The sequence below is a fragment of the Hibiscus syriacus genome, unplaced genomic scaffold (genome assembly GCF_006381635.1).
Source record: "Hibiscus syriacus cultivar Baekdansim isolate YM2019G1 unplaced genomic scaffold, ASM638163v2 tig00110579_pilon, whole genome shotgun sequence".
Classification (NCBI taxonomy): domain Eukaryota; kingdom Viridiplantae; phylum Streptophyta; class Magnoliopsida; order Malvales; family Malvaceae; genus Hibiscus; species Hibiscus syriacus.
In genome coordinates this window covers 116,415-177,362 of record NW_024062790.1, presented here as the reverse complement: position 1 = coordinate 177,362, position 60,948 = coordinate 116,415, and the positions used below count along the sequence as shown (strand labels likewise).

General features: G+C 33.0%; 2 protein-coding genes and 1 pseudogene across 2 annotated transcripts; all 3 read right to left on the bottom strand.

The window, feature by feature from the left end:
- Nucleotides 1-14,450: 14,450 nt before the first annotated feature.
- Nucleotides 14,451-15,520, bottom strand: LOC120133363 (auxin-responsive protein IAA1-like). Its single transcript, XM_039149962.1, has 5 exons — nt 15,260-15,520; nt 14,931-15,112; nt 14,734-14,842; nt 14,579-14,640; nt 14,451-14,482 (listed from the first exon to the last, which is right to left on the bottom strand). Exons 1-5 carry the CDS (start codon nt 15,502-15,504, stop codon nt 14,466-14,468), a joined length of 615 nt encoding a protein of 204 aa, XP_039005893.1. The 5' UTR covers nt 15,505-15,520; the 3' UTR covers nt 14,451-14,465.
- Nucleotides 15,521-23,137: 7,617 nt separating this feature from the next.
- Nucleotides 23,138-25,772, bottom strand: LOC120133366 (auxin-induced protein 22C-like). The gene is made up of 3 exons (XM_039149963.1): nt 25,336-25,772; nt 25,131-25,224; nt 23,138-23,574 (listed from the first exon to the last, which is right to left on the bottom strand). The coding sequence occupies exons 1-3, from the start codon at nt 25,664-25,666 to the stop codon at nt 23,466-23,468; spliced, it is 534 nt and encodes a 177-aa protein (XP_039005894.1). The 5' UTR covers nt 25,667-25,772; the 3' UTR covers nt 23,138-23,465.
- Nucleotides 25,773-31,162: 5,390 nt separating this feature from the next.
- LOC120133377 lies at nt 31,163-55,353 on the bottom strand (annotated as a pseudogene).
- Nucleotides 55,354-60,948: the final 5,595 nt, after the last annotated feature.

The window sequence follows — 60,948 nt, the reverse complement described above, 5'->3', positions numbered from 1 at the left end:
ATGAATATTCAAGCATGATGCCTATTACGATGCAAGCTTATGGGTATCCAGCCCATTGCTATGGCATAGAAGAGGAAGATGATGGAAATCCTTGGTATTACGACATCTTACAATATATTAGATATCAAAGTTACCCCGAGTAGGCCACTGAAAATGACAAAAGAACTATTCGAATAATGGTCGTAGGATATGTGCTTGATGGCGAGATCCTGTATAAGAAAAGTCATGATCATGTCTTGTTGCGATGTGTGGATGCCAAAGAAGCTAGAATGATCATTGAAGAAGTGCATGAAGGAATATGTAGTACCCATGCTAATGGGCATGCAATGGCTAAACAAATAATGAAATTTGGATATTATTGGTCAACCCTGGAAACTGATTATATCAATTTCACCAGAAAATGTCATAAATGCCAGATTTATGGAGATAAGCTCCATACCCCTCCTCGTTCATGGCCATTCTCTATGTGGAGCTTGGATATTATTGGGCAAATTTCACCCAAAGCTTCTAATGTCCATCGTTTTATATTTGCGGCAATAAAATACTTCACTAAATGGGTAAAAGCAACCTCCTATGCAAATGTTACTAAGTCAACAGTTTGCAAGTTCTTGAAGAGAGAAATTATTTGTGATATGGGCTACCAGAAAGGATCATCACTGACAATGCCTTGAATTTAAACAACAAGATGATGAAGTCAGCATGTAAACAGTTCCAGATTAAACATCATAATTCTACCACCTATCGCCCAAAGATGAATGAAGCGGTAGAGGCAGGCAATAAGAATATCAAGAGGTTCATACAGAAAATGACTGAGACTTATAGTGACTGGCATGAGAAGCTACCATTCGCTCTGTTTGCCTATCGAACTTCAGTGAGGACGTCCACTGGGGCAACTCCGTTTTTTTAGTTTATGGGATGGAGGCTGTGCTACCCATTGAGGTTGAGATTCCGTCACTACGAGTGCTGTCAGAGGTTAAGCTAGATGAAGCAGAATGGGTGCAAGCTAGGTATGATTAGTTGAATTTGATTGAGGAAAAAAGATTAAAAGCTATCTGCCACGGGCAAATGTACCAGAAACGTATTGTTGAAAACATTTTGATATTTTGATATAACAAATTAAGTTAAATGAATTTTAAGATTTTCCAAATGATTTTCTAAGTATATTCGATAGAATTATTTGAATATCAAAACATTACTCCAAATCTTTCAAATATCATTTTTAATCCTTACTCAAAGTGTAAAATTAAGTTTTAATCTTAAAACAATTTCAAAATAATTTTACAAAGTATTTCGAACCATTTCAAAGCCAAAAATTCCAGATTGCTCAGAGGGAACCGATTCCCCCCCAAGGGGTACCGATTCCCCCCTGAATGGTTTGGCTCCGAGAATTCCAGTATGCTCAGAGGGAACCGATTCCCCCCCAGGGGGTACCGATTCCCCCTTGTATAATGGTCGAAATATTTGAATTTTACACTTAGGAAACCGATTCTCCATAGGGGGTACCGATTCCCCCCACGCTCCAAACTGTTTTATTAATTGTTTTCACACTAAAACGACTATATTATTTTCTCTAATTATCCCCAACGTTCAGAAGTGATTCAAGGTGTATTTAAACAAGCTTAGAAGCCATTGATCAATAACAAGAAACATCAAGCAATTAGAATCAAGAGAGAATCAAAGAGAAAGCAGCAAACCTCAAGTTTGAGCATTTCAAGCCTATTTTTCATTCAATATTCATTTTGCTTTCAAGAACACTTATTGTGCTCAATTATATTTATTCTTGAGTGTTCTTTCTTTGTTATAGAATTGTGCAAACATATTTGCCTTGTGAGATTTTTCTCGTAAGTTTGCAAATTTGTATTTCTCTTTGAGAAAAGAGTGTTCTCAAGAATTGGGGTATATTCTTGAGGGAGTTGTAAGGTTATCTCTTTGGCCTCAAAAGAAAGAACAAATTAGTGAATTTGTTGGAAAATCCTTAGTGTGGATAGCTAAGGTAGTGGACGTAAACTTTGGTTGATAAAGTCGAACCACTCTAAATCGCTGTGCAATTTCTTTCAATTTTTTGCAAAAGCTTCCACCAAAATTTTTATTGCCAATTCACCCCCTCTTGGCCGATTCAGTCAATCGATTAACTCAACAATTGGTATCAGAGCCTAACTCATTTGAAGGTTTAATCACCTCTTAAGTCGATTCGGGAAGAGTTATATCGATAATCAAAGTCATCAATGGCCTCCGCTTCAAACTTCGACTCCGGTCTCGACTCGATGCCCGTCAACAAGCCTCCTTTCTTCAATGGAGCTAACTATGCCTACTAGAAGAATAGAATGATGTACTTCATTCAAGCAAGTGACATGGGAGCATGGAATGTTGTAGTAGAAGGATACATCAAACCTCTCACTCATCCAAGGTTGTGGAGTGAAGGAGAGACAAGAATGTTCCAGCTCAACTCCAAAGCCGTCCATATCATTTTTTGTGCTCTTGGACCAGATGAATACAGAAGAGTTTCATCGTGTACAACCGCCAAAGAAATATGGGACAAACTTCAAGTCACTCATGAAGGTACCGATGAGGTAAAAAAATCTAAAATTAGTATTCTAACGCATAGCTATGAAAATTTTAGGATGAAACCAAATGAAGATATCAAAGCTATGACGGATAGATTTTCAACGATTGTCAATGGTCTCAAATTATATGGAGAGAACATTTCAAATGAAAAGCTTGTGAGGAAGTTAGTCTACTCCCTCCCAAAATCGTGGCAATCAAAGAAGACGGCAATCATCGAGTCTAAGGACTTAACGTCCTTAACTCTTGAAGAGCTAATTGGGTCACTCCTCACTCATGAAATGATACTCGAAGATGAGGTGGACCTCGACAAGATTGACGAGACACCAAAAGAGAATGAGAAGAAGAAAAACATTGGAGTTGCTCTCAAATCCACAAAAGATGAGAGTGATTCGAATAACGATGACGATGACGAGGAAATGGCATTGTTTGCCAAACGGTTCAGAAAAATGATGAGACCTTATCGAGGAAGAAAATTCAAACGAAATGAAGGCCTCAAAAATAAACCGAAAGAGAAGGACCCAATCATTTGCTACGAATACAAAAAGCCAGGGCATGTCAAATATGATTTCCCACAATTGAAGAAAAAGTGTCAATCAAAGAATAAGCACAAGGCTCATGTGGCTACATGGAGCGATGAAGAAAGTTCCGATGAAGAGGAACAAGAAGTATCTAACTTGTGCTTGATGGCATTTGGGGAAGATTCTAAGGTAACCTCTAACTCATCCGATTTTGATGATTTATCCTATGATGAGTTATTAGAGGAATATAATGGGTTGGCTTCGGATTATGAGAAATTATTTTTAAAATATAAAAATGATGTTTGAAAATTGAAAAATGAAAACAAACTCATATCCAAAACCAACAACGATCTTGAAAGTAAAATCAAATATTTGCAAATCAAACTAGAAGAGTTTGAAAAGAAAAATTTAGATTTGCAAAATTTACTTTCAAAGATCAATGATGATCATCAAAAGAAAATTGATGATCTTAAAACTTCTTTTGATAAAGTTGGAACAAAACATTTTGAAAAAGGTGGAAATTCAAAATCCAACTTTGTTAGAAAAAATTTTAGAAACTACAATCATAGAGGTCCCCAAAGAACCTCTAATGGAAAAATCGTTAGAAGTATGTGGGTTCCTAAAGAACTCATTACTGCTAAAGATAAAAATATCCTACACAAATGGATACCTAAGGGGACTAGGATTTTGGAAACTAATGAATATGGACCCAAAAGAATTTGGGTACCAAAAATCAAAAATTAATCTATGTTTGTAGGGAAAGGAGCATTGCTACGAGGCACGGGAAACAAATTCAAATTCATGGTACTTTGATAATGGATGCTCAAGACACATGACCGGAGACAAAAGCCAGTTCATTGAGCTTAACGCCAAAAATGGAGGAGAAGTGACTTTTGGAGACAATTCAAAAGGTCACATTGAAGGTATTGGTACAATAGGTAATACCTCTTCCATAAAAATTAAAAATGTTTTATATGTGAATGGATTAAAGCATAATCTATTGTGTATTAGTCAACTAGGATCTTTGATCATCACCGAGATGGATGGACCAGAGTTACCTAACCCTGTGAATGCTGACTCAGTAAAAAAGTATTTTGCCTGAAAAAGAAAAGGAAAAAGGAAAGAAAAATGAGGAAAAAAAGAAAAATAAAATAAAAGAAGGGTTCAAGATGAAAACCCATAGAGGGTGTCTTCAAACCAAAAAAGGTCTCAGGTTGAAAACCCGTAAAGGGCGGCTTGAGAATTGTGTAAATTCAGAATTCATGCATGGCGGAAATTCTGAATTAGTTTTGAATAATTAAAATGGTAGTCAAATTTAGGGTTGGAAATCGCAAAGCTCGGGTAATAAGAAAGTAAACGAGATTCAAACACTGGCTTACGACATCCAAATGTTGGGAATTTGGCAGTACAGGGGAACTTCACACCCTTAAGCATTAACACAATCCTCAAGATCCCCTCGACATAAGCTATACCCGGGTCTTCCTACGGCGTGTCAGTTCAAAAGCATTCGTACTATTGATATCTGATGACGCCTACTGTGTTTTATTTTGATTATTCTAGTTAAAAGTTTGCCATGTATTTACCCAAAAAAATCTTTATTTTTAAATAAAAAATGTATTTTTCCACATTACAAGCATTCTAATAAAAAATGAAAAATGTAGATTAGCTCGGGAAACATGAGATCATTGTGCATTATTGTACAAAAAGTTTTGAAAAAATACAGGTATTCCGAAGCTGAAAATGGTCTTAGGGCCATAAAAATTAAGGTCTTATGATACACACAAAGTCTCAGCAATGTGGGATAATCCAAGAAATCTTGTCATTAATCAAATAGCTGGTCATGAAAAGCATATGGGTTCAAAGAGTAAAGAGAATCAGAGTTAGGTTCAACCAAAGAGTGTCAAACCAGAGTTGTCAATCGGGGAATTGTTGTTGATTTTTTCGTACCCAAATCAGACTGAAGTACAAAGGCCATCAACAAAAGCAATTTCTTGTTTGAAAAGAAAATACCCTCAAAATAATTGCATCATTGCAAGCATTTTAGGCATAAATAAGGTCATGACATGAAATGCATAATAATGGTAAATGCAAATTGAGTACTTGCAGGTTCTTTAAAAGGAAAAGATAAAGATGTAAGGACCCAACATAAAAATAACGAGTTCAGATTTCCATGTGTGGTGGTGGCAAGACAAACTCCCGCAAGATAAATCATTTCCAAAGAATATTTTCCTGAAACTTTCAGGTATGACGTTTTCGAATCCTCAAATACATACTAAACAAGGTTATTGTTTAATTTTCAGGTTTGATTTTCTTAAAGACGAGAAAATCAAATCGAATCCGATCCAATCTTCCCTGAGTGACAGCGGAATGGATCAACTCCTCCAGATCTGATATTCTCTTAGAAGAAGTGGAACAGATCACCATATTCCAAGATTTGATATTCCCTGAGTAACAGCGGAACAAGTCTACACCGATTCAATGGATTAACTCCTCCAAATCTGATATTCCCTTAGAAGAAGTGGAACAAATCACCCTATTCCAAGATTTGATATTCCCTGAGTGACAGCAGAATAAGTCTACCTCGATTCAATGGATCAACTCCTCCAGATCTGATATTCCCTTAGAAGAAGTGGAGCAGATCACCCTATTCCAAGATTTGATATTCCTTGAGTAACAGCGGAACAAGTCTACCTCAATTCAATGGATCAACTCCCCCATATCTGATATTCCCTTTAGAAGAAGCGGAACAAATCCCTCTCATCCCCAGATTTGATATTCCTTGAGTGACAGTGGAACTGATCATTTATCTTATTTAGTTGACCGGACGAAAAACACATTGTCTCTTCGTTTTTGCCCTATTCATGTTGACACAAGAATGAGCAAAAAGGGGCAGCTATCGACACTCGATTTTTTCATCCCGTTATTATTAAGTTATTATTATTATTATTATTATTATTATTATTATTATTATTTAAGATTACTAACATAATGTTTTTATTTACAGATCCGACCCAAATACCCCAAACCCAAATTACAGTCCAGCAAACCTAAGGATGTAAACCCAATACCAACTAGGGTTTCATCATGTAGCTTCAGCCGCCACTTCATCTCAGCCGCACGATCAAGTTGGATATGGACGGTCTAGATCAACCCTCAGTTAAGATTTCCCCCTCAGATGCTGTCGTCGCCTTACAAGAGCCGTCCGATCTGGACCCATCCAACGTTCCAGATCGAGCCCATGCCACCGAATTTGGCACCATCACAGTCTTCATCACCAACTGACAACTGGATTCACAAGTCAAACATCAAGACCAAGACAAACCCGTGATTTCAATTTATTTTTTACTTCACTCATGATGTTTCAAAAAAAACAAGAAAAAAGAAAGTAAAAACCTATTGTAGAATCGGTTATATAAACTGAACGAAAAAATGTAAATGGGAGGACTCCCGGATTCGAAAAGCAATAAAAATAGCAGTTATTTTCAAGGTATATTTTTAGTTTCGAAAATATAGAAATAAACTCTTTGCATGCAAAAATAAAATATATATATGTGAGTCTAAAAGAGGGTTAGACAGTAGCTTACTTGAGTCGGAGGGAGCCTTCACGGTGGTCAGAGTTTGAGGAAAGTGAATAGTCGGGGTTAGATTTATGGTTATTTGGGTTTGTTTAGGGAATTTTTAGGTTTAGTTTGGTGTCTAGGATAGTAGATCTAGGCTTTGAGGTTTTTTAGGTGAATTTTGGTGCTCCGACCACCGTGTATGGTGGCCGAAATAGCGGCCGAACGACAAGTTAGGTTGGCCGGTTAGGGATCAGCCAAAGATTGAGAGAATTCTTATTTTTTTTAAACCAAGTGAAAATGAAACAAAAAATGATAAATGGTGGTATATATAGGCTAATTTAATGGTATAATTGCATCTTAAATGCCTCTAATTTTAGTGTGTTTTACAAAATAGTCATTGATAGTGACCAATTTCATTATTTTGCCATTTTTCTGTATGTTTTATAATCTTTGATAAATTATGGATGTTTGAAGTTATATTTCTATATATTTGGGTTGGTTAAATTTATTCATTATTGCATCATTTACATCAATTAGATATATGACCAATTTTGCCATGTCACATTGTTTATGAATATTGATTATGAAACTAATGGCTAACGTTTCTCTTGATTGTGATCTTAGCAGCTTAAGCTATTTATCTATATATAATCAGTTGGCTGAATGATTTCAAAACCTTGTTTAAAATCTTTTAAAAGTCTTTTTGATTTAACAAAAATGTGGAGAAATGTTAAAAATATTTTAAAGGGGAGAAGTGTTAGAGTAAGGGGGAGTAATTTCAAACTTGATTTCAAAATAAAATCTTAAAATTACTAAAATGTTTTGTTATATCAAAAAGGGGGAGATTGTTGAAAACATTTTGATATTTTGATATAACAAATTAAGTTAAATGAATTTTAAGATTTTCCAAAAAGATTTTCTAAGTATATTCGATATAATTATTCGAATATCAAAATATTACTCCAAATCTTTCAAATGTCATTTTTAATCCTTACTCAAGTGTAAAATTAAGTTGTAATCTTAAAATAATTTCAAAACAATTTTACAAAATATTTTGAACCATTTCAAAGCCAAAAATTCCAGATTGCTCAGAGGGAACCGATTCCCCCCCCAAGGGGGTACCGATTCCCCCTGAATGGTTTGGCTCCTAGAAAAAACAGAATGCTCGGAGAGAACCGATTCCCCCCCCAAGGGGCTACCGATTCCCCCTGTTGAACGGTCGAAATATTTGAATTTTACACTTAGGGAACCGATTCCCCATGAGGGGATATCGATTCCCCCCACGCTCCAAGCAGAAATATTAATTGTTTTCACACTTAAACGGCTCCAATAACTTCATTAATGATCCTCAACGTTCAAAAGTGATTCAATGTGTATTTAAACAAGCTTAGAAACCATTGATCAAAAACAATAAACAACAAGCAACTAGAATCAAGAGAGAATCAAAGAGAAAGCATCAAACCTCAAGTTTGAGCATTTCAAGCTTATTTTTCATTCAATATTCATTTTGCTTTCAAGAACACTACTTGTACTCAATTGTATTCATTCTTGAGTGTTCTTTTCTTTGTTCTAGAATTGTGCAAACAAACTACCTTGTGAGGATTTCCTTGTAAGTTTGCAAATTTGTATTGTTCTCTTTGGGAGAGAGTGTTCTCAAGAATTTGGGGTATAATTCTTAAGGGCTTGTAAGGTTACTCTTTGTCCTCAAAAGAAAGACAAATTAGTGAATTTGTGAAAAATCCTTAGTGTGAATAGCTAAGGTAGTGGACGTAGACTTTGGTTGAGAAAGTCGAACCACTCTAAATCACTGTGCAATTACTTTCAATTTTCTGCAAAAGTTTCCACCAAATTTTTAATTGCCGATTCACCCCCTCTTGACTGATTCCGTCAATCGATTAACCCAACATATATCTATTTTATTATCCATATTATATAATATATATATTATAGCATATATGCATATTACGCAAGTAATACTTTTATGTATATATTATAATTATTTTTATTAATTTACGCATATATATATAATTTATGGAAACATCAATCTATGAATATATATATATATATATTTTTTAGTTGGTTGATAATTAAGTATTGGTACAAATCACCACTCTTGTTTATTTAAGATATAATAGTTTTTTTATTGATTATAATAGATATAGAATTATTATATTATTTGTTTCTCACTTATTTTCTTAATTTAAGCTATAGTGGTTTAATTTTTTATTATAATATATATAAAATTATTATAATATTTTTCCCACTTATTTCCTTAATTTAAGTTATAGTGGTTTATTTTTTTATTGATGATAATAATATATGTAATCATTATACTATTTGTTTCCCACTTATTTTCCTAATTTAAGCTTTGATTTGTTTGATCTAATATACTTTCTTATCATGATATTTTCTTTATTATAATTTATTGTCCATAATTTATTTTAATTTAAGGGTCACGTTTCTTTCATTTGTTTTTTTATGTTCATATGATGATTCCTTATTATGTTTTGATGCATGTGTCTTATTTTTATTTATCTTTAATTAAATATTTTGATGTATTTTCATTTTCATTTAAATGCATTTATATGTACATATGTTTTGCATGACATCTTAATTAATTTTATATGATAGTCTCATAAGCATCCCTTGACTCTAATCGAAATAAATTGACTAAGGGTGATATTTGATCATTTTAAAATTATCGAAAGAAATTTTCTAATACGTGAATATTTAATCCATTTTAACGTATATCATTAAACTTTAATACTAGAACTTACATTTTAGATTTGAGCCCCTAAGTTCCTTAATTTTCATAATTTGACACTTGAAGTTAGAATAAGCCTTAATTTACTTTTAGTTTAATTAAGACAAATAAAATTTTGTTTGATTGTATTGTTTTTTACAAATTTGAGGCACTGTTCACTGATAATTCCTTGAATAAGTAGATATCATTTTCAAAATCACATCATGTTTTCTAAAAATGAGGTAATATTCGGTTATTAGGCACAATAATTGATCTCCCGCGTTTATGCTCAGGGGCGAATGCTATCGGCCTCGATAAACGAATACCCTTTTCAACTTTGCATCCTTAATGATTTTTAAATTAGATAAAGACTGAACTCCAAATTTCTGATTTTAAATATAGGGTAATCAAGGTACCAATTTTTGGGCGCTTGTGGGGGTGTTATTTCTTCCCCACGCGTAATCGACTCCTGAACATGATTTCTGGATTTTCGGAGACCTCAAAACTCGGTATTTTGATAAAAACAAAATGTTTTATTAAAATCATCCGATTTTTATGGTGTTCCAATCGCACGTCAAATGATTGGTGGCGACTCCTCACCTTTCGAAATGATTTTCAAAGAGAAAAGCCCGTCGGTTTCAGTATTTCCCCTTCGGGCGAAAAGCGGTTACGACACAAATCTAATTCGAGAATCCAAAGTATGAAAGATCAGCATGATAACAAATAAGTGTCATCATGATCAATCAAAGTAGTGTCAAATCCAATAATAAAAAAATAAACGAAAGAAATAGCCTAACAATCGATAAAAAAAATGGAAAATGTGCCAAAATACAAAAAAAAAAATTGTATTATAAGAGCAGAGAAATGCGTACCTTTAAATAGAGTTATTGAAAACTAAAATATAAAAAAGTAAAGAAGAAGATCGGCAACCGACAACCATAAGAATGATGCCGCCTCCTGTTAACAAAAATAAAAGAAGAAGCAACTGATCGGCACAAAACTCTGGACAAAATTTTAAAATAATATTTTTTAAATGTTATTTATGTTAGAAGTATTTTTCAAAATATGTAATTTGTAAGGTTCGCGTTTTGTTGATTTCGGAGGTTTTTTTTAATAATGTCATAATATATGTATATATAAATATTGTCTTCAATAAGTCAATTGAGTTTATTTTTGATTTTTTTTAAATCTTATTTATAAATAATGTGATTTGAGAATATCATTGTAAAATTTTGTTAATTTTAAATTGTTAAAGAAAGTTCTTAAACTTGATTATCTTATAAAATATTTGAAATCTTACTATCCAACTTTGTCTTTGATTATTGTATTGATTAAGTATAAGAATCGTTTTTTTATAATTCAAAATCAATAAAATTTTATAACTATATTCTCAAATCCATCATTGCTCATACATGATTTTTTAAAATGGTAGTCTTTCAAGCGTGTATTAATTAAGTTATTAAAGATGATATATATAAACGCTTCCTTATTGTCGATCACTCAATTTATATTTTAATGTGAATATAAGTATATACTATATATATATACTGCACATATTATTTCTTTTAAACAAAATTTATATAATAACTTTAATTTTCAATTTAGTAATTTTTATTTTAATCTTGGATGATAGTAAAAAATCGCTTAACAGCAAAATCATTTAAATATTTTAATAAATAAATAATAGTATTATAATATTGCATTAATGGTTTGACTCCCGAGTTAAACATTTTTTAAAAGCCCACGACGACTTAATTTAAAGCTGTAAAATGATGTAACTGTGAATATTAAAAAAATTAATATTTTTCATTAAGTATAACTTAAAATGTTATTTACGTAATTTTAAATATTAATTTTTTTAATATTTTTTATCTCAACTGAAAATGTTATGAAAATGTTATGAAAAATGTAACATTTTCGGTTGATAACCGAAAATATTAAAATATTAACATTTTAAGTTACGTTCAACCGAAAAATATTAAACTTTTTTTAACATTTTCAGTTGCGTTCAACCGAAAAATGTTAATTTATCATCATCATTTTGAAAAAAAAATAATAATTATAAAACTTTTATAAAATTATTCATATTTTAAAATACTTACCCTAAAGATTTTATATACTAGATTATATGTATTATTTAATTTCATGCAAAAATCAAAATTTATCGAGTTATAAAATAATTTGCAAAAGAATATTTCAAGATTTTAATGTAGAAAGTTTTTTTCACGCATAAAAAATAAATAAATAAAATTGACATTTTTATACAAATATCACCCTAAAATAAATTAATTACATATTAGGCATCATTTTTAAAAAATTTACAATATTAACACCCGGATTTTTTATACGTTTAACAAGGCGCTCTTCAGGGGGCGCGTCTTACCCCACGTGACGCCAGATCAACATAAGGAGCACCCCATAGGGCGGGCCTTATTGCACAAGGTATTAGATCGAGAAATATAGTCTGAACGATGCCTTACAGAAAAAAATTAGTGGGTAAGGGTGATTTTTTTGGGAAAATCGCCTTTTTTTCCCTTCTTTTGATAAATCTGAATCAATTCCAAATTAGTATAATTTATATGGGTTTTTTAGTGTTTACATCTCCGATAATGTCGTGATTATTATTATATTTCGTCAGTTCTTTTTTTAAATACATATAAGAGTGAATTATCTATTTGACCATCTATATATTCATGTGTCTTTATTTTGATCACCCAATTATATCTAACATCATGATTTATTTATGTTTTGATCATTTATCGTTAAATTTAACTGTTAACAAAAATAGTAATATGGTATGATATAATAATAGTTTTAGTCCTCAAAATTTATATATTCTATTAATTTGGTCATATTATGAAATACTTTAATAAAATTTCAATATTTACTTTAAAATAATTTATTAATTTATTAATAATTCATTGATAATCTAATAATTTATTTATTTATTAATATTTTTTAGGATGTGTGCCGCTTCTAAGATTGTCAAGGCTTTAAGATTTATTATATGAATGTTCATTTTCCCTTTTATTCCAAAATTGTTGATCATCTCTGCCGATCACCACATCATTGCTTCAAAATTGGGAGTAAAAAGATATAATATTTTGGTTTTTTGAGGATTAAAATTATTATGATATCATTTCACACCACTATTTACGTTAAATAATGGTTAAACCTAAACGCAAATGATCAAAACAGAAATAAAATATAATATTAGATATGATTTTAAAAAGAAAAAAATAATTGGGTGATAAAAATAAAAAATAGCTTGAATATGTGAATTAGAAAAATATATATTTGTTTAATATGCAATAAGGCTGTTGAATTTGGTTTTTTTCTTCTAAAGCTACTTCTTGCTTTAGTCGTTGATAACAACTTTGTTTAGCTCATAACTTATCTGCATTTCTCTACGAATTCTTCCTGCAGGCAGTGGTAGCTCATGGTTGCAAGATAACTCCTTGCATCATGATGCAAAAGTGGTAGTGTATTGAGGCAGGGTCCAAAATATTCAGTTTTTCCCTCGAAACCTGCAGAGGTTGCCCTTGTGCAGGACCTCTTTGAATTCATTTACGCTGATCTGCTTGTTGACGAAAGTGGGACTGACCCAAGAAAAGGTGGCAGAGTCCATTGACAAGTGGTTATTTTATGGCTTGAGCTTTGTCCATTGTTTCGAGAACTCAATGAACTTCACGTTTAAAGACGGAGAAGAGATACCTCCATTAGTGGTATGGATAAAAGTTTTCATATAATTGTGTGTGTTTGTGTTCCCTTTGTTTGTGCACATTTCAGCTATTAGTAAAATATGTAATTAACTTAATAAAATTCAGATTTCAAGGTAGACATGTACTCACCCTCGAGAAACTATGGATCCGTCACTGGATTTTGCTTAACAAATGCCCTAAGAACGCTCTTTAAGGTTATTATATATAGTAATATCTTCATCCGGTGCATGAACTTTATGGATAAGGTAGTCAATTATGTATTAAGACAATGTTATTAATGTAACTAGTAAATTAAATGAACCTTGAAACACTTCGGGGGCACTGTTAGCAAAATCCTTTTACATTTCATTCCATTCCATTCGGATAGTGAAATGGACATGCAGCTGGCTTACTTGACCTATTCTTTTAATCTTGAGGCAATGGCATCTTTCTTATTATTATTTTTTCATTTTTCTTATCACTTTCTGACGCGGTGTACATTAATAATAGGCCAAAGTGAGGGAAGAAAACCTATTGAAATGCTATTTTAGAGGTGACCATTGATTTTTCCACTGTGGACTTAATTGGGGAACAAACTTTTTGTTACTTCTCTTGTATTTTGTTATTTCAGTTGCGAGGAAATGCTGGGAGCCATGATCTTCCATTCTCTACTAAAAGGAAACAATCTTGAGCAATCATTCAAAAATTCACAGCACGAACCCCAGTGAGACTGGTGATAAAGGAATTATTGGTATTCCTTAAGGTCCAACGGTCGAGCACCAAAAATATTAAAAGTACGAGCATTCAATGTCAAAAAATTGAGAGTTATCTTTGAACATATATATTTATCCTAAATTAAAAAAAAACTCACAAAATATCTTGAAATATGTAGCTTGTCACATTATTCTTAACTGCACATCACTACTTCGGTACATAACCATTAGAAAAGACTTTAATTACATCTAAATAAATCATTAGCTTTTATTTTGCATACAAATAATTTAGAAAAAAAATGATGATTTCTTTAAATACAATACAGGTATATTGAAATAATTTGATTAATTTGAGGGATTTTTTTCCATGAGAACAACTGAGTTTTGATTGGAAACATTTTCATTAAAAGAAATGAATACAGAGAATAAAAGGGATAATAATAATAAACCTTGAATGGTGTGGAGAAAAAAGCCCACAACATCAATTACAGCAGGACAGTACTGCAATTTCCAGAACTTACAGCTTATTTCATTTATTTATTCTTTCAACATGACCGTCTAAAACTAGTCATTGCCCACCATCATCAATGGTATAAACAAAAACAAAAAGTCTCTGTACAGAAATTTATCATTTCTTTCTTGGATGCTTCATTTATATGTCTCCTTTATTTAGCTTCTGCTCCTGCATGTCAATAATTCATTAACCACATTGTTAATCACTTTTTACTGCTGATTATAATAATTAAACTAAAAAGATAATTATAGAATTCAATTTTACCTAATCCAACTGCTTCTGTGCTTTTCATTAACCTTAGGCGTTTACACGATTCAACAAACATTCTGTTAAATAAATAAATAAAATTTAGTCACAATTTCCAAAAGAAACTTTAGCAAGAGCAACATACTAAGTTGAGGGCAATTTTGAGAACTTACTGCCATGGTACATCTCCAATCAGCATCCAATCTCCATCCTTATCCTCGTATGTGGGCACGTACTCAATTCCATTCGCTTGGTCCATTTTCTTCTCATTCCAATAATTTCCTGTAAAATAATAATAAAAAAATCATGTTAATGACCAAATTACTCTTATGAGAAGAAAAATATATGCTCCATATGATATAGTTTCTACTTATGGTGAAACATGAGAACATGTCTTCGAGGGAAGTTAACAGCTGCTGATAACTATTGTACGTCTGGAGATCAACTTTCCTTAAATATGGAGCACCGTCCACCGCCACTTTTACAAATTTGCAACTCTTCTTCCCTCTCTTTGCATGCCCTCTCACCGGCGGCCAACCCACCACTTGCGCCCTACAACATTTTCATATTGCACATTAATCAAAATGAACCTTAAATTAACTGCTACTGACCATTGGGATTCATCCCTTTTATTCTTTAGTAAAGCAAAATTGAACCGGAAAGATAAAAAAACGATGATTGATGAGTTTCATGACTTACTTTGAAACAGGGGATTTAGCAGCCTCTTGGGCATCAATCTGGGACCGACCCAACTTATTTGTGTCTATGTTGTCACCCAGGCTAAGATCAACGGTTTCCGAAAACCCACGTTTACTGCCCAGCCTAGCTCCGCCGTCCAAGGTTACTCTAGACTCTCCGGGTAACCCTAAAGTCAACTCGGTGGCCTCGAAGTTCAAGCCGCTGGCATCAGTTTCCGGTAAGCGTTTCCCATTATCTGATAACATTTTTCTTAAAGTTTTTTTTTCCTTTCAAAACTGGCAATTGCTAGCTATACCAGAAAGCACAAAATTATTTGGCCAACACGTTTGGGTTTATATAAACAATAATGACTACGTAAAAGGAGGCGAAGCATCTAACAGGCAAAATAGTGGAACCATTCATGAAAAGACACGTGTTCTTAGAAAAGCGGTTGTAATTTGCCCATGTAACTAGGTTACAGGAATTATACGACGGGGGAATTGTGTGGGTGTTCGCGTTGCGTGAGATTTTGAATGCTTTAAAGTATTAAAGTTTGGGAGTTGCCGGTCGGGGCCGACCCGGTCACTTTCAGTTAGAGATTCTAGGTGACTAAATAAATTTGTTAAAAATATGCGACTAACGTTTTATTTATTACATTTTTAGGTGTCTATCATTTTCTTCGTTCACTTTTAGGTGTTTATGCAATAATATACGTTAATTCAGTGTATACGTAATATCAAGCGTTAAAAAACATTAATTGATACGTGTTATATTTATATTTTAATTTAATGCAAAAATAAATGCACAAACTATACCTTAAGTTAACTTTAGGTATTTAACATTTTCAACATTATAATTTTAGGTGCTTGCATAGTAACGATATTTAAATTCGATCGTTATTTGACACGTATCACGTTAATATATATTTTTAAAAAAATCTTTATCAAAATATTAAAATATTATTTTTTTAAAAAAAAATCCTCCACACTCCCGTCTCCGCAGCTCCCTCGCTTAAAAAATTTCCTCCTTAGTTGCGTTCAAAACCCCTCCATCGTCCCCATAAATCCCTAAAGTTAATTTAGGGTAAGAATGATAAAATGAGATTAGAGTTAGGGGTTCAATTTGTATTTATGAAATTTGGGAGATTGGGACAACTACACGAGGGATGGTCAACAGTGGAGGTCCGACGACAGATGAGTAATAGTTTGACGATGGTGAAGGTAGCCGGTAATGACCGATGATAACTAGTGATAAGGTTGAAATAAGAAATTTTAGGTTACACATGCTTAAATTAATAATATTATCAAGTTTTTTAAAATAAAAAATTTAAAAAAATATAATCATGACTAGTGTCACTTAACGAGTTTTTTAATGATCGTTACTGCGTGGATACATAAAAGTGTAACAGAGGAAACACTAGACACCTATTTATAACGAATTTTTTTAGCACTTAAAGTTAACTAATGATATATTTTGAGCACTTATTTTTGTATTAAGCCAAAATATAAATTTGACACGTATCACTTAATAATTTTTTAACGGTCATTACTGTCTAGGCACTTAAAAGTGTAATAGAGAAAATATTAGACACCTAAAAGTGTAATAAAAAAATATTAGGTATTTATTTTTAATCAAAAATTCTTTAGACACCTAAAGTTAACTTATATATAGATTGAACACTTATTTTTATATTAAGTATTTAAAAAATTATATTAAAGATAAAATATATAAATAATCATTGAAATTTGAGTAAATTTTTGTATTCAACATTAAAAATTTAAAAGTAACGAAATATTCATTAATGTTTTCGTTATATAATAAATCGATCGCTTCATCTTTAATAATTGTTAGTTAAATCATGATAATATGATCTGATAGTGAAGGAAACTTACTTGGTGTCCTTTGGCCACGTTGATTATAGTTTGACCGGTATTTTGATTAACTTTTAATCAAAAAATATAATTTTTTTCTAAATTTATCTTTTTATTTATTGATTTTTTTTAGACAATTCTTTGACCGGTGTTTCTTCCATTTCTTTCCCACTATTAATCATTTTCTTCTCAAATCCTATTTCTGTTACTTCGAAGATGATTCACTGCTTTTGCACTCTGTGCAGTACTTTTTTATTGTGTTTCGAGCAAATATCAACGACATAGAAAACAATAACGACCAATCAATCTAACCGTGAACATTTTTCCATTATTCAATCAGTTAAAATATTAAAAGTCGAATATTTTTAAAGCCGCGGAGCATGGAATTAATATAGAAATTATAATTTAAAAAATAATAATAATTGAAAACAGAGAAGGTTTAAAATGCTATAATATCATGGACCCACAAGGGAAGATGCATGTGATAAAGTATGTTCTAAATAGAGGTAAAGGCGCAGAATCAAAGACCATGAGAATGATGGGACACACAGTTCTTAGAATAAAAGTCAACTTTACGCGATAGAAGACCATCACCCTCAGGAGTCTGGTCCCATTGCTTCCATGTGATCATCATGTTTCTTTGTCGGTAATTAAACTCCTCATTTTCTTTATTTTCTTTCCTTCTAACAACTTTTTAAATATTATTCCAAACTCAAGCTAAGGAAATGTATACAAAGGTAAATTTATTAAATCTTGAAATTATAAATAGAACTATTGATATGTTATTTTTTATTTTTTTAAATAATGATGTGACATTACCTTTTGATAACACATCTACATTACCCTTAAGTTTTTTACGATTGAGTATAAAACTTAAACTAAATGTTAGATATGATTTTGAAAAAAAATAATTTAGGTACCAAAACAGAATAAAGTAATAGTTTAGATACTAAACATGTAATTTAGCCTTGATTTTTTATATGTGGTTAATATAAAAAGAGTATCTTTTGTAAGGGAATCAAATAAATGATTTTTTTTGGAATGAAGCAGAAGCTAGAGAATTACAATTCAACGAGATCGGAAAAACGGAGGACCATGAAGATCCCTGCAAAGAATAAAGTCTAAGACCATCTGGAGGTGCCATGCATTTACGAGAAAGGATAATCCAGCGAAGCACTGAGAAGAAGATGATATGCGTCACTATTGTCAGTTTGAACCAAGACTCCTTCAAAACCTTGAAACCACGCCAAAAGAAGGCCATGACAAATACCACAAAGTTCGGCCAAGAGGACCCCAAGTCTTTATTGAAAGCAGAGATGAAGTAATCTCGGAAGATACCGCCAGATGAAGTAACCTCAACATCTGTTATGAATTAATTGTGTTCGGACGTTGGTAATCTATAGCTAATATTTAAATTGATCGTCAAATCATAAAATATTATAATTTAACCCTCATACTATTAAGCATTCTAAAATTTTAATAAAAAGTAGAAGTTAAATATCCTTAATAAACAAAAGAGATGGGTAAAACTAAATAAATTTAGAATTTACAATATATGTATATTTCATGTTTTAACAATTTTTTAATCTTTTATTATTATTATTTTTCTAATTTCCTTTTACTAGTTTTGATTACTCAACCAAAAAGAGAGGGTGCCATTTTTTCCCTACCTTCCATCACTTTACTAACTTCAATCCAGACAAGATCTAAAGTGGAAATGAAATGAATTACTTTATTATTTTCCTTTTTTAGAATAAAAAACTATATTGTATTATATGATAATTAAATATGATGTCCATTATTATAAAGAGAAAGAGGAAATGAGAGACGAATTCAACGTCATTGATTGGGAAGAGAAAGTGTATTATTTCATTATTCGACCGTAAGCCTTTATTTTATACTAAATTATGTCTTATTTTCAACGGATCACTCCATGTTATTAGTAGACAATAAGAAGTATGGGATCGTCTAAAAAATTCCAAAATATTCTTAAGAGTCTGATTTGGAAAGCAAAGAGATGAAAAAGAATCAACAAGATGACTTGAAATAGGGGATTTGTTGGGCCTCCCTTCAATGCTTTCGAGATTTCCTATTGTTAACTAATTTGCTTAATATCTCTTCTCTTTCAACAAATCCAATGAAATATGGAATAAATCGATAAGATCATTAAAAATGATTCTTTATTCGACATAATATATTATATACATATATATATTATGTGTTAAGGTTCAATAGTATAAAATTTAAAATAATTTATTTATTCATTGAATGGTTAGATTAACCGAAGGTTAAAACTTTTAAATTAATAATAATATTAATTTAAAAACACATTTTATTTTAAATTTTTAATCCTAACAATTTGCTTTAAAAGTACATATATTATTAAAAAAAAATTATATTGTATCAATGGATCTTAATATATATATTTATTAACATAACAATGAAACTTGATTAAATATGTATTAAAAACTTTTATTTCATTTTGTTTGTTCTTACACTTTTATTTTTATTAAAGTGGATTAATTAGAAAAATAAATCTAATAAATTTATGTCAATTATCTTCTGACAATAATAATAATAATAATAATTTTATTATTTTCTGCAAAAATAAAAAACAATTTAAAATAATAAAAATGAAATGTTCCATTCTTCTCTAGATAAGGGACAATGTAGATTAGATTCTATATCAGGAATATTTAGGGATTACAGTTGATGCAAACCACGTGCATTTTCATATATTTATAAAACAAGTTATTCCACTCATTTCCGCGTGAAGATTCTTTAACTTTAAGAACGTTGTTAATACATATTTTAAAGATATAATGAAAAAATATATAAATTAATTAAATAAAAGGTAGAACACGTGAAAACCTGTTTGTTTTCCAGGTTAAAATACTGTTTCACTACTAAATTATCAGATACGAATTATGTCTATAAGCATATGTAATGAGAGAGAACACAAGTTTGAAAAGAACAAGATAACATGGGCTTTCAGTTGAAATTTCTGAGGCTTGCCTTCGTTGTGTTCGGTAATATTTGACTTAATGATCTTCAGCTAGCGACAGTTTCTTAGATTCTTCCAACAACTTTACCTGGCTTTGGAATTTTAATATCCCAACTTGCCTATTTTGGAATTTAACTCTTACATAATTTAATTAGTTCAAGTGGTGATTTGTTTTCTTGTTAATGATTTATGTCAAGAGTTTAAGTTTTGTCATCTATAAATTGTTTAATTTCTTTCATGGATCGTTTGATCAATAATATTTAGTTACATTGTCGTTTGATCAAGAATATTCCGTTATATTGCCGTTTTATATTTTGTAAATTGTCATCTATAACTAGTTCATTGACCTTGAATTATTAATCAAATATGATTTATAATTTTCTTAACATTTATTATTTTACGAAACATTAATCATAGTTATGTGTCCTCATGAATTGTTAATACATAAAAAATGTAATTAAGATTTCAAATAAAAAACATATTGTACCATTTATTTTATATCTTCCGGAAACATTATTCTCATCTATGCCCTACACTACAAAAAATTAGCTGACCCTTATTCCCATATGTAATGGAGTAAGGGGGAGGTATGATAGTAGGTTGTTATCAACACCAGGTTGAGAGCAGAATCTGTAGAAGACCACTGAATTATGAAATGCCCTACACTACGTATCCTCTAAAAAGAATGTTGTGTTCACCTATATTCTTCACTACATATTTTTTGAAAATATTGTTCTCATCTATTTCTAGTCTATTGACCACATGCCTCCACCTAACATTTCTTTCGGTTTACATCTATATCCACTTCTTTTTACTCACCCACTCGCTAGACAATCAAAGGATAAGACTATGTTAGTACCCCTTTGATGCAATCGTCATTAGTCGCCTAGAAACAATAACAACGCGAAATATAAAAGAGGATTAACCCTTATGCTATGTGAGGAATCTTTCTCGTTTTCTAGACTTCTCTCTTTTGTACTCCAATCTCCACAACTCTCGAACATCTCTTATTCGGATCATCAACACGTTTAATCATGGGCACATTATTAATAATATTTTATTTATTTTTGTATTGATTATTACGTTCAACAAACTACGTACTCATAAACCGATCATCTATTATTTATTTATATTATTTTACCTACACAAATAAATATGAACAAAAAATAAGATCATTTATTAAATAAAACTATTTGGATATAGATATGTCAAATTCATTTATATTTGTGATTAACTCGTTATTTAAAATTAATATTTTTCCTACAATAATACTTTCAAATTTTTATATTTTTTTTTCTTGTGTAATATAATTATTCATATTTTTGTTTCATTAGTTTACATCTAAAAGAAATATGTTTATTCAAGACATGTATGCTTATTTGTTATTTATGAATAAATTTTTAATTATTTGTAAATATATTCAATTATATTTTTATCATCTTATGAATTTATTTATGAACATGTTCATTTAATAGTATTTATTTAATACTCAAAAATTTTAAATAAACGAATAGAAATCGTCTGTCCCTCAATAGTACCCCGCTTCCTGACCCTCACCATTACACGCCTTACATTTATGTTTGAATTTCCTTTTATATAATTTGTTTATTTAAAGATAAATATTAATTTAAATTATATTATATTATATTAATAATTTAAATCAAATATATTTATTTTTATATTATATATATTATAATAATTCGGTTTTAAGAATATAAAAAATATTTCAATAACGTATTAAATTTATTCATTTTTGAGATTATTTTTTTATTTTGCTAAATTATTACAATAATTTTAAATAATGAATTTAAAATATTAAAACTAATGTTATAAACATAATATCAATAGACATATTTTTCTCTGGTATTATTGCATATCGATATTGATATATTTCAATCTAGCATTCCAGGTTTATTATTTTTAACATAAATTTTATATATTATATATAACACACTATACCTTAATTACGTAGATAAAAATAAATTTACGTAAAAAATATAAATTTTAATCAACTTTAAAAAATTTAATAAAATTATATTTTTATTTTTAAATATAATTGTATAAAAATAATTAAGAAGTATTAAATTTTTATATTAATCAATATAGGTCAATGTGTATGATACAAGATGTTGATCAAAATGAATCAAAACATACTAAAACGATTGAAACGCACTAAAATTTTGATCAAAATATAATTTAAATCATAACAGGCCATCTAATACTAGTATTAGGCCTGTTGAATGAAGCTGTTGGACAAGGTTTTTTTTTTTTTTTACTATCACCCTAAGTGCAAAAGGATTGGTTTGACCCACTTGTGCTTTGCAAATGTCATTCTGATTTTTTGCAAAGGCACTTTTGATTCAATTGTGAGGGTGCAATGTGTGCGTAGGAAGTTTTATGAGTTTTCAGGGCTGAAACTAAACCAGTCACAGGTAATTTCTCAAGATGAAAACCAGTCACCTTTTTTGCATAGGTTGTTGTGGTTTTCAATGAATGTTCCTAAACATTCAATCATTGGATGGATGGATTTCATGGACAAGTTGGCCACTACTGATAGAATTTTGATGATGGACATTCCAGTTGATGATCTATGCAAGAATTGTGGTTACATGTCGGAGAGTAGGAGCCATATTTTCTTTGAATGAACTTTTGCAAAGGAAGTGTGGAGCACCATTCTAAGGCTCTGCAATGTTAGTAGGAAAGTGAGGGATTGGAAGGGTGAGAATACTTGGGCTGTGGCAGTTTTGAAAGGTAAGTCCTTGATTGTTTTCATCCTCAAGGTTGCTTTGTGTGCATGCATTTACCTCATATGGGAGGAGAGGAACTATCTAGGAGAACTGTTAGATGTGTAGGGAACATACACAATTCTAAAATTCTTAACAAAGACAAATATACTTAAAAATAACAAATAAATTTGACAAACGTCTATTCGTATAAGCTCAGTTAATTTACAACCTAAATTTGATACTCTAAAATTGTATTCAAATAAAAAGAAAGATAGCACAAATTCTTAAGTATATTAATTCAAAAGTGATCTAAAACACCGAATAACATATATAACAGTTTGAAATTCATGATGAGGAAGCAAATATTATTTCCTATCAATTAGGGGTTGTAATCATCCCAAACACACTTTAGCAAAATATGCATCAAAACATCATATAGTAACCTAAGAAAAGTACATTTCAAGTACTTTATTAATTAATGTGACATAAAGCAAGAAATATTGTCTCCTTAATTAATCAAAAGGGACTTATAACCATCATTACCATTAATTTTAACAAAGTATAGTATCAAAGGGTCAAGTGATTCTTGAACTAGGGCATTAATTCTTGCATGGGCCCTTTTCTAGTCACTCCTTCAAACTTCCTTTGAGAGCTTCCCCTGGTTGCATCACTCCAAATCCCTTGACATCTGCCCTTTTCATGACCCTCAGTCTTTTGCATGATTCCATGAACATTCTGTAAATTATCAATTAAATTTGTTAATTATTACTTGACACCAAAAGTTTTACCTTAAAAATAAACAAATATTTTCCTAACTTTTGCCTGCTGTGAACATGAATTTAAGGTTTTATATCTAAAAATTGAACTTACAAGTATCCGAAGGTTAGATATTGTTTTTTCTATAAAAAAAATTAAATAAATCAAATTTAAATAATTTATATCAAATTTAATTTAAGCTCAAATAAAATATTTGAAAGCTCAGAAAAAGAAATATAGGTAATTTAAGTTAATAGTAGCAGAGGGTTTATCATTTGAGGGCAATATCGTTGTCAAAACCGACATATTATATGGACTTCGCCGATGCCGGTAAATATTAGTCCAACCTCGTGGAATCCAATTATTACGGTGTACATAAGTACCACTATTTTTTTAATATAACTATTTTTAATACCATATGTTTAAAATTTTAAAAATAAATAATAAAATTTTTGGCGATAAGTAAAGGACAGTTCTTTATTTGTGGGTTTTTGAAAATGTGGTAAATTAATTAAAAATATTTGGTGTAACTGTTGAAAAAGTGTGGTGAAAAAAAAATATTCATTTTAAGTATGAGTTTAAAAAATTAAAAATAACTTATGTTTTTATTATTTTACATTTAAAATTTAACAATTAAAATAAAAAAATAATTATTTAAGTTTTTAAGAAACTGGTGTGAAAAATACTTTTTATTCTAACAAAATTTTTAACTTTTTGTTGTTGATTTTATAACCGAAAATTATTTTGAACCCTAAAAATTAGTTTAAAAAACAATAAAATAACCTAAATACTAATATTAACTTCAATCATATTGTATCAAACAATAATATTCTTTTATTTGAGAGTTAATTATACTAAAAGTCCCTAAAATATTACTTTTATTTTAAATTAGTCTCTTAACTTTTGAACATTCTAGTTTTATCCTTAAACTATGAATCTCTTCTAAATTGGACTCCAAATTTTTGGGTGTTTCAATTCATTCCCAAACTATGACTCTTATTCTATTTTAGTCCCCAAACTTTTAAATATTCCAATTCCATCCCTAAACTTTTAAATGGGTTTGAGGGACATTATTGGAGTATTTAAATGTTTGAGGATCAATTTAGAATGAGAGTCATAATTTGGAGATTAATTTGAAATATTCAAAAGTTTGAGGATCAATTTAGAATGAGAGTCATAGTTTGAAGATTAATTTGAAATATTCAAAAGTTTGAGGATCAATTGCGAGTGAGAATTATAATTAGGAGATTAAATTGAAATATTAAAAATCTAGGGACTAATTTAGAATGAATGTTGTTCTCCCTATACATCAATAGCTATATCTGCATGATTATGCATAAAAAAATTTAAAAAGATAAATTCTTGTAATCATACTAGACTATTAGAAAATGTGATATATAAGTAGTACAAGTCTAAAAAGAAAAGATCGCGATAAAAAGAGTTTAATCATTAATTAAAAATTTGAAACTCAAATCCAGGGTATATTAACATTTAATGGATGATTTGTGAAAATGTAGTTGGAAGAATAGACTTACTCCCAGGGAACATCTCCTGCTAACATCCAGTCTCCATCTTTGTCTTCATATATGGGAACGAATTCACAGCTGTCTGCATCCCTTAACGCCTCTCCTGTTATCATTCATATACCGACATTAATTAACTTAACCCCCTCTCTTTTCTTAATACTATCAAATATTATTTAAAGTTGGTTGTGCTTCATGATGAGAAAAAAAAACTCACCAAAGAGCTTCTCCAATGCAGTAGCAAGATCAGAGTAGCCTTTGTGCACTGCTAGATCGATTTTGCGAAGGAAAGGAGCCCCATCCATGCTAACTTTGACGTAAAACTTTGATGTTTTAGATCCATCTTTATCTCCGAAACTGTTCTTTTTCCGATACGAGCATACCGGCGGCCACCCCACGACTTGACTCTTTCCATTGCTCTTCTCATTCTCATCCTCCTCCGAAATCTCCGAGAATACCCTTTTCTTATCCTTTTTTTGGGTGCCACCGCCTCCGGGGAGGCCCAACCTCAGCTCCGTGATTTCGAATCCCAGATCTTCCTTAGCCATTTTTTTCTTTTGTGTGATGAAAACTTTGCACTTGTGGGTTGAAAAGATGATATATTGGTTTGTTTGTAGGAAACAAGAAATGTGAAATGAAAGAGTAGTTTTTATACAAAGGTAGGGAAATAGTGGGAGCAATTACAGGTCAACTTAATATGGCTTGGTGGTCGGTCACATGAGAGGCAAAAGTGGGGGACTTTACCGGCACCATAAGTTGGCCATGGGGACATGATCCTAAGGGCTGTCTAATTTCAGGGGTATTATTCGATTTGGCGGGATTCATAGTGGCCATTTGATTTCGTGATTTTGAAACAGGTCCATGTGATATCATATCATCCCCTTTTTTTCTCCTTTTTGGCAATAAATTATTGAAAGACCGCCCAAAAACAACACCATGATATAGGGGGCAACTATGTTTTCTATGTATACCCATGTATTGTAATGCTGCGCACCATTCATAGCCGGCACTACCATGCCTTTTTTTTTTTACAAATGGCATCGCTAAATTTCGAATACTTCCCACTTTAGTAATACTTTAAAATTAAATGTTTTTCATATATAAAAAAGAAATATTGAAATCAAATTGTTAACTTAATGTTTAATTAAGATTAATGCAATGTTTTTTATTATAAAAAACATAAGCCACAATAGAAAAAGGACATATTTTTAAGACGATAATTAATATTTACAATTCAAATGATCTGCATGATAAAATATAACATTCAAAATTTAAATTTTAAAAATTTCAATATGTCATGTTTACTGAATTTTATATTAGAAAAGGGGTTTTTTTTATTAAACTAAACGTGATTACAAAGTGTTCACTTGTTCCAAGTACTTTCAACTATTTGAAAATAAATATTCAATCACCCTTATAGTCGTTGGTGCTTGAACCTGTGACATCTAGTAACATCAATGATTTTTTTAACCACTGATGTAAGTTGACTCGGACTATGTTTGATGTATTGATAATATATAATTTTATATCTGATCAATAAATTAAATAATACCATTTAAATAAAAATAATTTTATATATTTTTATTTTAAAAAAATTAATTAGTACGTCATTTTATTCACTAAAATTGTATCTATATACACGTTATCCATACATAAAATATAAAAACTTACTTTTATCTTTAAGAAATGAATTTAAACATTTAAATTTAAATTTCATTTGTTAGGTAAATTGAGAGAATAAAATACACAAATTATATAAAACAAAAACATTATTATTATTTTTGAAATTTAAAAAAATCTCTATAGCTATTTGAAACCTTATACAAAATGCACGATTGTATAGTAGAATTGAAGTATTAACAGCAGAAAACAATGGGCTGTCATCAAGATTTGCTGCAATGAATTATGAGAAACATGAATAATTCAATATCTTTTTTTAAAATAAAGAATAATTCAATATCTAAGTTGGTGCCATTGGGGGTGCATAAATGATTAGTCAAATATTTTGATACTTAAGATCACGATCAATGTGTTTTGCAAAGAAAACAATAAAATTCCAATATTGCCCACCATTAATTATAATTAAAATGAACAAGGACCAATGGGGCATGCATGCACGCATAGCCATGATCATCATGAAGAATTATAACAAGCACACTTACCATCGTCGTCCACATTTGATCTATACGTGGCTGCATAGTGGAACTTGAGCCAATTTATATAATATCATATTCTCATATATAAGAAATTAAGCGAAATTACAGAATTTTCCTGAGAAAACTAATTAATCTCCATATTTTTTTTGTCTTGACCAAAAACGTTTAGAGAATCTAGACAGCAAAGAATCTGCAAACTTGGAAAACACAGAATCCATATGATTCCTTGTTGATATACAATCTAGAAATGGTCTCCTAAAAAAACTTGTTTAAATTCATAGTGCATGGTAGATAGTATCACTATTATTAATACTTATAAACCTAATCATAATCATTGAGGAATCTATGCTTAGCATCACATAAATTTATGATCCTCTTGAGTTTAATTAGTTGAGTTCAAACGACAAAGAAATATACTTCCTAGTCTAATTATCTATATAATAAATATTCGTTTACATTATTATTAATGTTGCGGAAATAGAGAACCAAATACAAATTACAACAAACTTTTAAGTTGGTGCATGCACATGACATTTCTGTATTTGATTCAAATCATAGGCTTAATCACTTTGAATAGGATGTAAAGATGAATATATTAGACGTATTGAAGAAACCCTTGTTGGTTATTAAAAAAATGATTTGTGTCTTATTGATAGGGTTACTATAACTGAAGAACAGGACAATGTCCTTCTGTTGGGATTAGTGTAACTAGGACATACTGATTATTTTTTCTGCACATGCTAATCCTACTTTCTTACAGTTCACGTTACCAACCTTTAATACACTGAAATTAGTTAATTAATTTTTATATAGAAAAACATCATAAGTGAAATTGAAAACGATAGGTTGCACAAACCAAACCATCTCGGTGGTAAAGGAATTGAAGAAATTGTTGTTATTCTTTAAGATTTTGGGTTCAAACGTAAGGAATGCTAGGGGTGTTTAATGTCAAATGACTAAGAGTTATCTTTGAGTAGATATTACCTTATACTGATCTCATATTAATAAAAAAAAACGACATAGTTTAATTTTGGGCAACTACTTATTTGATCACCCACCTATTACTTGGTTTATGTTTTGGTCACTCTACTAATTTTTCAAAATCATACCTAACGTTGCGTTTCGGTTTTGTTTTGATTACGTGGCGTTAAAAATTAACGATAATGTTGACATGTCACCATTAGGTAATACCACACCAGCATCGAAAAATAACAATAAAATTGCCACATCATAATCACCATTAATATTTTTAATTTGAGTGACCGAAACAGAATCAACACGTGGCACTAGATATGATTTAAAAAAAATTAATTATTGGGTGACCAAAATAGAAACTAAGTAATAGGTGAGTTATCAAATAGATAGTTTACCCTGGATTTTTTTTGGAGTCTTCTTTAAACCAGATGTAGCCTTTTTACTTATTCCATGATTGTCAAATATAATAAAAAGTTGTGAATGAGTAGTAAATCTTGCCAGTAATACAGTATAATATGCATTGAGTGGTGCACTTATGTTCAATGTATTATGAACCGTAGAACATATTCATTTACAACAAGTAAATAAAGTTTCTGGTGCTTTGTGCTATTCATGTTAATTAATAATATTAATGCTTTCCTCTCTCTTTTACTTAATTATCAAATCTGGTTTCAGGTTTGATTATTTCTTCTTTTGGTGGAAGCCATTGCCAGCTTTTCACTTTAATCACAGACAATTGCTAATAGTATAATTAACAATAATCCAAGCAGTTAGGCTTCCAAAGATAGCTTAGTGGTTTTTGTTTTGGGATTGGAGATAGATTTTTAGGACATAAGGTGGCAGCATAAATTAAACATAAAAGATCCCAATGACGATTACTCTTGGAACATGATCAACTTGAGAACTCGTCAAATTTTGATTCACTGTATAAAATATACAAAATTTAATGGGAAATGTTTCTTCGCAACAGAGCATATGTTCCCCTAGGGTTAGACAAGACAATAAGATTCATGCAAGGGCCCTACTCCTCCAAAGGACCGTATTAGTCTTTTGTCTTTAAAAGACTAATCGGGGTTACTGGTTTGGTCAGACAACATAGCCCACATCATAGTTAATATATATATATATATGCCCAGTTTTTGTCATGAGGATGGATTAAAAGGACGGGTGAAGATAATCTTTTTTTTTTTTAAAAAAAAGTAAATTCTCATATAATATAAGGTTTGTCATAATTCCTCTTGATAATTTGTTTTCACCTCTAACAATTCATAATTTTTTTTAAATTTTTTAAATTTATCCTCTAACATAAAATCATATATATATCATAATCGATAACTGATAAACTCTTCCGTTGATTCAGGAGGTTAGTCCTTGAGCTGGCCCATTTATGAGAATGCGTGTGGACCGGAGAGACAACAAGTATCTGGAGTCGTTGAGAAAGGACATAGGCAAGTTGTTGAGATCGTATCTTAAGTAAAAAGTGATGGTAACTATACAATAAAAAAAGGGAAGGTTCCTTACAAGTTTTTCTAATATTTTTCTTATTATTAATTTAGGATAAATATAAAATAATATTTATTTAAATATAATTCTTAATTATTTAAAAATCTTAAGAAATAATAATCATTTTTTTATCATCGAAATCGTTTAAATCGTATTTTTTCTTTAATAATTTTAAGTTTAAACAAAAGGACTAAAGAATTTATGCCAAACTTTTCCATCATTTCTTTCGGTTCCTTTTTTACGCAAGTTGATGTAAAAGATATGTATGAAGCATGAGAGTACGGGGAAACATCTCTAGTTTATTATTATTTATATATCTACATAAGTTATTTTATTCGTCTTTCTGAAAAAAAGATTGAGAAAGTAAAAGGAGAGACGGTTGAAAAAAAATAAAATAGAATAATTATTCGAACACACCCAACAGAAACCCGATATCTTTGCTTTTGGAAATAGATATATGGAAGTCTAGAGAATCTTTACGTTCTTTGTTTTGTAAGGTTAAATGTTTATAATAATTAATAAACTTTAGATCATAAAACAAGAATAAATTCAAAATAAAAAAAAGAACATATGTGATAACGCCTGCTTCATACAGATGAAGGCTATTAAAGAAAAGTTCAATATTAAATTAACAAAAATTGTCAGTTAAGAATCAAATTTATCATTTTTAATAAAATACGATTAACATTCCAAATTTTGGGGTAGCCCAAATTGATTAAATAGGTGGTGAGCCAGAATATGTTTGGCTCACATCGCTAATACGATCCAATCATAATTTTGACTGTTCCTTATCTTTAGAAAACCAACTGTCCTATAACATTGGTCTATTTGATTTGAATGTTGTACCGTTTGGGTTGGGATAAGATAGTTCATACCACTGCTTTAGATATTTTACGAGTGGCTCATCAAGGAACACGTTTTTTGGTTTTAGCTGGTAGATTGCAACAACAAAAAAACACAATATTTAAGCCTTGGATAATATTTTTGAAAGATTTGCACATTTTTATAATTTCATAACATACATTTTTCAATCAATTTTTTTTAAATATATTCGTATCGGATAGCTGGGTTTATTAAAATGGTTGATGAACTCAGGTATGTTGATTCTTGCCCATTATCTTCACCATTAGCTAGATAATATTCATGCCGGCGACCAACTTGTGATATTGTTTGTAAAGCTATTCTTTTTCATGCCATTAAATCATCAAGATTGGTCTGGTTTTCGATTTTGTAAGAATATCAATCAACTTTCTTCCTAATCTCCATCAATGTGCGATCACCAATGAAATGAACTTTAAATATATAATTGCAAATCAAAATAATAAGTAAATAGAAATAAAATCACACAGCAACCATTAAGGAATGAGAATTAAAGACAAGGAAACTGGGAATTTATAATAGCCACTCTTTTGGGACCCATTGGCAAAATTTTCCACGTTTTATGGATTTGTTTATACATTTATGATGTGACTGACAACTTATGAGATATGGCCCAAGTACAACATGCTCCAAACATTACCCTCTCCTACGGTCACCCCAATGAAAAAGGGCATTTTTCGCAAACCATGGAGCTGGGTGATCAATTTTAAAGCAATCATAATATATGATATACATATATTCAACCCTAAAACCATTAATGCAAATAAATTATACACATTTGCAAATGAATGCATTCCATAATCAAAGAAGGCAGAGGGAAAACTGATCCCATGTGGTAATCAATCATACCATGGCTTGCACAACTTCAAAGATACTCTCTTTCTGCGCCTGCAAAGCACTCTAGTTAGGGTAATCCTTGCTTGATCCGTCATTTCAAACACATTTGAGCTCGAGCTTTCATGTCAAGCTGATGCCATCATCTTCAAACCTTAAGGTTTTTAAATGTTTCCAGCTTTCTATTTGATATAAATGAATTTGCACTTTGAATCATTCCAAGACCTGCATTCAAGGGAGTTTAGGTATCCAGGTTGTTCAGGGAGTTGTTCACAGCAGAGCTACGACTACCTTCAAAGTACGTAGAGTAGGATAAATACTCCGCACATCTCACTTTCCATCCTGCAGTATAAGAAAATATTATCAGACCAAAGGCATTAATTCATTCGGGATTATAAATAGCAACAGATCGTGCATATTTCCACTATTTGTAGGGCAATCCCATTCGCACTCAAAGAATATTTTTGGCAACTCCTGCAATAGCCAAGTGCTATACACAGCAAAATACAAGACAGCAAGTGAGAAAGGAAATGAGAATAACGAAGGTTTAGTGCAATATATTGCTTCAAATTGTCTACAGATTACAGAATTTCACTTCGATTTATCTAATAAGATATCTCACAACTAAAAGAGCTATTTCTTAATTAAATTCGTCACAGAAACAAGACTGAATTATCAGTAATAAATCAGAGTGAAAACTGACAATGGAAGTCCACCTTTCTTTAGTACGCAAATAAAAATCACAATATCCACCTTTCCAAGATTAAAGACATATAATAACAATACCAAGAAGCCATCAGAGCCCATAAGATAAACTTAACAGTTAACAGAAAATCATTGAATGATACAAACGCGACAGGAAATCATTGAATGCCGTTGAAACCATATTTTTTTTAACAAAGGACCTAATTAATGTTTTTTAGGGTGTAGCTAATCTACAACATTTTATAACAGTATATTGATATTATCAACAAAATTCTAACTAAAACACTCGTGAAACTAACAGCAATTTATTTCACTAGATGTTAATGAAGTGTCAAATTCAAAACTTTTGAGTCGGCATAAATTTATGTGGAGAATTGTAACTTACTCGAAGCAGCATCATGATCAGTAAGTACATTTTCTAAGAGTTTATGGACTGCAATACAGTCCTTGAGTTTCCAATCTGTTACTGGTCCCAGTGCTCCATTCCTGGATAAGAAAAACAGAAAGTAACAATTAATCTTAAGAGTAACTAGAGATTCGTGAAATCCACGTCACGTGGCATAAAGTTAAAATACTAATAGCATTACGTTGGCACAACTTTATTGGTCGAATCTTCAATTAACTTAACAGCCTCAAGTTTCTTGGTAGGATCCAAGGTATACAACATTTCTGCAACTGTCTCTCTATGCATCAAAGAATCTGAAGAACATAAAAGCGAACTTACAAGAATATACCACCTACCTCAAGGAGCACAAAATGCATCTGTCGTAACCGGTTTTCGTCCGGGCACGAAATATTAAATTTTGGCGGGGAAATTGATGTGAATAAATAATTTTGAAAATAATTTAAGAGTCGCCATCGGCCTTTTGGGTCAGGTAGGTCGAATACCTAAAAAAATATCTTTTAAAAGAGTTTTAAGAAAACATCAATTAAAAAAAAAAAATTAAACTGATCTGCGTTTATAACCAAAAATTCGTTCTTTTTAGTAATAAAAAGGGATTCGTGGTCGGTTACGTTTAGGGAAGGATTAGCACCCCTACAACGCCCAAAATTGGTACTTTGCAATTATAAATTGTCTCTATTATTAAAATTTAAAAATTCAAAAATATATTTAATTCTATTATTTTCAAAATTATATATATAAAATATTTATTTATTTAAAAATATCCAAAAAGAACTTCTAGGTGCCTTAAGACAGCTCTTTTTCTTTGATATTGATAAATAATATTATTTAATTTTTAATTTTAAAATATAGAGACAATTTATAATTGCAAAGTACCAATTTTGGGCGTTGTAGGGGTGCTAATCCTTCCCTAAACGTAACCGACCACGAATCCCTTTTTATTACTAAAAAGAACGAATTTTTGGTTATAAACGCAGATCAGTTTAATTTTTTTTTTAATTGATGTTTTCTTAAAACTCTTTTAAAAGATATTTTTTTAGGTATTCGACCTACCTGACCCAAAAGGCCGATGGCGACTCTTAAATTATTTTCAAAATTATTTATTCACATCAATTTCCCCGCCAAAATTTAATATTTCGTGCCCGGACGAAAACCGGTTACGACAGCTTGGCGACTCTGCTGGGGACTGGTCAAACTTTTAAAAAATCAATTATAAATTGTCTCTATTAGTTAAAAATTAAAAATTTATATATTTAATTTTTAATTCTTTTTTTTTCAAACTTTTTATTTATTTATTATTTTTATAATATTTATATGTTTTATTTTCTTTGCAAGTATTTCATTTCATTATTTATTTTTCTAAAGTTTGAACATTTCTCCTCACACACAACACTTGCATTGCATAACATAAAGCTCTATAATTGAGTTGTCCCTTTTAAGTGAGAGTGAAAGCAACGTCTTCGTGAGAATTTATTCTCCGTGTCAGACCTAGCAAGTAACTTTCGGGGTTCATATGCTCTATGTCTTCGTGAGAATTTATTCTCCGTGTCAGGCATAGAGAAATGTATCCCCTCGAATTGAACTCGATTCACTTTAGTCTGTAATGGACTAGGATTGAGGGTTAGCAACCCAAGGGGGCATTAACAAGGACAATTCGGGTACCTTTACTCCTAGATCTGAAACCCTGCATATAAAAAACCTTAGAAACTCTTCCAATCAGAAGTCATGCCGAAATTTTGTCCAAAGTAGGTGTACACACAGGAGAAATGAATTATGTCTTTCCTGTTAATTTATTTTACATGTTTATTTAAATTATTTAGAAAAGCATGTTTAAATTAAATAAATGTTATTATTAATTTTTTTTTATGTAAACTAATTTATTTTCTTTTTTGTGTGTTCTTTATTTTTCTGTTTGCATTGCATCATACAGGATAAAAGACATTGATCCTTGTGTTAATTGTCTCATTGGAAAGCCTTCATCTATGGATAAAAAGTGTTCAAGTCAAGTAATTCTAAACTCAGAAGTAAGACAGTGGGCTGAAGATTTACAAAGACAAGAAGGAGACAGTCTGCAGGATGATTATGTATCTGACTTGGCCAGTTATGCTTCAGTTTCACTAAAAAGAAATGATATGCAAGATTTGCGAAGCATTTGGGAAAGCTGGGATTCAAACAAAAAATTGCAGTTTTATCAGACTTACGGAGACATCCCATATTTGCTCTATGTTGAAGTTGATGATGAATTACTCAGAGCCCTAGTTCAATTCTGGAATCCAGGGTACAATTGCTTCACTTTCAATAAGGAAGACTTGGTCCCTACTATTGAAGAATATACAACTTTGTTACATCTTGAAGGTGCTTTGGAGAATCGAATATATTCAAAGTCAATTAAAACTCAACCCTTTCGAGTTAAATTAGCAAAGATTGCCGGGGTACGAGAAGAATGGGTAGCATCCCGTACAAAACAAAAAGGCGAAAGCGAAGGCATTGCTTGGACCAACATCAAAGAACTTATTCAGAGTCATCCAGATATTAAAGTACGATTCGATCTATTTGCTCTGGGTATATATGGTATGGTCATATTCCCAAAAGTGTTGGGATATATTGAAGCTGCAGTGGTAGACTTGTTTGAACAACTACCGAAGAAGATTAATCCTGTTTCTGCCATCCTAGCAGAGACCTTCAGATCATTAAATGCTTGTAGAAGGTTAGGAGGTGGACGATTCTCAGGGTGTACTCAGTTGTTATATGTTTGGATCCGTAGTCATTTATGGAGAACAGAAAAGGTTTCATACCGACGCTTTAATACGGATTATTCACCATTAAAGGAATTTCTGGAGCAGGAATGGCCGAAAGAAATTAAGAAAGATATGTGGATTAATGCCTTTCGAAATCTGCAAAGCAATGACGTTGTTTGGCGAGCCCCGTGGCAAATACAAAGGGAATTCTTTTACAGGTGTGGTGATTACAACTGGATAATGCTGCTCGGATTATGGGGAGGAATTGGATATGCCCCACTTCTGGTTATAAGACAGTATGAAGGTCGTCAATTTGTACCTGTCACTGCTGGACTACAGTCATCTGAGTTCGCATTCCACAGCAAAAATTATAAAAGAAATATCATGGAAGCCGTTACAGCTTGGAAAACAACTTTTTGTATTCGAGCTAAAGCAGCAAAAGAAATGTTAACTTCTGATTATGAAGATTGGAGATCTGTCAGAAAAAACGAAAATATTCCTCTACCAGATCAAAATGAGGATATTTCTATGGAAGATCGCATTAAGGTGGTTCCATCAGAGATTGAAATCTTGAGAGCTGAGTTTGAAGCAGAAAGAGATGGCTGGTCGAAAGAGTTGGAGCAAATGAGACAAGATAAAGCTATGTTGGGGGTTGACATTGACTTTCATTTATCACAATGTGCAATGTTGAGAAGAGATAAAGAAAAAGGTGAGGATGAGTACAGAGCCTTACAGAAAAATTACCAGGAGTTATACAAATCCCGAAAAGCATCAGGACCCAACCAATCAACGGTACAGATGAACAGAGAATTGAACATTGAGAAAAGACGAGTTGAAGATCTAAAAGGAAAGAATAGCCGTCTACTCAAAAGCCTGGAAAAAGGAAAGCAAAAAATGGAAGATTTTGAGGTCGATAGAAGAGAGCGAATTATAAAACACAAGGCTGAACACCGTGAGATCATGAATGAAATGCAAAGAGAAAGGGATCGAGCCAAAGATTTAGAAGAGATGAAGAATGACATCTTTGATAAATTTGAAGGCGAGAAAAATATTATGTTCAAGGGATTTGAATCTGAAATGAACCAGTTGATTGCTGAACTTGAAGTCAGAGGCCAAAAGATGGAAGAATCCAATGTTGAAAAAGAAAAATGGGAGCTAGAAAGAAAAAATTTCAACACCAGACTTGAGGTAGAGCAGGAGGTGGCTAGCAATTGGATGCAAAGATGCAGAAACAAAGATGTTCAAATCCAGAAACTTAATCAAAGAACGCAAGAAGCACGAACAAAACTTGAAGAGGATTTGGATCAGTCTAGAAACAAAACTCAGAGTTTAATGCTTACATTTTGCAACTTGAGGAATCATTGTTTCAAGAAAAGGTTCGTCTAGGACCTAATGATCTCAAAGAAAGTAATGAGGAAAATGCTTCACTGCGAAGACGCATTAGAGATCTTGAAAAAATTCTGCACAATTGTCAAGTCAGAATCACTGAGTTAGAGCAAACTCTTGAAGGAACAACTGAACAATGGCAAAAGTCAACTGAGTTCTATGTCGAAAGAAGTGAAGAAAGAAGCAATATGGTGTTCGAGGCCATGGTACAAATGAGCGAGGTTGCCAGATATGTTGGGGAACTAGCTGTTGAAGCCGAAATAATTGAGCATCAAGTTGATCCAGTTTCTAAGTGCGGAAAGAAGGTGTCATGGTTAATGAAAGAAATTATAGAGTTTAATAGGAAAGCTACACCTTATCTGTAGTTCTGAAATATTATGAAGAAACTTTTGTATGCCGATGAAAGTTGTTCTATGACAGTTAACTTTTTGATCAATGTTTTTTTCATACATGCATTTTGCATACATTCATCATTCATTTCATAATTTTCGCTATGAATTATTATTTTATTTATTAAGTTAAAATTCATTAATTAAAATTTGAAAAAATAATATTAAAAGATTTTTCAATCGCAGTTACTCTGGCCAAAAGAGAAATACTACATCACTACGGTACTAGACAAGCCACTAAGAGAATTATGGAGGATAAAATACAGCGTATTGAGGAACAGCATCATAAAGAACAAGAAGAAATGAGAATGAAGTTGGAAAAAATTGAAGCCAGCATTGCAAATTCACAAGACAGTATGATGAAGAAGATAGAGGACATGTTTAAAAGGCAGGCTATCAGTGGAAAAATGCATGAAAATCCTGTATCTTTCGACCAAGAACCCATATATCCTCTAGGTTTTTCACCAGAACCAATTTATCACTCTGGTACTACCCCTATACAAATCAATGCTCATACATCTGCATTACAAGAAGCTAAACCACATGAGGATCAACAAGTAGATCCTGCATCTTCAAGCAAAAATCCGCTTATATCCGATGTGAAAATAGGGGATCTTAATACTGAGCATTTGATCCCAGATTTGAATGAGCTGAATGAGAAACAAAAGTAAATGAAGAACTGACCAGACAGATCAAGAACTTAGAAGAACGAATGAAATCAGTAGAAATAACTGAATCATTCTATGGGTTTGATGCTAGTGAGTTAAGTTTGGTTCCAGACCTAATCCTCCCTATCAAGTTCAAAGCTCCCGAATTTGATAAATATAATGGTACTACATGCCCTTCATCCCACATCACTATGTTTTGTCGAAGAATGGCAGGATATGTAAAGGACGAGAAATTGTTAATTCACTGCTTTCAGGATAGTTTGACAGGACCGGCTTTAAAATGGTATACTCAATTGACCAAAGCCAACATTAGATCTTGGAAAGATTTGGCTAAAGCATTTCTAGAGCAGTACCGCCATGTGACAGACATGATCCCTGATAGATGGACTCTTCAAAACTTGGAGAAAAAGAATAATGAAACATTCAGACAGTATGCTCAGAGATGGCGTGACACTGCAGCCCAAGTTCAACCACCTTTGTCAGAAAAAGAGGCCACAGTAATGTTTGTCCATACATTGAAGGCCCCTTATTTAAACCATTTAATGGGGAATGCAACAAGAAATTTTGCAGATTTGGTCATTTCTGGAGAATTAATTGAAAATGTCTTGAAAAGTGGCAAGATTGAATCAAATGATGGGTCTAGTTCCAAAAGACCTACGTACCGGAAAAAGGAGAATGAAGTCAACAATGCAAATTCTTACAGCAAGGATTCATCGAAAAGTGTTACAATAACCCAGCCAAGGGTTAAGAAAGAGGAAACAAACACTAATCGAGCAGAGTCCAGAGGATCTCGAAAAGAAAACGAAAGGTTGTCTTTTACACCTTTACCAGTACCATATGCAGAGATCTATGATTCGCTGTTAAAAGCAGATGTTATACGGCCCTACCCTTTGGTTCCCATGCAACCACCATTCCCTCCTTGGTATGATACAAAGGCACACTGTGTTTACCATGAAGGAATTACGGGTCATTCCATTGAAAACTGTTTAGCATTCAAAAGGGTGGTTCAAAATTTGATCAACACTGGGAAGTTGGAATTCAATACACCATCCGCATCAAGTCATCCATTGCCAAATCATGGAGATAAAAACGTGAATGAAATTCAGGAAGAGAATATAAAGAAAGCAAAGACTGACATTTCTGAAATTAAATCTCCGTTTGTTTGGATATTCCAACAACTTTCTTTAGCCGGTATAATTCCACAACAATTCAGGCCAAAGCAGAATGAAGGCAAGAATTATTGTGAATATCATCAGGAGAAAGGGCATAAAATTCAACTATGTCCTGAGTTTAGAAACTTGGTGCAAAAATTGATGAACAACAGAGAAATAGAATTCTTTGAAGAAGAACCCGGGAAAAAAGAAGATGATGTTTGCTCATCAGAGGATTCTAAACCAAATCAAAGAATAAATGATCCTGTGATCATTAATGTGAAATCATCCACGGTGATTCCGGCACCAATAAGGCCAAAAGTTGTTATTTCCACTCCTCTACCATTTCCATATAAAGATACCCGTAGGGTACCTTGGAATTATACTACCAATGTTTCAATGGTAGGAGGACCTGATTCTCTAGATAAAACAGAAGAGAAAATACAGAATTTGAGTACTACATCGACGTCTGAAGCAGTGGGTGAGGTCGGTTTCTTTACAAGAAGTGGGAGATGTTATTCTCCCGAAACATCCAATGCTTCAGAACAAGTGAAAGCAAAAGGAAAATCCGTGACAATACCTCATAAGGTATTTTAGGATGAATCCCTTCCAGCATTTAATGAGCCTGTGACAGAAAAACAAGCTCAAGAATTTTTGAAATTCCTGAAACATAGTGAGTATAGTGTGGTTGAACAACTACACAAACAACAAGCGAGAATTTCTATTCTTGATCTATTGATGAATTCAGAAGCGCATAGGAATGCTTTGATGAAAATTCTTAATCAAACATTTATCCCCGAAGATATATCCCTCAATAAACTTGACAGAATTGTGGGACATATAGCCGCTGACAATTATATAACATTCACAGATGATGAAATACCGGAAGGCGGAATGGGGTCAGTAAAAGCTTTGAACATCACAACACATTGTCATGGTCATGTGTTACCAGGAGTATTGATTGACAATGGGTCTGCTCTCAATTTGATGCCTCTAATCACACTTCAAAGAATGCCTTTGGATCAATCACACATGAAGAGTTATCAGAATGTGGTACGAGCATTTGATGGTACTAAAAAAGAAGTGCTTGGGAAAATGGAAATACCTTTGTTAATCGGCCCAGTCGTGTACAATATTGACTTTGTGGTGATGGACATCCACCCCACATATAATTGTCTCTTAGGGAGGCCATGGATTCACTCAGCAGGAGCCGTTCCTTCTTCATTACATCAGAAATTGAAATTTGTTGTTGATGGACAACTAATATGCGTCAATGCTGAAGAAGAAATCATTGCGTCTGTAACAAGCGATGTTCCATATATCGACACCAATGATGAGGCTCTTGAATGCTCTTTTCGAGCTCTTGAATTTGTAAATGCAACCTTTGTTGCAGAAGGAAGGAAAATTCCATATCCCAGATTGTCTGATTGTACCAAGATGACGGTACAACAAACTTTAGGCATCGGAGCTAAAGCTGGAAGAGGTCTAGGAAAGAATCTTCAAGGGATTTCAGTTCCTATCAGTATACAGATGAAAAAAGACCGTTTTGGGCTAGGGTTTAAGCCTAATTTTCAGCAAAAGAATAAAGAGATGAAAAGAAGATGTGAAGACAGAAAGGCAAAATTGAAAGGAGGAGAAATCCTTTGGAAACACATGTCTTTCCCACAGTTGAGGACAACATTCAGATCAGGGGGAACAATTAATGTGGAACAGCAGCTTGTTGAAGCCTTTAAAGAAGAAAAGTTGACGAAAGATCAAGACATAGTTGAAGAAGCTATGAATGGATTATTTATCAACATGATTACGAAGGACAACAAAAATGGCAAATACTTGGATAGGATTCGACCATGTCTTCCTGGAGAAACACTCACCAATTGGACCACTGAAGATCTTCCTATAGTTTTTAATATTAATGCAGAGTAATATTCAGAACTAATCTTTATGTTTAGCTCAAAAATATGAAAACTTTTTGTTATCTTGTAAAAGAAATTATGTTAAATATAAGGAACTTTCTTTAAAATTTTCAGATGGCAATCATTCTTTACATTTTATTACATTTTTACATTTCATAAATTTACTATATTCTTTTGTAAATATGTCCGATTTAAATTTGCAGGTGTCACAGTGTTAATAGCATGTTTATTCCTAGATTTAATCCAGTGATAAATTTAGAGCAGCCTATATGTCTGGAAGAAATCAATGGTTGTGAAGATGAACTGGAATGTGATGTTCCTACTGAACTATTAAGATTGGTAGAAAAAGAGGACAAAAAAATTCTACCACACAAAGAAGAGGTTGAGACTGTGAATTTGGGAACAGATGAAGAAATAAAAGAGGTGAAAATTGGTACTACTCTGACAATCCCGATAAAACAAGAATTGATAAATCTCCTTCAAGAGTTCAAAGATATATTTGCATGGTCCTATCAAGATATGCCTGGTTTGAGCACAGATATAGTGATACACAAGCTTCCAATCAATCCAGAATATAAACCAATCCAACAAAAGCTCAGAAGAATGAGGCCAGAAATGTTGTTGCAAATCAAAGAAGAAGTGATGAAACAAATCAATGCAGGTTTCCTACAGGCATCTAAATACCCAGAATGGGTAGCCAACATTGTTCCCGTACCAAAGAAAAATGGAAAAGTTTGAATGTGTGTGGATTACAGAGATCTCAACAAAGCTAGTCCGAAAGACAGCTTTCCCTTACCCCACATAGATACATTGGTGGACAATACTGCAGGGCATGCATGGTTTTCATTTATGGATGGCTTTTCAGGATATAATCAGATAAAAATGAATCCTGAAGACATGGAGAAAACAACATTTATAACCATGTGGGGCACATTCTGTTATAAAGTGATGCCATTTGGATTGAAAAATGCAGGGGCAACATATCAAAGAGCTATGGTAACTTTGTTTCATGACATGATGCACAAAGAGATTGAAGTATATGTAGATGACATGATTGCCAAATCCAGAACGGAAGAAGAACATATTCAAAATCTGAGAAAGCTTTTCCAGAGATTGAGGAAGTATCAATTAAAGCTTAACCCTGCTAAATGCACTTTTGGGGTAACTTCTGGGAGACTTTTGGGATTTGTAGTCAGCAAAAAAGGAATTGAGATTGATCCAGATAAAGTAAAAGCAATTCAAGATCTTCCACCACCCAACACAAAAAAAGAAGTTCGAGGTTTTTTGGGGAGATTAAATTATATATCTCGTTTCATTTCTCAATTGACTGACAAATGTGATCCAGTGTTCAAATTACTTCGAAAGAACAATCCTGAAGTCTGGAATGAAGAATGTCAAGAAACTTTGGATATTATTAAGAAATATTTATCCAATGCCCCAATTTTAGTATCACCAATGCCTGATAGACCATTAATTCTCTATTTGACGGTCTTCAAAAATTCGATGGGATGTGTACTAGGACAGCATGATGAATCAGGAAGGAAAGAAAAAGCTATTTATTATCTGAGCAAGAAATTTACCGATTGTGAAGTTCGATATCCACCAATACAAAAATTATGTTGTGCTTTGGTGTGGACTACTCGAAGACTCAGACAATATATGTTATACCATACTACTTGGTTGATATCCAAACTTGATCCTTTAAAGTTCTTAATGGAATCACCAGCTTTGACAGGCAGAATGGCTAGATGGCAGATGTTATTATCTGAGTTTGATATTGTATATGTCAACCAAAAAGCGATAAAAGGAAGTGTCATAGCTGATTTTTTGGCCAGTCGTGTATCAAATGATTATCAGCCTTTGAACTTTAATTTTCCCGATGAAGATCTGTTATGCATATCCATGAATGAAGAAGTCAAAACAAATGATGCATTTGCAACTTGGAAGCTTTACTTTGACGGAGCATCTAATGCTTTGGGACGAGGAATCGGGGCAGTGTTAATTTCTCCTGAAAATGTTTATTATCCCTTTACAAGTAGACTGGAGTTCTTTTGCACCAATAACATGGCGGAATATGAAGCTTGTGTCATGGGGTTGAAAGCAGCTATAGAAAGAAAAATCAAATTTCTCAAGATATATGGAGATTCATCTTTAGTGGTGTATCAATTGCGAGGAGAATGGGAAACAAAAGATCCCAAATTGTTGGAATATCGAAATTTTACCCTCGAATTAGTGAAAGAATTTGAGAAAATTACCTTCAATTATCTCCCTCGAGAAGAAAATCAAATGGCAGATGCTTTGGCTACATTAGCTGCTATGTTTCAAGCAACTAAGAAAGTTGATATGATGCCAATCAAAATGCAAGTATATGAAATTCATTCACATTTTTATAGTGTGGAAGAAGAGGTAGATGGTAAACCATGGTATCATGATATCCTGCAATATATCAAAAATCAAAGTTATCCACCAAATGCATCGGAAATTGATAAAAGAACCTTGAGAAGAATGGCTGCTGGATATTTTCTTGATGGAGAGATTATGTATAGAAGAAGCAATGATCAAATGCTATTGAGATGTTTAAATACCAGTGAAGCTCGAAACGTCATTGAAGAAGTACACAGTGGAATATGTGGAACACATGCAAATGGTCTTTCTATGGCCAGAAAAATAATGAGATATGGATATTATTGGGCTACCATGTACACAGATTGCATTGATTACGCAAGGAAATGTCATAAATGCCAGATATATGCAGACAAGATTCATGTACCCCCATCTCCTTTACATGTAATGACAGCACCCTGGCCATTTTCTATGTGGGGAATAGATGTCATTGGGGCAATCACACCAAAAGCATCGAATGGACATTGCTTCATCCTTGTGGCAATTGATTATTTTACCAAATGGGTTGAAGCTGCTTCATACACCAATATTAAGAGGTCCACAGTCTGCAAATTCATAAAGAAAGAGATAATTTGCCGATATGGCCTACCAGAGAGGATCATTACAGATAATGCTCTGAACCTGAACAACAAAATGATGACCGAACTTTGTGCACAGTTCAAGATCAAACATGCAAACTCAGTGGCATATCGTCCAAAGATGAATGGGGCAGTTGAAGCAGCAAATAAGAACATCAAGAGAATCATTACAAAGACTACTGAAACTTACAAAGATTGGCACGAGAAGTTACCTTTTGCTCTATATGCATACCGAACTACTGTTCGAACATCTACTGGGGCAACGCCTTTTTCTTTAGTCTACGGGATGGAAGCAGTCTTACCAATTGAAGTTGAGATTCCATCGCTCCGAATATTGAGAGAAACAAAATTGGATGAATCTGAATGGATCCAAGCTAGAGTTGATCAATTGAACCTTATTGAGGAGAAAAGATTGAAAGCTATTTGCCATGGACAGATGTATCAGAAACGGATGATGAAGTCTCATAACAAAAAAGTACATCCAAGAGAATTCCAAGAGGGTGATCTAGTATTAAAAAAGATCTTGCCTATACATAAAGATTTCCGTGGGAAATGGATGCCTAATTGGGAAGGACCATACGTTGTGAAAAAGGCCTTTTCCGGAGGAGCGTTGATCTTGGCAGAAATGGATGGAAAAATTCTGAAAAATCCAATAAACTCGGATTCTGTCAAGAAATATTATGCTTAAAGAAAAAAAAAGAAGAAAAAAAAAAAGAGAAAAAAGGGGGGTCAAGATGAAAACCCGCAAAGGGCATCTTGTAATCAAAGGAAGGATTTGAGTTGAAAACCTGAAAAGGCGGCTCAAATGCAAGTTGATATTAGGCATTTGGCAATTGAACTTTCTTAAGATTTTGACAGTTTGGAAGAAATTTCACATCTACAAGCATTTCAACAACGTTTGAGATCTTCCAGACAAAAGCTTACATCATCTCTAAATTGTGTCAACTTGATTAATTTAGAAATACTTATGCTTATAATTTGTTGAGACATTTGAATTTATCATTCTTATGTTTGCCATAACTTTGAATACAATTCTATCTATTTCAAGTTCAATTTATTTGAGATTCATTTTATTTTTGGAAATTCAATTTATTCTTTTCTATTGAACTAACATAATTTTGAAATAATTTAAAGATTTCTGAATATCACTTTATGTTAATACTTTTAAATACATGGAATACAAAGTAGTCAAATCATCACTAGCTTAAAGCCATGAACATCAAGATTATTACACGGGATTCTACCGACAACAAGGTCGAATCCGCCAAATCTACTCATCAATTGCTCCAACCGATCACCATTCAGTTCTTGCACATCTGTTTTCAAAGATATACTAAAACAGTAGAAGATGATCTTTGCAATACTAATTCCAGCAAAAAGAAACAAGACATTGATATCACTGGGAAACATGTTTCTATACAGATCCTTGTATATGGTTTTTAAGGAAACCTAGAAACATTTCCACCTCATCAGGTTCAAGTGGAGTAACTTTATTCCTTCCAACCCATACTAGATTCCATTTTCAGTACTCATCAAGAACATACTTCTGAATACTCGAAGGTGGCTTATTGTCATAGCTTCAAGAGCCTTACAGATCCTTTCTGTCAATTTGGAACTTCTTGTACATGTTTGTAAGCAGTTCAATTTTGTTCTTGGATCCTATGAAGACTATCATTTCTTTGTCAAGGGAAAAGCATCAGCACATGGAGGAAGCAGAATAAGAGAAACTCTGTTCTTAATTGGCAGATTATGAATATAGCTTATTTTCAGTATAACAGCAGGAAAATGCTTCGAATCTACAAATTCTGGCTTTACATCGAATAAGTACTGTGATATCCCAGTCCAAACATTAAATGGAACAACTGAATGTGCTCATAGCATCTTCTGGAAGTGTTCTTTGAGTTATCTAATCTGGTTGGACAGAACATAGCATCTTCTGGAAGTGTTCTTTGAGTTATCTGATCTGGTTGATCAGAACATAACATCTTCTGGAAGTGTTCTTTGAGTTATCTGATCTGGTTGGACAGAACATAGCATCTTCTGGAAGTGTTCTTTGAGTTATCTGATCTGGTTGGACAGAACATAACATCTTCTGGAAGTGTTCTTTGAGTTATCTGATCTGGTTGGACAGAACATAACATCTTCTGGAAGTGTTCTTTGAGTTATCTGATCTGGTTGGACAGAACATAACATCTTCTGGAAGTGTTCTTTGAGTTATCTGATCTGGTTGGACAGAACATAACATCTTCTGGAAGTGTTCTTTGAGTTATCTAATCTGGTTGGACAGAACATAGCATCTTCTGGAAGTGTTCTTTGAGTTATCTGATCTGGTTGGACAGAACATAGCATCTTCTGGAAGTGTTCTTTGAGTTATCTGATCTGGTTAGACAGAACATAGCATCTTCTGGAAGTGTTCTTTGAGTTATCTGATTGGACAGAATCAAGCATTGAATTTAGAAGATGAATTTGCCAATAGCATCTTCTGGAAGTGTTCTTTGAGTTATTTGATCCGAAGAAGTGCATCAGCAGCCTTAGTCATTTGAGCATCACATATAAAATTTATCAATTTTACAATTGATGAATCTGGACCACATTTCTACATGGATATTGAAGTTTCAGCACCTGAGAATCCCATTTTTGTCAAGAATAACAGTTTATTTTCTTCATCAGAATCAGAATTCAAGATTCCTTGGTATTTAAAAGAACTATCGATATCTGTGAAATCATCTTGAAAGGCCACTTCATAATCAAATGAGCTGTTATCAGAATCAATATGTTGCCTGAATGCAAGCTTTTCAAGAGCCTATGCTATTAAGTTTTATTCTCAAGAGGTCGTGTGACATTATATCCACATCTATATTTGTCAAAAATGATAGATCCTCTGATTCGAAGAAGAAAGATCTATTGGGTTTTTACAATTGAAGAAATACTCAATTCACCAATCTGAAATCAAACAACTTAACATTCATGCATCATATTTAGACATTTGCAAAAATAGATGCATTTTCATTCATTTTTATTCTTGTTGAAATTTTAACAGGAATTTCAAAGATTTTAACAAAGACTCAAATCCATCATTTGATGGATCAGCTTTTCCAGTTAGAGTTCATAATGAAAAGAACTCATCATCTGAAGAAGGAAGAAGAAGTTCATAATGAGAAGAACTTGTTCAATCTTTTGCTTGAATTCATCACTTGATGGATCATTCTTTTCCAGAGGAAGAGTTCATAATGAGAAGAACTCGTCATCTGAAGAAGGAAGAAGAAGTTCATAATGAGAAGAACTTGTTCAACCTTTTGCTTGAATTCATCAAATTGATGGATCATCATTTCCAGAGAAAGAGGTCATAATGAGAAGAACTCATCATCTGAAGAAGGAAGAAGAAGTTCATAATGAGAAGAACTTGTTCAACCTTTTGCTTGAATTCATCACTTGATGGATCATCATTTCCAGAGAAAGAGGTCATAATGAGAAGAACTCGTCATCTGAAGAAGGAAGAAGAAGTTCATAATGAGAAGAACTTGTTCAACCTTTTGCTTGAATTCATCACTTGATGGATCATTCTTTTCCAGAGGAAGAGTTCATAATGAGAAGAACTCGTCATCTGAAGAAGGAAGAAGAAGTTCATAATGAGAAGAACTTGTTCAACATTTTGCTTGAATTCATCACTTGATGGATCATCATTTCCAGAGAAAGAGTTCATAATGAGAAGAACTCGTCATCTGAAGAAGGAAGAAGAAGTTCATAATGAGAAGAACTTGTTCAATCTTTTGCTTGAATTCATCATTTGATGGAACATCATCCCCAGCAGAAAGTTCGTAATGAGAAGAACTCATCTGGAGAAAAAGAAGAATTTATTCAATATCTCCAAAATGATCAAAGTAAAGTCAAATGGATAAAAAATTTTATTATCTTTTCATCTTTGCCCTATTCTTGTTAACACAAGAATGAGCAAAGAGGGGCAGCTGAAGATACTATTTTTTATCCATATTATTATTATTATTATTATTATTAATATTATTATTATCATTATTAATATTATTATTATTTTTATTTTTATTTTTATTATTATTATTATTATTTTATTATTAAATATATTAAATACATATAAATCACAAACCAATTACAATTCAACCGGCCCAGTTACAAACCAACTGAAACCGGTCCAAATCCAACCAGAAACCCTAAATATTTGGGTTTCCAGTTAGGGTTTCCTAACCCTAATCATCCTCAGCCGCCTCATTACAACCGTTGGATCTGGCACGATCCAACGGTCCAGATGATGCCAGAAGGAAACCCTAGGGTTTGATACCCTATGGCCACGCGGCGCCGCCCCAGCTTCCACGCGGCTGCCGACAGTCTTCTCACCGCCTCCGCCGCTGCCACGTCCCAACCGAAGACTCCAGAAGATAAAATGGCAGCCGTCCACGCCATGGCTACTCGGTGAGTCACCACTGGTAGTCCGGTGACTCACCGAAACTCACTCTTCGGACCGGTCCGACGGCCACAACGGTGGTGGCTATAAAAGCCACCACCCCACCTGCGAAAAAAAAAAAAGAGACAGAGACAGAGACAGAACCGAAAAAAAAAACAGAGAAAAGAAAAAATAAACTAATACCAACGATCTCAGTAGCAGCAAAGAACCAGAAGAAAAAAAAAAAGAAAAAGGAAGAAGAGACTTACCGAGGAAGCTCCGACTACCAGATCTCACCGGAACCTTCGAAACAACGAAGGTATTTTTGTAGATTTGCTCCGATTGGGAGCCTTTTAGGAAGAAATAACACCGGAACCGTCCTTAGGACGGTCCGATCTATATATTAGTGTAAAGAAAAATTTTTCCGGCCACCAGATGCGGTGGCCGGCGGTGATGGTCACGGCGGCAGACGGTTGCCGTCCGGTGACCGGCTTCCCTCCGGTGAGGGAAGCTAGAGAGAAGGCAGAGAGTTTTAAAACTCTCTCTGCTAGAGAGAGAAAAAAAAAAAAAAGAAATGAAATGGCTGGCCCTTCGGGCCAGCCGGTTTGGACCATTTATAGTCCTTCCCGAACAACGTCGTTTCGGGAAGGACTATACGCGTAATTATGAAATAGTTAAACCCCGTCCGAAGTCCTCCGGATTTGTAAAATTTACATTTTAGTCACTAAATTAAATTTATAATATTCTTAATTTGGTCTTCGAATTTTAATTTAATTTATTTTAGTCCTTCATATTAAAATAATATATTTAGGATAAATTACAGATTTGATCCATTAATTTCCATAAATAATTCTTAAATCCCTAATTTATATTTTTAATTTATTTTATTATAAAATTCGAATTTTAGATAATTTTATTTTAGTCACTAAATCATTAAATCAGAAAATAACATATTTGATCCCTATAATTTTGATTAATTACGAATTAGACTTTTAATTTTATTTTTACTGCAATTTAGTCATTTATTTTATATGTTTTCTTTTATTTTATTGTTTTTAAATATATTGTTTTAATAGTATTTTTATTTTTATGAATAAATATTTTTATAGATTCATAAATATATATATAATGGTAATTTTTAAATATTTATCTTAAAAAATCGAAGAAAAGGACAGTCTTAATACAACTGGATGTCCTATTCTGATATTTTAAAATTAAAAATTAAATAATATTATTTATCAATATCAAAGAAAAAGAGCTGTCTTAAGGCACCTAGAAGTTCTTTTTGGATATTTTTAAATAAATAAATATTTTATATATATAATTTTGAAAATAATAGAATTAAATATATTTTTGAATTTTTAAATTTTAATAATAGAGACAATTTATAATTGCAAAGTACCAATTTTGGGCGTTGTAGGGGTGCTAATCATTCCCTAAACGTAACCGACCACGAATCCCTTTTTATTACTAAAAAGAACGAATTTTTGGTTATAAACGCAGATCAGTTTAATTTTTTTTTTTAATTGATGTTTTCTTAAAACTCTTTTAAAAGATATTTTTTTAGGTATTCGACCTACCTGACCCAAAAGGCCGATGGCGACTTTTAAATTATTTTCAAAATTATTTATTCACATCAATTTCCCCGCCAAAATTTAATATTTCGTGCCCGGACGAAAACCGGTTACGACAGCATCACGTTAAATAAGCTCAACCTTACCTTCATGATTACCAAAGAAAATTTGGCTTGCCTCACTAAGAAAATTCGTTGACACTATGTCTGTAAAGATTAATTTGAGGGAGAGGACTTGGATTTCATTTGCTATATAAACAATAAGAATGAAATGCACATACGATGTATAAAATAGTTAAACATAAGAAAATGCATTTCAAATTCACACATATCCATGGGAAACAATCAAGAGACAATTATCAAGTGTTTTATCACACAATTTATACTATATCTAAAATCAATATCCAACTAAACTCAAGTTACAAACTCAAACTAAATGAATAGCACAATAAGACAAAGTGTTTTTGTTTTAACGATGCAATAAGACAAAGTGTTTTTGTTTTAACGATGCAGTTCCATTACTCCAAACAAATTCAAGGGAGAAAGTGAAAATGAGAGGAGGATGCTGCCTCACAAAGTAAACCAATCCAAATTCTTACCACTTGTTCCAGTTAAATATTAGTTCTAGTTAGTCAACAGCAACAAAGAGAAGAAATATAAATACCTGAAAGGCAAGCAAAATTTTCAGCTTTCTCATATTCACTTCAAAAGAAAGCAAGTGCCAAAGAATCAGGTGTGTTCTTCTGAAGCAACTTCAAATACTTAGTTGCTTCCAACAAGGGATCTCCAGTCTAAAAGAAATATAACATTAAACAGAAACCTAGATTAATAGCCATTAGAGAAACACAACTTTCCAGCACAAGAGGACTTCAATCAGGAATCTAATGCGTAGAAGAAAAGATAAATATAGGTAGGTAACCTTCAATAATTTTTCTCCAGCTCAAGAAGAAGTTGCTCCAATGAAAGTTATTCAGTCTTAACATTAAGCACCCAATCAGTTGGCAAGTGGCGTAGGGTAAATGGATAATTAATATTTAAAATCTTAATTGTATTTTTAAATGCAAAGAAATTTACCTTGCCAGGGTGATCATATAAAGGAGAAAGATCTGAGAATAAAGATGGAACGCCCAGAGAGCACAGATAAAATATATCATTATTTCACCCAACAAAGTATAAACACCATAAAAAACTCTATTGCATATATACCTTTGTCTCCTAGCAAAAAATCAAGTGGTATCCTCTAAAATTGAAGAGAACAGAGTTCCAATATTAAGTACTGGATAATTTATCAAGCATCATAAAGAAATTAAGGATTGCATGAATTCACGACAACAAATACATATGTCAAGAATTAATACATAATAAATGCAGGTTTACAGGAATCCAATAATATCCTCTCTGCAAGAGCCAAATTGTAAAGTCCTAAAGTTGATGCTTTATTTCAATCATGCAGTAAGTAGGCCATGCCATTTCATGGATGTACCCACCCTAAGATATTTTTATATGAGAAATTGCAGCTTAACTAAAAGAAAAAAAGATAGTCCTAAATAAAAACCATTAGCACTTGGAGTTATGATGCTGCCAAGTCAACTTCAAAGGGTTGACAGAAGTTTGACCGCCTAGAGTTCTTAATGTTGTCACATTAAGATTCAAGGCATTAATTAACTATCGCAGCAATAACAATCATCTAATTCTAGACATTTTAAGAATATTACAAGTCACATCTAAAAGAACAAAACAAAGATACTTCTTAATAAAAAGAATTAGCTCTTGAATTTGTGATGCTGCCACCATTTCTTCTTCTAAGGGCTGAAAGTAGAATTTTTAAATACCTAGAATTCTTACTACTTCCACATCAAGATATCGGTTAACTACTGCAGCAAAATAAAACCATATTTTTTTCAATCTTATTTAAGCATATCAAAAGTCAATGGATTGACTTAATCTTTGATAAACAAGATTCTTATCATCTCATCATTTCTTATTATAGGCCATCAAGAAAAACAAGATACATAAACAGTAAAACTTAACACAGCCACCTTAACAGTTAACAGCAGATGACCATGTGTGTTGTTCTGCAAGCGATTTGTATAAAGCATCCAATCGATCAATTTCATCAGAGGAATACTTGCCATTTTCAGAATACAGACCCCAAACATTTCTGCAAGCCTCCATAATATCTAGAAAATATAAACATAAATATAAAAAGAGAAAATAACCTCAGTGACCAAAAATCCCAGATAATATACGATTTTGACCAACTTTTTTTGGATTTGCGAAAATGACCAACAAAATCGCAATGCGATCTCTAATTCGCATTGCGATCTCCACTATCGCAAATTCGCGTTGCGATAGTTGAAAATCGCGTTGCGATTTTCCATTTCGCGTTGCGATAGTTGAAAATCACGTTGCGATAGTTGAAAATCGCGTTGCGATAGTCTACAGTTGTCGTTGCGATTTTCCAAATTCGTTGCGATAGTCTACAGTTGTTGTTGCGATAGTCTACAGTTGTCGTTGCGATTTTTCAAATTCGTTGTGATAGTTTTAAAAAAAAGATTTTGTTTCTTAAGAATTTTCTCTAAAAAGATAGTATCCGCGCGGATGTGTCGAAGACACGTATTACCACGACCACGACCACGACCACGACCACGACCACGACCACGACCCCGACCCAAGACGAGACGAGACGGCGGCGGCGCGCGAGAGTCCCCCTTGTTCTCTATCACTCAACAAGGAAGTGGGAAAGCCAAGCCTTAAATACTATTCTCAATAGTGTTTCCAATACTATGTGGGATTGAGAATTACCAATACTTGTTTCCAATTCAATGTGATTATTCAGGAAACAATTAACAATCATGCACCTTAAAACAACTGAATCAGCAACCAATTGCATTAGTATTATACGATTAAATATGTCATAATTAAAAGTCAATCTACAATCAATCGCGATTATTGCAATTTTAAGCAAAACATTCAAAAATAATATCACTATTTAAGGCTCAATCCCACATAGTATTTGCGAAAATGACCAACAAAATCGCAATGCGATCTTTAATTCGCATTGCGATCTCCACTATCGCAAATTCGCGTTGCATTTCGCGTTGCGATAGTTGAAAATCGCGTTGCGATAGTTGAAAACCGCGTTGCGATAGTTGAAAATCGTGGTCGTGGTCGTGGTAATACGTGTCTTCGACACGTACGTGCGGATACTATCTTTTTAGAGAAAATTCTTAAGAAACAAAATCTTTTTTTTTTAACTATCGCAACGAATTTGGAAAATCACAACGACATTGTAGACTAGCGCAACGCGAAATGGAAAATCACGACATTGTAGACTATCGCAACGCGATTTTCAACTATCACAACGCGAAATGGAAAATCGCAACGCGATTTTCAACTATCGCAACACGGTTTTCAACTATCGCAATGCGAAATGGAAAATCGCAACGCGAAATGCAACGCGAATTTGCGATAGTGGAGATCGCAATGCGAATTAAAGATCGCATTGCGATTTTGTTGGTCATTTTCGCAAATCCAAAAAAAGTTGGTCAAAATCGTATATTATCTGGGATTTTTGGTCACTGAGGTTATTTTCTCATATAAAAATTGTAAGTTTGGCTCCACAATAACCAGACCTTAAATCAATAAATTACACCGCTATATAAGAAAATATAAAAATTTGAAAGATTTCAATGAGAAATCTTCAAACATTGAGAAACACTAGACAAATAAAAAAAACTAGTTGAAGCCCTTCATTTATAAGCTTGAATAGGTCTTTCAAATGAGATGCCAATGGCATAAGATCCACCTGTAATTGTCCGGATTCATGGCGAGTAAAGCCTTGTAATGATTGGCGCCTTCTTCTAGGAATCCAAGCTTCACCAGGAGAGAAATCTCTTGTTCTTTGTAAGTCAATTTATCAACCTAGAAGAATAGAACTGGTTAAAAATTTTATGTTTAAGAGTTCGGAACTTAATAAAATTTTAACCATCAAGTATCACGCAATTATATATGTTGATACTTACTCTTTGTGGCTCTTTTTTGTGCAATTCCGCAATTGTCTCTCTCAAGAAACCCACATTCCTCTAGCAAAGAGATCTGAACAAAAATACCATACTCACTCAAACATCAGAGAATTTTCTGGGACACCACGTCTAGTAATATATGGTATCTATTAGGAAAAATACATATAATTAGCATCTTTCTATGCAAAAATATATTTTGATCAAACTATTTCCAGATCTGGTTAATGCTGTTAAACCAGAAAAGGGGATTACGTAAAATAGAGAGGTTGACTTGTTTATTAATGTATTAATAACAAAATCATCAAAGTTGTTCCATAGAACATTTAATTAAGGATCAACAATGACAGGTTCAGAAGCAGTACGCACATGCACCATGGATTTGATTCCCTGTAAAAGGTACAACACTTATTTGAACAAACCATATTTCACTTTTTTAGTGTTTGTCGGGTTAGATAGAAAAGGTAAAAGGACATTAATATCTTTACTTTTTGTATATTAACAAAAATTCTAAAATCTGGAATGTATGTAAACTGCAGCGAACTAGTGACAAATGGCAGGCACATGCTCATGCATGCAAAAAGATAAATGCATTACATCGGCAATACCTTGTATAAAAGCATTTCACCATGTTCACAATGTTCGTTATCTGGTGGATAATCATCTTCTAATGTTCCTTCATATGCTTCCAAAATTTCAACTGCTTTTGCAACACTGATATAAACCAAAAATGGCATTTAGGATAAATACCTAAATGATGAACAAAATTAATACATCAAACTTCATTCACTTAGAATTACTTGGCTGAAGCAAAGTAAAGGAAAAAACCCCCAAAGCAGATGTGCCGGCACCATAACTTGAGTTCATTCCACTAAAGTATATAGCATAGAATCATTTGAAATTAACAAGTAAATATGGAATCTCATTGTTTCCACATAGCACCATGGCAAAAACAACAGAACTCAGCAGTTAACCAGGCATTTGAATGCATTGTCAAATTGCTAATTTGCAACAAGAGTTCGTATGTGTAGGTGTCACCAGCTTCCTGGTAGAGTACTTGGGTATATATCTATCTAGCCAGCACCCACATATTATTAACACCACAACCTACACCCACCATATATTGTGCTAAAGAAAACATATATATTCAATAGAAACTTATAGTTTTTAACCTTTTATGAAATCTTATTGGATGCTTAGTTGCAAGCAAATGAACCACATTTCAAATTAGCACTACATCCAGCTTAGCACACAATTAATCAGGTAACTAGAAATAAAGAATTCTAATTTTTAAGCATTTAATTTAAAGAATTGCTCTATGTAATTGACAAATGTTTCAATCTTCAATGAAACGAGCACTTCGATTCGGAACTTCGAGTATAGCATAAAGATAACAGCATTCTAAAGCATATTTCACAAAATAAAAGTCAACAATTTCGTTGGAAGTTAATCATAAGAACGGGTCAAAATTATGTTTGAAGAAAAATAAAGAAAAAATTACTTTGAGCATAAATGATGGGCTACAGCAAAGCCAATCCAGTTCATGCGATACAGTTGTTGTCTTGTCTCAGACTCTCAACAAATCCTGTCACATCTCGCATTTGTGCCTGCCATAAAAAATATGAAACAAAAGCACAAAGATATATGGAACAACTTGAAGTGAGGAATACAATGAACATCTCAGATAAAATACTGAGCCTAGAGGCACAAATCACAGAGAATGAAAGTAAATCCCGTAGTATTTCAATGTTGTTACAGTTGGAGGAGATAAGCGTGGAGAGAAGCGTGGAAGAGAGGAAGAAAGTGGAGAAGCAATTGGGGAAAGCAATGGCCAAGAGTTAGGGATTGCAGATGGAGAATTGGGAATCGGGGTAAGAGAGGGGATTGAAATTGGGAAATTAGGGATTAAAGTAAATGAAGAAGGAGATATGTATTTACTTTCGGAAGAGGAGCAGATTGAGCAAGTGGGTAAAGAGGAAGTGGGCCAGCAGGAGCAGATTGAGCAAGTGGGTCAAGAGGAAGTGGGCCAGCAAGCATTCCCAATCCAGGAAGAGATGGTGTAGCCCAAGTTTGGTGGTCCAATACCTGAAAAGAGAAGATAAAATTAGTTGTTATATCTGTTATGCAGTACTGCCAACTGGCATGCTTTAATTTACCATTTTAGCCCTGTAACTAAATAAACATCGGCTGAGAGGTTTTGATTCCTCAAGTAATGAATGAAGCACTTCTTTCCTGAATTCTCTCAATTCTCTAATTCTTCTTCTCAAATCTTTTTCTATTTCTCTTGACTATAACAATTGGTATCGAGAGCCTCGGTTTCTGGCAAGATTGGTGGCATGCCCAAGAAGAATCAGATCATGGCAGAAGATTTAACTGGGTTGCAGAAACAGATGGAGGAATTGACAACACTGGTGAAACAAGGAAATGATGAGTCTAATCCTCCTAAATGGTGGGAGACTCAGGACAATAGAATTTCTGCATTGGAGTCTAGGATGGCTACAAATCATGGATATGTTGTAGAAATCTTGAAGATTCTGACTGGTAGAAAGGATGACCAAAACCAGTCTGATGAGGATCAGGTACACACCCCTGACTCATCTAATATGAGTAGCAAACAACCTGTTAAGGTGACAGTAATTAATGATAAGACTTGGTTTACTTATAAACCGGATGAACCTGGAATTCTTAAGTCTAAACCGAATGATTTGCCTGTTCATTTAGCTAGCTTTAAAAATGATAACCAAATGGGGGAGAATAGTACTGTTAGAAATCAACTGATGGCCTTAGAAGTGGATAAGAGAGGTACATGGGGGTCTTCTACTATGTCAGAGATTATGCTACACATACCTAAAATTGAGCTACCTCTTTTTTGATGGGAGTAATCCGAGAGGGTGGCTACAGAAATGTCAATTTTTTTTTCATTATGTAATATTGCTGAGGAGCAAAGAGTGGAAGTAACTACAATGTACTTGACAAGTAAAGCAGAAATTTGGTTTGATGGTTACATCAAGCAAAAACATCATGTAAACTGGCATGAGTTTGAGGTAGATTTATGTCATAGGTTCAGTGACAAATATTTTGCTGATATAGTGGAGGAATTTACAAAGCTGGTATAAAGAGGGACTGTGGAAGAATATCAGGACAGATTTGAGGAATTATAGCCACATATGTTATTACAAAACCCTACACTAGGGGAAGAATTTTTTGTTTCTCTGTTTGTTAGTGGATTAAGGGAGGATATTAAACACAAAGTTAAGGCTTTGGAACCTAAGTCACTATCTGAGGCATGTAGGCAAGCTAGGTTATATGAGTTGTCTGTCGAGTTTAAAGGCAAAAGACTAAGATCGACCTTTCGAAACTTACCCTACCCAAACCCTATGGCTATTCAAAAGCCAAATTCGCTACCAACACAACAGAAAAATGCAACCAACATAACACCAAAGCAGAATTTGATGGATTACAGAAGGCAAAACAATTTATGCTTTAAATGTGGAGATAAATTTGTTCCAGGTCACCAATGCAAAATTAAACAGTTAAATATGATGATTGAAGATGATACTGTTTTACACTCAGAAAGTTTACCAGCAGAAGTGGAGCAGCCAATAGTGTAAGAAGAGGAAAGCCTAGAAATCTCTATGAATGCTATTACTTGGTATATTGGTTATAATACATTGAGGATACAAGGAATAATTCAAGGGAGGCCATTAAATATATTGATTGACAGTGGTAGTACCCACAGCTTTCTAACACCTCAGTGGGCTGATGCTGATACTCAGATTAATACTCCTCAGCCTTTGGCTATTACAGTAGCTAATGGATAGCAACTCTACAGTTCAGCAAGATGTAATGGGGTAGAATGGAATATGCAAGGGCACTATTTTATACATGATTTTCGACTACTTCAGTTGGGGGGCAGTGATATGGTGTTAGGTGTGAACTGGATGAAACTGTTTAGTCCAATCCTGATGGACTTCAATAATATGACAATGAGTTTTGTTCATAAAGGGGAGCATATTATTATACATGGTCAGTAACAATCTAATTTTCTACAGCAGATTTCAGGAGCTACACTATTGAAAATGACAGATTCTGACTATCCTATTTTGGGACATGTAGTATTATTCAATATGTTGGAGGATTCCAAGACTACTCCTACAACTATTCAGCCTCTCTTGGACCAGTATCACTCTGTTTTTGTTGAACCTACAGGACTGCCTCCTACAAGGAATCATGACCATGCTATTCCTCTTAAACCTGAAGCTACTCCTATTAATTTAAGGCCTTATAGATTTCCATATAATCAGAAAGTTGAGGTGGAAAAACAGATTGCTTATATGCTTTCCTCATCTGTTATTCAACCAAGCAAAAGTCCTTTTGCTTCTCCATGTCTTTTAATAAAAAAGAAGGATGGTACTTGGAGGTTTTGTGTAGATTACAGGAAGCTAAACAGTATGATAGTGAAGGATAAATTTCCAATTCCTATGGTGGAGGATTTACTGGATGAATTACATGGAGCAGTCTATTTTTCTAAAATTTACTTAAGGTCTGGTTATTGGCAGATCAGAATTAAGCCTGAGGATATATACAAGACATCTTTCAGAACTCATCAAGGCCATTATGAGTTCAAGGTAATGCCTTTTGGGCTTACTAATGCCCCTGCTACATTTCAAGCCTTAATGAATGAATTGTTAATTCATTCTTAAGAAAATTTGTCTTGGTATTTTTTGATGATATTCTAGTTTATAGTACTTCTATGGCTGATCATATTATTCATTTAAAATTAGTTCTGGAAGTTTTGAAGACTAATAAATTATTTGCCAAGATGTCTAAATGCTTCTTTGGACAGACTCAAGTTGAGTACTTGGGACATATTATTTCGGCCTCTGGGGTTTCTACTGACCATACTAAAGTGACAGCTATGAAGAATTGGCCTGTGCCAAAATCTTTAAAATCTTTGAGAGGTTTTCTGGGATTGACAGGTTATTACAGAAGGTTTATTAAGAATTATGGTACTATCAGCAAGCCTTTGACTCAGATGTTTAAGAAAGACAGTTTTAGGTGGACTACCGAGGCTCTAACTACTTTTAAAAACTTGAAGGATGCTATGTGCAGTGCCCCTGTGTTAGCATTACCAGATTTTGGCAAGAGTTTTTACTTAGAAACAGATGTCAGTTCAGGAAGAATTGGGGCTGTATTATCACATGATGGTAGACCTATTGCCTACCTTAGTAAGGCTTTGAGTACTAGACATGCTGCACTATCTATATATGAGAGGGAATACCTTGCTATTCTAATGGCAGTATCTAAATGGAGACATTATTTAGAAGGCAGTCCATTTATCATCAAAACTGAACATGAACCCCTTAAATATTTATTGGAGCAGAAATTAACTACTACTATTCAGAAGAAATGATTGACTAAATTATTGGGTCTGGATTATTCTATTCAGTATAGGAATGGTAAGTCCAATGTGGTTGCCGATGCCCTTTCTAGACAGTGGGAAGATCAAGGTCAGTATATGGCTATGGGTACTACCTTAATCATTCCTAGTTGGGTGCAAGAGGTGGAAGGCAGCTATAAAGGGGATAAGATGGAAATTGATTGGCTATCTATATTACCAGTCAATCCTACTGCTGACCCTAGGTGGACATATTCTAAGGGTATTCTTAGATTCAAAGGCAAAGTTTATATTGGAGCTACTGGATCATTAAGATTACAGATTCTTCAAATCCTACTGCTGACCCTAGGTGGACATATTCTAAGGGTATTCTTAGATTCAAAGGCAAAGTTTATATTGGAGCTACTGGATCATTAAGATTACAGATTCTTCAAATCCTATATGATTCACCTCATGGGGGACTTTCTGAAACACAGACAACTTACCAAAGGATTAAGGCTAATTTTTATTGGCCTAAGTTGAAGGCTATGGTGGAAAATTATATTAGATGTTGTACAGTTTGTCAACAGATTAAAGTAGAACATGTTGCTAAGCTAGGACTCCTACAACCACTACCTATTTCTCACCAAGCTCGGGAGATTATTACTATGGACTTCATAGAGAGTTTACCTACATCTCATAAGAAAAATTGCATTTTGGTGATAGTTGATAAATTTACTAAGTACAACCACTTCCTAGCCTTATCACATCCTTATACAACTGCTGATGTAGCTAAATTATACTTAGATACTGTTTATAAACTTCATGGCCAACCTAAAATGGCCATTTCTGACAGAGACAAGACATTCACCAGTCTCTTTTGGAGAGAACTGATGAAACAACTAGGTACTAAAACTCTATTTAGTACTGCTTATCATCCAGAGACTGATGGTCAGACAGAAAGGGTGAATCAATGTGTGAAACAGTATTTGAGGGGCTTATGTTTCTTTCAGCCAAAGCAGTGGGCTAAATGGCTGCCACATGCATAGTGGTGGTATAATACGACCTACCACATTGCCCTAAAACTTACACCATTTGAGGTATTGTATGGCTACAAGCCTCATACTATGGTTTGGAAAGAAGACACTAATGTGCAGTCTATGAGTGAGTTAATGAGAAGTAGGGAAGATATCAAGCAGTTACTGAAGCTACAACTTGAGTATGCAAGTAACAGAATGAAACAATACACATACAAGAAACGAACATAAAGAGTTTTTGCAGTGGGAGATACTGTTTACCTGAAATTGCAACCTTATCGTCAGACTTCCTTGGCCCTGCGCAAGAATTTAAAGTTAGCAGCGAAATACTACGGACCTTATAAAATTATTGAGAAGATAGGTGAGGTTGTGTATAAGTTAGACTTACCAGTTTCTTCGAGGTTACATCCTGTTTTTCACGTGAGCCTTCTGAAGAAGCACGTCGGGGATTCAACTGTATCTTCAAAGGATCCTCTTGACATGGACGATGACGGTCAGATTAGAATTGAGCCATACAAGATTATGGGTAGACGAATCATCAATCAATAGAACAAACCTGTAACGCAGTTATTGGTGCGTTGGAAGAATCTCGATGACACCAGTGATACATGGGAGGATTACACTGTTCTTCGAGGCCAGTTTCTTGAATTTGATCCTTGAGGACAATGATCCTTTCCAGCGGCGGGTATTGTTACAGTTGGAGGAGATGAGCGTGGAGAGAAGCGT

What these genes read in the sequence shown, in the direction of transcription:
- LOC120133363 (XM_039149962.1), bottom strand. Translation starts at nt 15,504, where the DNA reads ATGTTATCAGATAATGGGAAACGCTTACCGGAAACTGATGCCAGCGGC. An exon ending in GCTAAATCCCCTGTTTCAAA is followed by an intron (nt 15,113 to 15,259) that starts GTAAGTCATGAA and finishes AAAATGTTGTAG; the next exon opens with GGCGCAAGTGGTGGGTTGGC. An exon ending in GTTCTCATGTTTCACCATAA is followed by an intron (nt 14,843 to 14,930) that starts GTAGAAACTATA and finishes ATTATTTTACAG; the next exon opens with GAAATTATTGGAATGAGAAG.
- LOC120133366 (XM_039149963.1), bottom strand. Translation starts at nt 25,666, where the DNA reads ATGGCTAAGGAAGATCTGGGATTCGAAATCACGGAGCTGAGGTTGGGC. An exon ending in TGCATTGGAGAAGCTCTTTG is followed by an intron (nt 25,225 to 25,335) that starts GTGAGTTTTTTT and finishes GAATGATAACAG; the next exon opens with GAGAGGCGTTAAGGGATGCA. An exon ending in GCAGGAGATGTTCCCTGGGA is followed by an intron (nt 23,575 to 25,130) that starts GTAAGTCTATTC and finishes GATAATTTACAG; the next exon opens with AATGTTCATGGAATCATGCA.